Source organism: Rattus norvegicus, chromosome 19 (genome assembly GCF_021556685.1).
Source record: "Rattus norvegicus strain SHRSP/BbbUtx chromosome 19, alternate assembly SHRSP_T2T, whole genome shotgun sequence".
NCBI lineage: Eukaryota > Metazoa > Chordata > Mammalia > Rodentia > Muridae > Rattus > Rattus norvegicus.
The window spans coordinates 34,434,293-34,506,381 of NC_141552.1; the positions used below are offsets into that span (position 1 = coordinate 34,434,293).

Below are 72,089 nucleotides of genomic sequence, written 5' to 3' on the forward strand. Positions count from 1 at the left end.
GGGGGGGGGTCCAAGCTGTTACAATCACCTGGTTTTGAACCCCCAGTGAGATGGGGCCCAGAGGAGTGGTTGGGAACTTAGGGACCAGATAGCAGGATATCTTACAAACTGCTAGAGGCATAGACAAGCAAAAGAGGAAGAATGGGGTGCAGAGGAAGGGAAAATGGGGGCTGTATAAGACTGAAGAGTAAGGGACAAAACCACTGTGCTATGACAATCTACTCCTGTGTCATGAGTCAACCTTTCAGAACCTTGGTCTTCTTGTCTGTCCAATGGGATAAGAGCTCTGCCTCAGGCCGTGATGAGAGTTAGAGAGACAGTCTAGGGTGCAGCTTGAATAAAGCCTAGGTTTTCCTTTCAGATGCTATAACTCTAAGTCACCTACCTCAGGAGCTTTCCATGTCCCCAGGGTAAACATGTCTTCATCCTGCACAAATCTTTCCTTGGAAAGTGACTTAAATAAGAAGGAGAACAAGAAATGGCTTTGTTTGGAAATGCAGGGTGACTTCTGGTTCATCGGATACCACACAGGTTGGACTTGGAATCAAAGTAGCTTCCAGCCTTCTTCATAGGTTGACAACTCCAGAGGGAATCTTTACCATAAGCCCAGGGAAGTCTCCCTGACTGGACTGCCACTGTGTCATTGATCTCTAAGGCAGACTGTGATGCCAGCCTTCAGAGAAACAGCACGTGAGAAATCATCATCCTTTGCCTTTCATGTCATGGACATCAACAACCTTCTACACTCAGGAGAAGCCAATGCCACCGGTTGGAGGATGATGAAGAAGTCTGTTTTCATTGAATAGAAAGCCTTGGAGAGAAGCTGGCGGGTGACTCTGGCAACCTGCCTGGGACTGGCAAATGGCAACAAGCCCACGATGCCACAGCTGAAGACTTCATAGCTGTCTGGAGAAACTTTCATCTTCTCTCTAGCAGCTGATCTGGGAGCTGCTTCTGCCTGGGACCGGTGTGGGGAGGGAAGGGGGAGTGAGGGTGGGAGTGGAGGGTGGGGTCGGTCAGATGTTCATGCTTTTCCTACCAGTGGTGTGAACTGAAGCAAGGCCTTAAGTTTTCAAGAAAATTAAAAAAAAAAAAAAAAACATTGAGCATCTATAAAATCTCACTAAAAAGATATGCCACTCCTAAGCTGGGTATTTAGAAATATTTTCCAAAGTCATAGATGACTTCAATTTTTCTAGCACCTCCCTCCTTGAAGGAACAGATGGCCCCTCATCTGGTTGGAAGGTCTTAGTCTTAAGACAGAAAGATGTTGTTGACCTACTTCGGGTGAAGGTATACATCAGGGATGAATTCGGAGCAGGGGAAACTGAGGTAAGAAACACACTGACCAACTATGTCAGAAAACAGATTAGAAAGGGTATGAGTAGCCAAGGATAGAAACTACGGACACCTGGGTCCTATGGGGTCTGGGACTGGATGGTTGGTACATAAGAATGCATCTGTGCCTCTCAAAATACAACTTGTTACCCCTCTACTCCTCCAAGAACACCTATCCTATGTTCTGATTGATGGGAACTCTGCTGTTTTCTTCTGACATGAGACCTCTTTGACCTTCCAGAATATCAGCTACGTGGTAGCTTTTTAATTGAAGTCCCACACTTCAACAACCAAGACACTGAATGAAGACTTGGGATCTGGTGCTCCGTCACTCTGCCACTTCCAGTCCATGTGATCTTGGATACTCTCTGCCTTAGCTTCCTCCTCTATAAAACCAGAACAGTGATGGCTTCCTGTCATAAAGACAGTATGAGGGACTTATGACTGAATTCCTGAGAAACACTCAGGAGAGTACCTGGCAACGGAATGCCGGAAAAACACCAACTACTATAAAACCCACAAGGAATGCAAACTCCTACAGGCCAGATGGGTTGCAGAAGCCTTTGATCCAGGCACTGAATATTGCAAGGGGGTTATGGGGGCCAGTGTCATACCAGAGAATACACAGTTGGCCAATTTATTCAAGTGTGATTTAAAGAGAAAAGTCACTATGCAAGTGAATACATCCAAGGACCTGTCGACCACCTTCGAGAGAAAGCGCGGCAGTTTGGCTCAGTGAAGACTCTAAATGTGCATTTGCAACAGATTTACCCTCTCCCAATTGGGTGTGGCCAGATTTTGGGGAAAGAAAAAATGGGATACGAAATAGTGCTGATAAGGCTAGGGAAAGGACTGTGGCTAAAGGCAGTCTTTTGAGGAAGGAGTGGGAACAGGCAGCCTATACTTGTATACCTTTTTGCTGTGTTCTCAGCAAAGATGTAGGGGAGCCCTGAGCCAGCCAGTCAGCCTCATCACATTCCCCATAAACACATGCACTTGTGTGCTTACCTGTCTGTCTATCTATCTATCTGTCTGTCTGTCTATCTACCTATTGATCTAACATCTACCTATCATCTATCATCTATCTATGTTTCTCTATCATCTACCTACCATATGTCTACCATAGATCTATCGTCTATCTATAATCTATCTATCTATCTATCTATCTATCTATCTATCTATCTATCTACCATATGTCTACCATAGATCTATCGTCTATCTATAATCAATCTATCAATCTACCTATCTATCTATCTATCTATCTATCTATCTTCATTATCATCATCATCTTCTTCAACGTCATCATTATCATCTATTGTCTGTCTATTATCTATCTCTGCTTCTGTAAATATCAGAAAGGGACCTAAATCAAAGTAGAATATTTTTTTAGCTTTCATAAACTCCTTGAATCCTAGTGAAGGAAAAGACCCCAGAAGTTACCTATGTTTTCTTCTTCCTTATTCAAGATGCTTTCCCAAATTCCACAGCATCCCAGACAAATCTCCACTACATGAGCATGTCCATTCTTGCTACCACCAGTGCAGAAGCAGCCAGGGACATTCTTGACACCTGCCAACCTAAACCAGCCCACTGTTGCCAATGTCCATTCTAGGGAGAGCATCCTTTCTGAAGAACACTGCTGGAGAATGCTATATACTAAAAACAGACAAAACACCTCTAGAATGCAAATTCAAAGACAAAAGTCTCCCCTGGCTGTTCTACCCAATGCTTTTAACTCTATCATCAAGAATAAGGAAGAAGAGCTCTGATGCCAGTGGGCACTTAGAGGTCAGGGGAACCTGGATGTGACCCAGACAATTCTCTTGCAATGAGACTTTGTGAAAACTACTTGGCCTTTCTGTTTTCTGTCTATAAAATGGGAGTCATCACACTTCCTATCTGCCATTATCATGAGGAAGGAGCAATAAACACAGACAGCAGCTCTTCTGGCATTTGAGGCTAGACACCAACAGTAGGTTTTCTCATTTTCAGGTTAAACAGCACCAACTTCTTTAGCCATTTTTGGGTGGCATCGCATCCAGCACCTGCTGGTTATAGCAGATTTGTACTGCTGTTTTCCCATTCACCTACAATGCTTTCCTTCCTTTGAACAATGTACCATGCTTTGCTTGGAGTGAACTGCCTCCCACTGAACATGGTTTGATGGACTGTCAGTCAAAGTTCACTGATCGCCATTCACCAGACTCAGCTGATACCAGCAACGGTTGGGTCTCGATGGATTACACTGGAGATATGGCCCAACTTTCCCACCTCCCTCTGTTCCTTCACCCCACCTCTTCCCTTCCTTTCATTTTAGTTTCCATGGATGGGGTGAGGCATTAATAAATTCCATTTCTTTTTGCTAGAATGTGTCCTCATTGTTTGTCATTGAGAAGCACTAAAGAAATCCACTCCAGGTGAAAACTTGGGTTTATGGAAGGCTGCGAGTATCCCCATGGGTAAGGTCAAAGTGCTGCCTTGGGTCTTAAGAGTGAGAAAGCAGGCCAGACAGTGGTGGTGTGTACACTTTTAATAGGGAGGCAGAGGCGGGCAGATCTCTGAGTTCCAGGATTTCCAGGGCTACACAGAGAAACCCTGTTTTAAAAAACAGAAAAGCAAAGAAAAAAGAAGAAAGAAAGAAAGAAAGAAAGAAAGAAAGAAAGAAAGAAAGAAAGGAAGGAAGGAAGGAAGGAAGGAAGGAAGGAAGGAAGAAAGGAGATAGACAGACAGATAGGTAGAAGAAAGAAAAGAAAGAAGAAAAAGATAAAGCGTTATAAATAGAGACTAAGCTGGGAGGAACTAGGAGGAAAATTCTATTCAAAGCCTCTGTGTGGCTGAGGAAGCCCCTGGAGCTGATGGGACGGTAGGAAAGGTCTCTCCCAATGAGCCAGCTGGGCTGTATACCCATCCATTTGACTCTGATAAATATAACACCATACCTAGATTTGAGGGAACATGGGAAGGTTTTTCTATCTGGCAGAACTCCCAGGCTTTGAGGGGAGAAAGGGAAAACAAATGCTAAAATTTGTTTCCTCAGAATGTTCTGGACTCTGTCCAGGCACACCCATAAAAGAAAGTTGGCACTCACCCTCCAAAAATGAGGCTATGTATTTCTTCAAAATGCATCCATAATTCCTAATTGAATGTCTCTTTCAAAAATTCATGACATGAAAGACTGAATTATTAAGTAAATAAAATCATAAATGAGGACCATAACAGAGCTAATGGCCTCACTAAACAGCTTTCTATTGTGCTGGAGTTCTCAAACAACTCCCTGAAGGTCCAGAGTAGCTGTATCCATGTGTAAACTTCTAGAATGCTCCCTTCCCCTGACAAAAAAGATGGGACCCTTTGACTTTCAAATCTTACTCTTTGTGGACTGGAATTTTCTTCCAATTAAGACAACTCAACAACACAACTTCATTTTTCATAAGACAATCAAACTTGGATATGACCTCTCCTCTTACCTGTGTCTCATTGGATTGTCACTCAAGGTCCGCTGACATCAGTTTCTGCATCCTTGACAGCCTCTGACAGCTCTGAGTCGATGCACCAATCAGACCCCCAAATCTGATTTTTACTGCTACCTAGTTTGATTAATGTTTTAGAAAGTTCAGCAGATTTCCTCTGCAAACTTTATATTCCAAACTGAACCTCACAAACTGGGGTTGTTAGGTGCTCTTAATTGCCTACTTTCCCCAACCATCATGCATTGAATGGATATCTAGAGAACCCAGCTCTGTGTCTAACACTCAGCAGGGTCAATGGCATCTTGTGGCATATGGTAGGTACCACCCATGACCCACTAGAGAGGAAGACTTAAGCAAAGAGGGTGCACAGATAAAACAGGAAAACAAATTTGAACTTGTAATGTGAAAGAAATAAAATGAGCCTAAAAAGTCGTTTGTTAACATGTGGGCAGTGTGGGGACTTGAGTCCTCATAGCAAAAGATATTTCAGTTGAACTTTCCAGCAAACAGGAACTGGACTGGCAAGGAGTGAAAAATATGGGTAGAGTAAGTGTTCCCATCAGAGGAAATGCACAGAGAAAGCTCAGAGGAAGAAAAGACTTGACCCACTAGAGCACAGCCTGGAGGTGGCCAAGCTGAGATGGAAAGGAATAGGAGGGAACTTCTAAAGGACATGGAATGGTGATTCAGCCAAACTCTTGATGGCCATGGAATAGTGATTCAGCCAAGCTCTTGATGAACATAGAATGATGACTCAGCCAAGCTCTTGATGGACATGAAATGGGACTCAGCCAACTCTTGATAAACACAGAATGGTGATTCAGCCAAGCTCTTGATGAACATAGAATGATGACTCAGCCAAGCTCTTGATGGACATGGAATGGTGACTCAGCTGTATTTCTGAGGTGGTTATAGTCATGATCCTCTGAGAATGGAACCCCCAAGGCCCTTGAAGAATGGTTACTGGGAGACGTAGGTATACAGTGTAAACTGTTATGATCTGTGATCTGGAAGTCAAGGTCCCAGCTCATGCAGAAACCCTCAGAGGACTGTTGTAGGGGTATTGGAGGGATGAAGTAGGTAAAGTGGGACTAAAAGTGTTGCATAAAGGAAACACTCATTAATGGTGGTCCTAACTCTACCAGTGACACTTTTCTTGTGTTACAGTCTGTAAGCTAAAACAAAACAATTGGTTCCTTAGCCACAGGCCATACTCTGTCTGAGCCCTTTCTCACACTGAACCCAAATGCCTGGCTGCTTCACTGTGGTGGCTGGGCTGTTCCTTGATCCTGGCATTGACTCAATATCAGCTTGGTCCTAAAGACCTTCACTGTTAGAGTCATGTGTTTGATTTTACCCACATGCAGTTCCTTGCTTGTGGGTCAAAAGTCTTTTCAGGAATCTAGCAGAAGCAGAACACATTCATGGCCAAGCCCATGGCCAGCTTAGGCAGTTGGGCCTCCATCCAGGGTGGCCTCTGCTCTCCCTTCCCAGGTGATTAGCCCATCAGTAGCTAAAAGACAGTTGATCCTGCTCAGGAGAAACCAAGGCCTGATCAAAGGAGCCCCAGGTTACCGTGGAAACAGGGTGACTTGGGTGGTTCAGCTCTGAACACCACAGCCATACATGAAGGGAGGGCCTGTCCTGTAATATTTGATTCCAGTAAGCACTAACCAACCACTGCAAGTCCTGCCATGGTGTTCTATTGCAACCTTCCAGTGTTTAGTGGAATACGGGAAGCCTCATCCCACATGGGGGAAAAGGGGGTGTAAAAATTATCTTCCTAGAATGGCTTACTATGCGAACATGGTGAGAGGAAGAAGAAACAGCGAGGATGGGTTACCCAGAGTCCCTCAGGCGGAGAATTTTCCTAAACACGAAGGAGTGACAGTGCCTCTACCGAGGTCATTTTTAAGAACATTATTGAAGCATAATCGATCTACAGAGGTATTCATGTGCATCATGTAATGACTCTGAAAGATGGGCACTCAGGTACAGACACAACAATCGCCATCTCTCAAAGGGTTCTTCGCTTTTGTCTTTCCGTCTTTGTGTTGTGCGCACGTACATGTTTATGTGCAAAGAACACTTAACATACAGCTTATCTTCTTTACAGATTTTGAAGTAGGCATCACATCATTGCCAGTGGTAGGCTAACACCAGTCATCCAATTGTTTGGTTTTTTTTGTTTTGTTTTTTTTTTTTTTTGGTTTTTTTTTTTTTTTTTTTTTTTTGCTTCTTTGGGAAGATTTGTTTTGCTTCTTTTGCTGTTAGCATTTGTTTGCCTGATTGATTTTGGTGCAAGGGATGGAATCCAGGGCCTCCTGCATGCTGAGCAAGTATTCTGCCACCCACAAGTCACACCCCAGCTGGTGGACTTTCAAGATTTCAATAGGATACTGAGTTGACCTTTTAAGAGCAGCTGCAGGAGACAGCATCCTCTGCTACTGCCTGGCAAGTGGCTTCCTTTGTGTATCGCTGGCAGATTTGTCCTGTTACCTGTGGCACTTACCCAGATACATTTTATCTGTTCAGACATATCCCTTCCTTTAATGGCTAGTTGAGAGCCATAGGTGGTGTTCCTAGCCAGGGCACGCAGCCTCACCATTGTGTAAGTAGGGGTAGGGCTAACCTCAGCTTCCCTGTGTCTGAATACTACTTTCTTGCCTGTTATTTCCCATCTGAACGGTGGTCCTTGGTCTGATTATTACCTGGCTTCTAGGAAGAAACTGGGTCTGAGAGGCTCAGTAGTTACTATAGGACACCAGCCTGGAATACTCAGAGGGTTTGAGTCAAGGCTTTGTGTCTCTTCAGGAGAGACCCACTATACTCCTCACACAGGAGTAGGTGGATCTCTGTCACTACCAAGTATTTATCTCCACTTTGCACATTACTAAAAAGAGATCCAAAGAGTTGGCACCCTATCCATTAGGGAGCATGGTCAGGAGACGGCAGAATGAAGACACCTGCCTGAACCTGGCAGCCCCAAGACTCCCAGGCCTGTCTTTTTTCCTGAGTTACTTCCCTGCCCTCTGCCTGGGCTTCTCACTAGCATGTGGGCATACTCATGTCTCTAGCTCCAACCACATCCCAACAGCCAGTCAAAAGACACCTGAAGCCTCTCCTACAAGGGACACCGAAGTGGTCGTGGGGCTTGTCTCTCTGCTCACCTTGTCTCACATCCGCATGACTTTCTCTCTGCTCTGAAACTTGTGGGGGTGCCATCTATCTCTCAACCTGCAATGTGTGTCTAGAGTCCTTCAAGTAGCCAAGGCATACTTTCCATTTACAGACTATGGTCCTATAACCCCTGGTACAGTTCTTCTCTGACTCACGACTCAGTGGTAGAACTCTTGCTCAGCATGCACAAGGCCCGACTTTCAATTCACAATACTGAATTAGACAAAAGAGATCCCCCCCAAAACCAGGTGCTGCTACCACCAAACCCAAATCAGGGTTTGAGTTGACCCACCCCAACATCTGCCCTACCTACGAACTTCTGGAGCATGTGTGTGTGAAGGGCCAGTCCTGCAGATTCAATGACACAGGGCCATAACAGGATATCAGAGAGAATCCCTTATTGACACAGTAGCAGAAGCCAGAGGCCTCAAACCAGACCAATGACTCACTGCAATGAGTGTTCGTAAGAAGCTGTTTGGGCAAAAGTGTATACTGGGTAAATTGTTTGTTTGTTTTCTTTTAGTGAGGGTGGGGTTTGCAAGGGCAGGCATGGAGGGGACAGTAGCTGAGTGGGATTGAGGTGCATGATGTAATGGGAAATTCACAAAGAATCAATAAAAAGTTTTTAAAAAAGACAAAAGAACCTTACTAAACCTGTTTAACAACAGGAGAGCTGGGGAAAGCAAGTATGGTGCCGGCAGACATCATAGCATTTTCTAGAGAGAGAGATGGGGACATGGGGAAGCCCTTAGGAGGCAACAGGGACCATCACGGAAATTACTGTTTACAATACAAAGCTGGCTGAGTGTGGTGTTGCACTCCTTTAATCCCAGCGCTCGAGAAGCCGAAGCAGGCTGATCTTCGTGAGTTTACAGCCAGCCTGGCCTATGTAGCATGTTCCAGGCCAGCCAGGACTACATCCTGAGACTTGGTCTCAAGAAAATAAATAAAATACAACGCAAACGTATACAAGACAAGGAGCTCATTGACCATCTGTTTACATCCCCGTGGCATAAAGGTGATACATATCTAATAGAACCCATACTTCAGAGTCTGAATTTTGACCCTTTCCTAGGCTGGGAACATGCAATACAGCTTTCTGGAGATGCTGGACAGACAGACACGGCTCCCAGTGGATCTCAAATCACCAGAGAAACCAAAACCTCCATGGTTGCAGCACAGCAATGCTGGTAACTAAGAGTCTTCAAAGCATCCGGACAAAATCCCCTCAATTCACTCAATCAAAATGTCCTCAGGATGTGGCCTGTCATAACTTGAGTGACAGCTGACCCTGCAGATAAAGCTGAATTACAAGCCAACATTTTATAAAAGCTTATTTCCAGGCTGCGGCTCCATAGCTGACCCCTCCCTTATTTTTTCCCCATATCTTTCAAATTTTATACAGTGAACTATTAGGGGATGAGTAGACAATAGCCTCCATGATTTTTTTTAAAAAAATTTGGATGCTCAATCTTTATAAAACTATACATTAAAACCCTTTAACACAGCATAACCCAACACAACCAAAAGCACCCATGGTCCCTCTGCTCTCATAGCCATATTGACTACAAAATACCCTCTTCCTGTGAGAAATGAAGATCTTAGTTTGGACAAGAACCAATTAAAATAGGAGCTGACTGAAACTGTTTTGGAAGTCTGTGCCAAATAACCCCAGTGGGCTATGAGTCAGGCCACAGACCTTTCTCAGGACAATGTACCATGGGTCTTAGCCATGGGGCAGGAAGCTGAGTCCTCAGAGGAGCAAGATACATCAGGCCATGTCTGCCAGGGAGCCATCTGCCTGGGTTTTTGTAAGATGAAGCCTTGCAGCCTGGTAATCTTGGAGTCTTTGTTCTAGTCCACTGCCTCAAATGCATGGTTGTTGGGGTATGTGGGTACCTGGGCCTCCGAAGAATAAAGGCAAGAAGATGGAGGAAACAGACCATGAAGGGCTTGTACTGTGGGTTCTTGGTTATCTGCTTGTGTTCCGTTTACATGGGACCCTACAGGGACTGACTCCTCATTGATCCAAAAGTAAAATTTAAATGTCTTCATTGCAAAAAAGGAGGGGCAGGGAATGCCGGTTCTATTTAATTATTCCATAATGTACACTATGGAAACATCACACTGCACCCCATAAATACATACACCTATGTGTTATTACATAAATTCACCCCATCACATGTCCCACAATTGTATATATGATTACTGTCAATTAAAATGTTGAAGGAAAAAGAAAGCTGAGTTTCAGATGCTAATGTAGCCACTAATGGCTTGAATTCTGTAATCCTTCCTTGGCTATGTCTTTTTTAGTCATCCTAAAGGCAAGGGTGTCTTCATTTGTCAATATCTGGATATCATTATGATGGGACAAAAGAATCTTATCAGCAGGGGAAGGATGAGAAGACAATTTACAAAAAGACACAGAAACTCACACAGACCCTTGCAGTCTGCATGGTACTGGTTGTTGATGTAACAATTTTCAAACAATGGAGTCCTAGCTCCCAGTCTATTCTACCCTAGACCCTTCCCTCCTCGCCCATCTTGGCTCTGCTTATCTAAATCCTAGCTATCCTTGAGGACTGGCTCAGTTCTCCCTCCTCCCGGAAGACCTTTCTGATAGCTCTGGACTTGGGATGTGACTTAAGAACACTGGCTTTGTTTTATCTTAGTGAAGCTATAGCCCCTAAGAGGAACACACTTTACTAATGGTCACCCAACATGTCCTTGGTTAGTAAGAGGGAAAGCCAAACCTCAGAGCTTGTTGTAGTATATGACACACAGTGTGTTCTCTGGATGCTCTGATGAGGTCCTATCATTGGGGTGGACACAATCACCTTGTCCAGAATACTGGGGATCACTAGTCTGAGACAAGTAAGGGATTCTTTCTGGGGCTCTCGGGATGCATCCTCAGCTCCACAGAACTGCTTACCTAGCACCTTGCTTTTTCCACAGCCAATAACTGGTGGGTGTGGGAATAAAAAGGCCATTAACTTTCTTACCTCTAACTGGGATGTTTCTAAAGGCCACCTGTTTCTAGATAGCTGGTCAAGGTTAACTTCTTTCCCTAGCTCCGGCTGCCCTCTTCAGTTACTTACAGACGTGCTTTCCAAGAGTAAGCCCAAGCAAATTCCTACAGGTTCCCATCTCAAGAGTGCTGCAGAGCCCAAAGGAAGACTCCTGGGTATGTTCGCCAGCATCAGCAGGTAAGACAATGTGCTCTACGAGTTCTGATTATGAGCATGCTTTTGAAAGATCAGCAGACCTTGGCTGCGATCTGTTGCTGGAACCTGTGCTTACCTCCCTCACTTCAACCTCACGCGTACAAGAAAGATGTTATGATATTGCTTGTCTCCGACAGGAAAGCACAGACACATGGTGTTTATTGCTATAAGCTATGGTTTCCACAGCTCATGAGCAAATGAAAGAGTTGGGGGGTCTGGTCAAAGACTCGCAGGATGAGGCAAATTGGAGTCATATGCTTGGTCATTGCTCGATGTGTGCACTGTCTTTCTTGAAGATCCACCTCATCCCTGTACTGTGACGCATGCTCAGTAGACACTGGGACTACCTTGCTTTACAGAGGACTTGATGACCAAGCTGGAGTCAGGCCAGTCCTGTGACTTGTTGGGCCAGTCCTGAGGGACTGTGTGGTTCCAGCTAAGAACATGTCCTCTCCAGGCAGCTTGGTGCTGTTTACCTGCAGCCATTTAAAGGTCAGGACAGCAATGTTAAGCCGTGGACTTATCATTTCTGCTGGAATCACAGACTTTAAAGAAGAAGAGTGTGTGTGTGTGTGTGTGTGTGTGTGTGTGTGTGTGTGTACGCGCGTGTGCATGTATCTATGTGTATCTGTGTGTATTTGTATGCATTTATTCCCAGCAGTCTCTGTCTTAGGGATCTCCTATCAGGTCTCGGCAGAAATCCAAGACTGCGCTACCATCAGATTCCTGACATCCTGCAGCCTTTAGCTGTGTAAATAGTCCAGTCTGGCCGTGGGTTTTGGCTTTGTTTTATACTGCTGACTGCTTATTTCAAGCAAGTCTTGACTCTGTTGGTATGCCATGGTCCTTCTGATGTGGGCAAAGACCTAAAACCCACTCTCAGAAGTACACAGCCTCCAGCACTGTGCTGGACATGAGACAGACTTGATGACAGCTGATAATGGGGTGTAATGGTTGACCCTACTTCCTCTGGTGACTTAGACACCCTGCCACAGTCACCACAGTGCAAACTCTGGATGGTTGCACAGTGTTGATAGGAGAGAGGAGCAGGCAGGAGTGAACCTAACACGCACACACACACACACACACACACACACACACACACACACAGAGACAGACACACACACAGAGACACACACACAGACACACACAGAGACACACACACAGACACACACAGGCAGACAGACAGACAGACACACACACACACACACACACACACACACACACACAATGCTGCGCCCCTCCTTCTGGAAGCAGGTTTGACCTCGAAGATTGTTTGAGACACAGCAAAACATCACTAGAGGATGCAGCAAAACACAGTTATTAGTGTGGCCAAATCAAAATGCCAGTGTCGCCTGGACAAGCCTTGGAGTTCTCCAGTGACAACACTGGAGGTCTTGGCACTGCATTCTGGCCCAAAACCCATACCAGCTCTGACTCTTTGACTCATCTTGAGACTTCTTCCTGTTCCTCCTTTCACACAAGACAACTTGCACAGGGAATTCTGGTTCTATGCATCCTGGCAAATGCACCCATGCCTGTGTACATGGTCATTAACAACCAACATGCAGAACATCCCCACCATTTTAAAACATTCCTAAATGTCAGGCACAGGGGCATGCACAGGTAAAACCAGCATTCAGGTAGCTGAGGTAGTAGGATCATGAGTTTCAGGCCAGCCTGGGCTATATACTAATACTGTGTCTCAAAAACCAATTCCTTGACAATTATAGCAATCAATCCCTCAGTACAGAGCTGTCCAGAATATAGGTCATCCTGGCATGAGAACAAAATATATGAGGCAGAAAATGACAGGAACAAGAGGAGAAATCCACAGTTACAGGTTAACTCTCTCACTAATTAATAGACTAGTAGGCAGACAACTCATAAAGACACAAAATACTTGCACAATAGTCTCAATCAGCTTGACTGGCTGACATTTATAGAACTAGAATACAATGTTACAGCCTTTTAAACATTTACCAAGACAGTCATATTCCAGATCATGAAAAAAAAAGCTTCAGAAAGTGCAAATGGATTTAAATCATATCATGTTTGCATCATGATCATAGGAAAACAAATTTAAAATAATTAGTGAGTAAATATTTTGAAAATGCCCAAATATTTGGAAACTAAACAGCCTACTCTAAAGGGTTTATGAGTCAAAATTTAAAACTCAAAAGGGAAAGCAGAAAGTATATCTGAAGTAAATTGTAGTGAAAATGTAATGTTGGACGTTGTATGATGCTGTTAAAGTGGGGCTTAGAAGGAAATTCATGTTCCTAACATCTATATTAGGAAAGCACCAAAACTATCAGTAGCCACTTGTTTTAAATTTGATGGATCTTTAGCAAAAATAGAGAGGAAAAGTTTCGAGTAGAGAGAGGAGAGAAACACAGAGAGGCATAGGCACAGAGAGACAGGGAGATAGAGAGACAGAGACAGAAACACAGAGAGAAACAGAAACAAAGACACAGAGAGACAGAGAGAGATGGAGAGGGAAAGACAGAGATAATATATATGACTCCTACCAATCAAACACTCCAGAAGAGATACTACTATAGATCCTACAGAAAGTAAAAAAGAAAATATTATTGGAAACCATGGGAGCACATGCCTATAGTCCAAGTACCTGGGAAGCTGAGGCAAGAAGACAAGTTTTCCGTTTGCTTTAGCTAGACTGTGAAAGTTGTTCTAGAACAAATAAAAATAAACTAATAGTGAAAGTACACAGATCCATTGAGAGATGAGAATCTTCAAAACGTGGGGCTCAGCATATAAGAGTACTGGTCGTTCTTCCAGAGGTCCTGAGTTCAATTCCCAGCACTTGCATGGAGGTTCACAACCATCTGTAACTCCAGTTCCAGAAGATCTGACACCTTCCTCTGGCCTCCAGAGGCACTGCCTGCACAGGATGCATAGGCACTCTCATGTGCGGACACACACACACACACACACACAGAGAGAGAGAGAGAGAGAGAGAGAGAGAGAGAGAGAGAGAAAATCTCCAAAAATTCAGAATTCATGTAAAAAGAAACATGAGGATAATCTATTTAACAATGAAACTTTCCCACAAGCCAGTGGTGGTAGCTTACAACTAGGAGGTCAGAGGAGGAGGGTCATGTTGAGTTTGAGGCCAGTCTGGTTTGCACAGCAAGTTTAAAGCTAGTCTGAACTACAGGTTGAGACCTTGCCTTGCAAACAAAATGGAAGCCAAAACAAAGTACCCAAACCAACAAACAAATGAAAATCCACCTTCCCACTCTAACTAAGCTCTAAGCTCAGTGCGCTGGTTAGTTAACTCGTCAGATCCTGAAGTCACTTACAGAACCTCAACCAAGGAATCGCCCAGATCACATGGGTCCGTGGCCACATCTGACTGGTTAGTGCTTGATGTGGGAAGCCCTAGCACACTGTGGGTGTAACCCTCCCCAGCCAGGTAGGCTGAACTCTACAAAAGAGCCAGAGGGGCATGGGTATGGGAGCACGCTGGAGTGCGAACATGCGAACGGCATGCTTTACGGCACACAGCATGCTGGAGTGCGGGCATGCGAATGGCATGCTTTACGGCATACAGCATGCTGGAGTTCGAGCATGCAAACAGCATGCTTTATGGCACCCGTCTGGTTTTTTATCTGACTCTTTCCCAGTGATGGGTTGTGCCTGGGAAGTGTAAGGCAGATAAACTCTTTCTTCCTCCCCACATTGCTTTCGGTCGTGGTGTTTATCACAGCGACAGAGAGCACACTAAAATACCCAGACAGCTTAATTATTTATCGAAATTATACCAGTCCTATGCCAGCTTCCAAAAGTAGAGGCAGAAGTACCTGTTGCCAAGTCTTTTGGTGAAGATGGTGTACCTACAATACCAAGACATGACAACCAGGAGAGCAAGTCTCCTGTGCTTATGCAGATCGATGGAAGGTGGGTGTTTCAGAAACGTTTTCATTCATCTCATGTATCTGTGTACATACACGTGTGTATGGATACATGTGTGTATACACACATATTTCTATACATATATAGACACTATAGGCATATGTTATTTTTCTCTTGCTGTGATAAAACGCCGTGACCAAGGCAAGTTCCTGGAGAAGTTTATTTTGGCTCACGGTTCAAGGGGGATGAGATTCCATAATGGGGAGGCAGCATGGCAGCAAGGAGTGGTCATGGTGGTTAGCGCAGGGAACTGAGGTCTCACCTTGAACAGCATTTGCAGAACAGAGCAGAGAAAGCAAGCTGGAAGTAGGTGAGACTCAAGGCCCACCCTCAGTGACTTCCCTCTTCCTCTGGCAAGGCTAAAACATCTAAACCTTCCCTGTCCCCAAACAATGCCCCTAACTGGGAACCAAGTGTTCAAATGCCAGAGACTATGGATACTTGTCATTTAAAGCACTATAATAAATGGAGAGGAAATAAGGGAAAGGAAGAGAGTGGAGAAGGGAAAGCCCTTAGAGATGGTCTCAATGGAAAGTGAGATTTAGAGATGGGGAGAAACCCTGAGTAGGGCACCAGCATAAACGTGGAGCGCCAGCATACACATGGAGTGCCAGTACACACATTTAGTACCAGCACATACCTGGAGCACCAGCACACACATGGAGGAGCACACACTGGAGCACCAGCACATACATGGAGCACCAGTATACACCTGGAGTGCCAGTACACACATTTAGTACCAGCACACACATGGAGTGCCAGCACATACATGGAGCATCAGTATACACCTGGAGCACCGGCACACATGTGGAATACCAGCATACATATGAAGCCCAGAGTGCAGATTCTCATATGTAGCCATAAATAAATGAGATCAGACTATGGTTATTTTATTTGGCTTTGACAATTACTGGGAAGGGGTGGAGGGTAACCCCTAATCTACTCTTCAAACGGCTGGCCTGGTTACCTCACCAATGGTATACCCTAAATGCTTATTATTTCTCCTGGCCATGTCCTGACGGTCTCTGTCCCCTTCCTCCCCCTTCTCATCTTGCTCTCTCCTCACTCCTCTCTCTTCTCCACCCCCAACCAGGTAATTCAAAACCTGTCTACCTCTAATCCCTCCAGTAATTGGCTGTAGCCAATTTTATTTAACCAATAATTTTAAATCAAGGAACAAGGTTTGCACAACCAAAGCTTGTAAGCATGAAAAGTCGCTTGTAGGCCGAGACCTTCTGGTATAGAAGTTAACAGTAAAATGCAGAGCTGTAGACCAAACCTCAATATCCAATTCCAGTTATCAGGAGGTGGAGACAAGGAACTCCAGGGAAAGGATGGCTTGCTGGACTAGCCAAATTGGTGAACTGTGGGCTCAAGTGAGAAACCTTGCCTTGAGGTGGGTGGCTGAGGCGGGAGACCTAATGGTTAACACCGCGTTAGGAGAAGCAGTGACATGGAGTCCTCCTGTGGCTCTCACTTTGCTCTTTTCTGTGGCCTCTCCAGCAAGTCCAGCCTCCTTCCAGCTGCTAGATGTGGTCTTCAAAATGGGCAGGCAGTGATGGTTTGTGCGTCGAATTCAGGAAAAGACTCCAGGATGACTGAAGGAATCTGGGCCATCCCAATCCATTAGCGTTAAAGAGAGAAGGAGAAGGCACTTCCAGTTCTGGGGGTACACACACACCCCTGGAAGACCAGAAGGAGACTGAGTGGGAAGCTAACTGGCTGAATGACTCTCTCAGCATCTTCCAGGAGCCAAACTTCAGGTCGTACGTAGCAGCTGTAAGTGTAAACCCAAGCCACACAGGGCTGCCTGCCTACCAGAGCGTTCACATTGTCTCTACTCCCAAAACCACAGAGAAAATGATCAAATCCAGACCCCAGACTCGATGGACAATCCTCAGAGAACACCAGCTGAGCACATGTAGCCACAGAAAGGAAATGCCCAGGAGGGCTGGCTCCAGCATCCAGATCCTTCCCCTCCTCTTTTTTCCCCAAGAAGTTCTATTGAATGGAGGCCCTTGGCCAAGAGCATGTGTCTCACTTGGGGGTGCAGTAGTATCTTTCTCAGTTGGCTTTTTCATATCCCTTAAGCCCTAAGTAAAGTCTCCCTTGGTGTGAAGAATTTTCATTAATGCAAAGGACAAATTTTACTCTCTCAGAGGCCTTTAGAGATCCAGGGTGAGGAAGAAAAGGGTCCTCACATAATAGACTATACTACAACTGCTTAAAATGAGGCAGCCCTCCACATACTGGTATGAAGAGAATCTTCAAGGTAGATTGATTATTTTTGAGCAATAATAAGCAAATGGTATGAATCATATCTTATTTATCTTCCAGGGAGAGAAAGGAAAATGGAGGCAGAAGGAGCCACAGTGATAGAGACAGACAAATCCTCATGTTTGCATTGATTCTGAAAGACTACGAAGGTACAATGATGGTGGGTGAGGCTGGAGAGAAGAATAGCAAGGGTCTTCATACTGGGAATATTTTTATCATATGGTATTTTGTACCATTTTTTTAAAAAAGACTATCTTAATGTTTTGTCTATCTATCTTTTTCCAAAATAAGATACTTCATTAAAAAGAAAAAAAGTAAAACATAAAGAAGACAGATTGCTATGCCATAATCAGTAAGTGTTACAGCTCGCTTCAGCTGGCAACTTGACACAGCCCAGAACCACATAAGAAAAGGAAACCTTAGTTGGGGAATTGTTTAGACCTCATTGGCTGATGGTCATGTGTGAGGCAGTGTCTTAATTGCAAATTGATATAGGAAGGCCCACTGTGGGCAGAATCATCCCTAGGCAGGTGAGCTTGGGCTCTCTAAGAAAGACAGCTGAGCAGACCCAGAATGAGCTAGGAAGCAGTGTTCTCCTCAGGTATCTGAATGCCTGCTCTTACTTCCCTCAGTGATGGACTGTGATGTGGAAATATAAACCTTTTCATCCTCCAAGTTGGTTTTGGTGTTTTATCACAGCAACAAAAAGCAATCTAGGAAAAAAAATAATAAAATAAAAAAAAAAGCAATCTAGGAGGGTAAGCAACATTGTAAATGATACAGTGTTTGTGCAGCTGTTTCAGCTCTGGAGAGAAGCCACCACGTTTGGGCAGACCAGGCAACATACTCTTACTGAGGAGATATACTGATTAACCCTTAAAAGGCAGTATTCAACTATTAAACATTTTTTTTTCAAAATACCTAGCATGATGTTATCTGCCTGTAATCTCAACACTCAGGAACAGAAGCAGGAGAATTGAAGGTTTAAGGTCAGCCTGAACTATGTAGTGAAACCTTGTCTCACAAAACAAACAAATACAGAGCATTGTGGAGAGACTTCATGGGTCTAGTGTGATCTCTGGGGAAAGGTCAAGGCTGAGACCAGGTTTGTCTCCCATGGAAACGCAGCTATCAGGGAAATGGTGAGCCAGGGCCAGGAACCCAACCCCGGGGGGTGCAGTAAATGTAGTGTTGCAGAAATTATTTAATTATCCTTACTGCCTTTCTGCACATTCCAGACTGCCAGCATGTGAAAGACAGGTAAGGCCTCTTTGGCCTCGATACCTTGGGGTCATCTTGAAGAGCCTCATTTCTGTCAGTGAAGATGAAATTTCTAAATTGGAGTTGCCCAATGCACTACCTTATTTCTCCCACCCCCATCCCTGAGCCACCTCTAAGAGTGAGAATTCTTTAAGAGGAGACCAGGTCCTCACAGACATCTCTGTAGAGAGCTCCATCAAAATCCTGCACTTGCCCAGTGTCCTTTCCTTGGCCACCCGTAACCAAGGAAACGAGATTCTATGGTAACAGGGAGGAGAGGCAGAGAGGCCTCTAGAGCCCTTTCTTGCATTCTTTCTCTCCTCTCCTGGAATCACAGCAGTTGCAGGGCAGAGAGAACATCTGTTAGGGCGGGGGGACTCTGCTCTCACTCTACAGGAAGAAGAGACTGAGGCTCGTGCATGGTTCAGTGGATAACGCCCACTTACAACCTGAAGGCTGGTGTGACAGGGACCCCTAACTATGCCTGCCCAGGTGGAAGAGCCCAGTCCCCTCCAGGATCTGTAATACAATGTCTCAGAAACCTCACTGTAAAGGAGGTATACATTTATCTTTAAATCCTATATAAGCAAAACTCTAAACCCTGAAAGTATCCTGTATGGCAGAATTATAACTTTGTTGGTCTTTATTGATGCTGTGTTGGGCTTGGCTTTGCCCTGCCTTTCTGCCTCCAACCTCCTCCTCTCATTAGCCCTTCCAGCCAGCACTTGGGTCTCTGCTTCTCCAGCACCCTGCTCCTGTAGATTTCTCCTGAGAGCTGCCTTCCTGCCTCCTTCCGACCTAGCTCACCTGCCACTCTCAGGATGGAGTAGCCTCAGACGTTTCTGGGGCCAGAGTACAGTTCCACCCAGGTTGACTGCAATCCTCTCCATGCAGAACCACTGTTCCTTCCTCTGTGACTTCAGTGTGGATAGGCAGGCTAGGTAGAAGACCTCCTAGCAGGACAAAGGAGACCTTCCTGGAGGAAGTCAGAGCATTGCAAATCATGAACCATGTGGTGAGGTCATAAATAATAAATTAGGTAGGGCTCAGCGCAAGTGCAAGGATAGCTTTCTTTGTGATCTTTTGTTTGCTGGATCTTGTTTAACGTCCCTGAGATTTTCTCATCTGAGTTTTAAAGCGTCGTCGTCGTCGTTTATTTCTTTTCTTAAATGGGCACCAAAAAGATCTGTCCTACCAGCCCAGGCTGCCTTTTTCTTTCAGAATAGCAGTCACTGATCCATTTAATATTTGTTTGTGACCGGGTCTCATTTTGTAGTCAGCTAGCCTAAGACTCAAAATCCACCAAGCTGTGAACCCCCACACCTTGCTAAGAGTTGTTCTGGTTGTTTCTCTGTAGACTATGCTAAGCTAGCGTTCTACTAGGAAGGCATACCCCTCCAGATTCTTGTGTTCTGCCCACACACCAGGCTCAACACTACCATTTCGATCGAGAGAGAGAGAGAGAGAGAGAGAGAGAGAGAGAGAGAGAGAGAGAGAGAGAGAGAGAGAATATGAAAAGAAGCAATACATCCTCTGGTAGACAGTGGTCCCATGTGAATCCACTCCATCATTTCAAGTGACCAAGATCTTCCTTGGTTCCACATTCCCATAGGTCAAGTTTCTCTCCAAACCCAAGAAGGATGGCCAGAAGGACAAGGGTGTGAGAGCTTCCTCCTCGGTTTGTTTGCATCCTATTGTAATGAGGGTCCAAGTGCTTCCAGCCTCCACAGCAGGCCTGTGACTTAAGCAGCAGAAATGCTGTCCCACATCTCTAGAGGCTAAGGGCTGAGCTGTATGGCAGGCTGGCTCTCTAGGAGGGCGCGCTGCCCATGTTCTCCAGCTTCAGCAGCTGGATGTCTTTCCTCCTCTCCTCACCTCTCTGTGTTACAGTGCGTGGCCCCCGAAGCCGTCCCCTTCCCACAGAATGTGCCCGTCTCTAACTCCAAATTCCCTCTTTTATTATGGGTTATATTAGATCCGGGCCCACACCAATCTCATCTCAATTCTAAATCGGGTTACGCTCACAAGACTTCGGCGTGTTTGGGGATATACAATTTATAACTGAGGCCAACGGTAGAGGTGCTAGCAAGCAGAGTACAGATGGGCAACTTCTTCAGGATAGGTTGACTGGCAGCTAAGGGGGAGGAGCTCGTTGGCCATTGGCTGCCTGTTCTAGCGATGGGAGACTCCTCTGAGGTTGGAGAGACAACAGCTTTCTGCCTGCTGCGGGTCTCAGGTAACTGCTGGTTCTGAGAAGTCTCTGTTTATCAAAGTAGTTCTGAATCATCTTTGACTCTGTGGTTCTAAACACACTCTGTGTGGTTGTTTCTAGAAAAGAACCAACCTGGAGCTGTGGATAGCAGGAAGCCTCTGCATTGGTGCAGCGACTCCACTGGGCTGTTCTGGAAGAACAAAGAAAGCAGGGACACACCCTCCTGATGCCTGATTTTGAAAGCCACATACTGATGTTTGTTTCCTAAACAGGAATCGAATGTTTGTCACTTGCGCTTCTTAATTATGACCCAAGAGATTTGCTACCGTTACACATTATGTCCACGGCACTTATTTAATTTTGGTATTAAAGAGACAGGGTGGCTATCCAGTCACCAAGTAACAAGTGTTAAACCTCGATAAATAGCATTTTAGTAATCAGGTTCCGAAATGCACAGATCACCTCTCCCTGCTCATTCTCTAAGAGAAACGTTTTAATTATCTATTGACACGTATTGCACACGGAACAACCTTCCTTTTAGAAGATAAATGGGCTTATAGGCGAGCTGGGTTAATTAAAAGCCAGTGGAGTATTACAAGTGTATTTACTGGGGAATGTTCGCTGTAGGAGGGGAGGGAACAGCTCTTTAACAGTTGTCAGAATTCTTTGAATGTATTGTTTAATAACCACTTGGCACTTAATTATTTCAGGGTGGTGATCGCTTAAATCTAAACTAAGTGCTGTTCCAGTTGCCTCCTCTAAACGGCTCCTTCTCAGTGGTGTTGATTTTCCAGGTCAGACCATACTAAATGGTAATGTAGGCAATTGGACCAAAGGAGCTCATGGCCAGGGGCCTGCCCAAGACTAGTTCTTTTTCTAATGATAAATACCTGGAGGAAAAGTTCAAGTTCAGGTTTAGAGGTAAGGAGAAATCTAGAAAGGTCTGTTACCCAAATGGCTCATGTTTCTGGATGCTCCGATAAGGGTCACACATCCTGACTGAATATTCGACAGAGTCAATCCTCATCACCCAGAAAGCAGAAAAGAGAATAGAGGCCAGGGTCCCACAGTCCCCAGTGACTTATGAACTTCCCGTTAGACTCACATCCTGATGCTCTTACTGTCTCCAATATCACCATTCTGAGGACCAAGCCTTCAAGCTGTGGACCTTTAGGGGATACTCTTCCAGATGTGAGCAATCCCCTTCTACTTTTCCAGACCTAGCCTTCCCTAACCAACTTGTATCTATCTCTAAGATCCATTCCGTGTCTCACTAGCTCTTTCCTCTGCTGCAAGAACTATAACCACTCATGGACTTGGCACCACAGGAAGGAAGCATTAGCGAAAAGCACCAATCAGCCTGAGATGGACACACAACACAGCCAGCAGCCAGCTCCTGTCGCTTGAAGTCCCAGGAGATGTTTGCTGCACCAGCATAATGAAGCCTATCCTGACCCCTGCATTCTGCACATTCAACTCTAGAGGTAAAGGGGATTCTGGAAAGATCTATCACCAAAATGGCTCACGGTGTTGGAGGCTCCAGCATAGCCTCAGGTAAGGTTCACATAACATGACTGAGTACTCAGCAGAACAAATTTGCAGTCAGAGAAGAAACCTATGTGAACACTGGATAGTGTGTGAATACGTGAGTCATCAACAGATCTCTGTATCCCATGCCCAAGCCTTCCATAATAGAATCTGGACTTGAAAAATAACACAGTAGGCTTCTGGGGGATGTTAAGAACTTCTCCCTAGGTGGTTAAAAGACCCAACTCTAGGCGAGCATGTGTGTGGCCTGGTTCCTACTCAGACCTACCATGGTGCACTGGCCCATTTCCACAACTCAGAACAATTTTTGAAAAGGCTTGGAAAGACTCACAGAGGTAGGAGCCACTGATCAAACATTGTGTGGGGGGGGTGTCTGTGTGCATGTGTGTGTGCATGTGTGTGTGTGTGTGTGTGCCTGCGTGTGTGCATGCATGTGCATGTGAATGTGTATGCATATGTGTGTGTGTGTATGTGTGTGTGTGTGCTCATGAGTGGTGCCTGTGTGCATGTGTACACATGCATGTTAGCCTTCCCTTTCCTGACTCTGACAAAGGCACACCAGTTTTCCTTAAAGAACCTGCTTCTATCTGTACTGGTAGGCCCTGTGGTGTGGCCAGCTTGGATACACCATCAGTTCTAAGGATGAATGTAAAGTCTCAAGGCCACATAGTAACATAAGGACAGAGTCAAAAATAGTGCTTAAACCTCTCTGACCTCTGGCCTCACCCCTTCAAAACTATGTGGTGACTCCTGCTGTGACCCCACTCCCAATAGTCTGGGGGCCAAAGAGAAAGGATGGGGACTCTCAGCACACACAAGGACTGGTCCCACACTCTTCATGGCAGACACTTGTCCTTTACTCTTCAGCCCTCCCATGGCATCCTTGCTGTCTAGACACACACCCCCAGAAGCACCTTTTCAAACCTTTAGCGACCCTTCTGTTTATTCTGAGTTCTGTCTTGCACAGCCCTCAGCTCCTGGAGAGGTGTGTGACAAGTCACACCAAGGAATAGCCAGTTAGGGCTAAGGGCTCCGCTGACTAGGAGTGGCAGGAGCACAAATCCCACCAACGTGAGGGCCCAGATAAGGAGCCTCTTTGGTGACCATGGCTCTGCCCAGATGCTAAGCTGTAGCCCCCCACCTCCAGGGAAGGAAGTGAGAGGCCTTAGCGGCTTGGTTATGAACAGAGTCCTTGGGAACCACAGGACAAGGACAAGCAAGGAACTGATTGCATTGCCCTTGGCAACCACACGTCCCAGCAGGTGGAGTCAATACAGCAGGCTCTGGGATGTGGCTTCCTGAAGCTTCTCTAACGCTAAAGAAATCTATAATGTTCTTGGGAACAACCAATCTTTCCCCTCCCCTCTGTGAAACATGAGTCCCCTCCCATCTATGGGCAGCTTAAAGGGACCCAGAGACCAAGTTCAGAGGGTTATTCAGGCTCAGACCCCAGAGCGACAGCCTATAAGGACAGGGCACTTCCCACATTTGCTTACTTCTCCTGCATTAACACCTCTTGGCTTAGTCTTCCAAAAGACTGCAAAGAAAATATGGCTTATATTTTGTCTCTTCGTTCCAGCCTAGCATAACAGTGGTAACTCCCGTTAATTGCACCTTTATAATGTCATAGCATGTCTGGAAAATACTTGGCAGATAATAATTCATTTGAACCTGGGAAGACTCCACCCCATGGAGAAGATACCTTCGGCATTGTCATTTTTGGCTGAGGAATCACGGTCCCAAAGCGTTTAAATAATTTGCCCAGCATCACATAGCTCTTCGTGGGTAGAGACAGATCACATAGCCTGTGCCCTTTAACCTACTTTCCCACTCTTCCAGGGGCAAAGCAAATCAAAGGTTCAGGGCTAGCTCTTGCCAGCTGCAGGACTTACATAAGCTACCCAACCTCCCTTTTCTTTATTTCTTCATCCGCAGTGTGGACACGAGGACCATAATCCCTACTCTATAGGATGAGGCCAGGTTGTCCATTTCTCCATGATGGGATGAAACCTGGACACTCGAGGATGCTAAGTTTCGCTTCATCCTGAGCCATGCTCCCAGCCCAAGACTACATTTAGATGATCTACCAGCCTTTCTGTGAGCCCTGCCTATCCTTCCTTGGTTCTGTCAACACTGAATCACTTGTGTGGTTGCCATGTGTTCTCCTGACCTCTTTTCTAACCAGCTCAATTGACTATGGGATCTCAGCTAGATTCCGTCTAATTGGAAAACCCACCCTTCCTGGTTGTACAGTGTCTTTTGCTTTTGTATGCACACGCCCGCACATCTCACTATGGTCGCCATTACACTAGACTACAAGTAAGTCCATGTCTATAGACACTCCCACCTCCTCCACCAGACTGGGCTTCACAAGGACAATGCCTGGAACCTTCTCTGCCCTGTATCCATCCACAGTCTCCAGCAAGGTGAGGAATAACAATCAGTAAATATTTGTCATACACATAACTAAATGAAAAGGTTCTAATATGTATATTATTGCTTGGTACCTCCTAAAAGATGGCACCTATCTTTAAGCAATGTCTTTCTATTCGCTGTCTCACCACATCTAGCACCGTCTAGGCAGAGCTAGAATACGGATGAAGTGGGTAAAGTACATGGCCATGAAGTGTAAAGAGGGTCAAGCTCTTAGCATCATACATTAGCAGGTCAGCCAGGTCAGCTCATGACATCTGATTTTAAGCACCAAGTGGCCCAATTGTTGCCACGATGGCTGGCTATTCTTGGTTGTCAGCTTGACTATGTCTGGAATTAACTGAAACCCAAATGGTTGTACACATCTGTGAGGGAATTTTTTCCTTAAATCATTTGAGGTGATAAGACCTACTTCTAATCTGGATATTTGAGCTAGGAAGACAAACTTAGGCCAGCTCTTTTGAGATGGGAAATTCCACCTTTAATCTGGGCCACACCTCCTGGACATGGAAGATGAAAACTCTGCTCTCTCTCTTAAGAGTGAATGGAATGGCAAGTCCTCCCTTCACTAGCATTAGAGCCTACTTCTGGGTTCTGGGGGATATACTAGAGACCAGCTGAGACATCCAGCCTTGTAGACAGAACAACTACTGCATTCTTGGACCTTTTGTTGGTGGGCAGCCATTGTTGACCTAGCAGGACCATGGCCCATAAGCCATTTTAATAAATCATATATACATATGATTTATTAATCTATATAAGAAAAATATATACAGGATCCAAGGATCCAGCATTTCTCCAGGGACTTGACTTGACTAGGACACCAAGGGAATGAAAAAAGAACAAACACACAGATATATGGACACAGAAAAGCTAGGATGGGGTGGCTCTCTGATGGGGAAGCTGCAGCACTGAAGTAGCTCGATGTGTTTATTATATACAGTTGAACAGGAAGACAGAGCAATACCATAACAAGGAGCCAGGAGTATTATATGCAACTGAAGAAGGAGGCAGGTTTATCTAATCTTGGTAGGAGCACTCTCCAGCCTACACATATACAGGCGGAGAAAGACAACTGTGGGCATTTTCTGTACACACTGTCGACATTCATGCTCAGACCCTGAGCCAGAAGGGACTTTGCCATTTTCTCATGGATCTGAGGCATAGGGATCCTTGATATGGCTGTGCCCGTGTCAACAACACACGTCGTACTTCACCCGCACAGGGATTCCTACATTTCTGTATCAGATACAGAGCATGGTCTCATGAATATGGCAGTTGCAGCTGGGTTCAGGGCCACTACACCAAATGAGGGCACTGGGCAAGAAAGCTATTAGGAATCAGAGACTGAGCAAAGCCCAGTGCATGAAGACCAAGGGAATACAAGGGACAACTCAAGCGCAGTCATATGGAAATCAGTTAGGTGGGGAGGAGAGGACATTCTAGATGGAGAACCGTATGAACAGAGTCAGAAAGATGCCAGTTCTTCGGGGTTCAGGAAACCCAGCCCGTATCTAATGTGTCTGTATGAAATCTAAGACTCATGTTCCCGTCAATCATTTCATTTAATCCCTGAGACAAGAGAATGACAGTCACTCCCAAGTCATTGGTGAGGAAACTGAATGTTGAAAACCAGTAGGCTCATTGGAGCTTCAAAGGGCTCCCTTGGCAGTGTCTATTCCCATGGCTTGCTGTTGGCACCCATTGTTGGGTCTTCTAGTGACCTACTGTACCTCCTGTGGGTCCATAGCTTCCTGTAACCTCTATTTCTGAAGCTGTTATGAGACTCTTCAAAGGCACTCAGGTTTCAACTGCCTTAAGCAGCTAGACAGACAGAGAGGTGTTAAGGGACTGAGTAAAGGGCCTTGTTCAGTCTCTCCTGCCCAGCCCTAGCAAAATGGAATTAAAATAACTAAGGCCTCAAAAGCAGGGCTTTGGCTTAAGCAAAAACAGAAATTCAAAGGCCCTGGGCAAACAATGTGGACAGCCCGGCACTGCTCTGTGAAGTGTCACTCAGACCAGGCTCCATTCAGTCAGGGAGGAGTGCGGCTGCCTCCTTTGTCTGTGTGGATGAGAGCAGAGCAGGAGGATTAGCTAACCCCCTGCCGACAAAGATACAAGGCTGAAATGCAGCTCAGGACGCCTGAGCTGGGGGGGGGGGGGGTGGTCAAGAAGGGAGCCCTGTCCAGAGCCACCCTGCATGGCTCCTCATGGCACACAGGTAGCCGAGTGACCCAGTGGGCTGGTGGGAGGTCACAGCAGGGGCGTTTCCATTTTAACCCCATTGTTTAACCAAATGAAGCCAAGATGCTCCTGCCCCCCACTGGAGAAGTCAGCCCGGCTTCAATAATTTCTGAGTGCTGACAGATAATTCAGATATATTGGATATTTTACCACCTGGGGACTGCCCTTCTCTACCGCGGCAATCCGTTACTGCCCAGCAACCAGGGGCCATGCAGAGGCCCCAGGCCCCCTCACGCCTTTACGATCAAGCTCCCGTGTCTTGAAAAATATTGCTTGAATTTATTTATATAATCAGGTTAGGAAGGCGGTGAGTTATTGTGAAGTCAGCATTCTTCTGTCTTCCTTCCTGCTAATCCTTTGTTTGAGATTCCACTCAAAGGACTCCGATTACTAATGCAATTACACGCTACCTGGTAAAGGATAATCCAAAAGAAATTAAGCCCTTCCCCTATTGTATTTTCCACCCAGAGCACCTTCTGCCTAAAACTGAGTGCCAGCCTAAGTCAATTAGCTGATTTTATGACTGCCTCCATTTAAGGAAAATATATGGAGACTCTTGACGTCGTCCTTTCAACTATACATGTCATCTCAAGGGAAAGGCACCCTCAATTGGTGCACCACGCTTTGGGGTTCTATGACGGAGAGATGAGGTTTCAGGGGGCTCCATGGGAAACAAACATTCAGAGCAGGGTTAGTTCTAATAATGGCAGAGCACAAGGCCACCACCCATCCAAGCAATGTAGCCATGCTTTATCCTGGTATCACTAAAGTTAAATGTGTCACACTGTATGCACCCTTAGTCCTCACGGGTCCTTCTCCACTTATTTTAGGACAAATGTGAGCAAGGATATGTTCCATGCTCTTGGTCATTGCAACCACATTTGATGACAGAAAACAAAACAAAGATACCAAGAAAAGACTTGAGAAGGTTTGGGCTTACAGAGAGAAGGGTTGGGCTCACAGTTTCCCATGCCAGTTCCGTGTGCCGAGAAGGCATGAATGTAGGTGGTACGGCAGAGGCTTCTCATATCATATTAGAACATGAAACATGGCATACCACATGAACCAGGGATGTTGTAACCTTCAAAGTCACACCCCCAGTGACCTCCTTGTGTTAGTAGGCCCCACATCCTGAAGATTTCACAGCCTTTCAAAACTAGTATCCCCAGATAGGGAAGACGCTTTCAGAAGCTAAGTCTGTAGGGGTTCGAATTCAAATCATAACAATGAATAAAGTGGTTACAGCTCTAAGAATATGTTCCTAATGTGGCACCTGGGTTATAGCATTGAGAACCTATGAGCCTACACCATGTTCTGTGATAGGTAAGGGAGGACTCAGAGGCCTGATCATGTGTCTGACTTTGCACAGGTAACAAGTGCCTTTGTATTGTGTTTAAGTTCCAGGAAGATGGGTATCAGCTGACTTAGGGAAGCAACTTTCTAAGCATCCTGCCTCCCTCCAATAACTTGGCTAGTGGGGTCCTGTCATGAGGTGCACAAGTCCAAGAGATTGGAACAGGTTTGCCAGGCAGCTGCAAAGGTAGTGAGTCTCAGCCAGGACTCTGCTGTGTGCACGATAGAGTGCTCTGCTCTGCATACAACTCCACCGTGCACACTTTGGTCTGAGACACCTGAGTTTTGTTTGCCTATTTTGATTTACTGGGCTTGTTTGTTTGTTTTTGATAACTTCTTTGGTCCAGAAAGAGAGAGAGAAAGAAAGAAAGAAAGAGAAAGAAAGAAAGAAAGAAAGAAAGAAAGAAAGAAAGAGAAAGAAAGAAAGAAAGAAAGAAAGAAAGAAAGAAGGAAAGAAAGAGGGGAGGGAGGAAGAGAGGAGAGAGAGAGAAAGAGAGAGAGAGGGGGGGAAGGAAGGAAGGAAAGAAAGAGAGAAAGAAGGAAAGAAAGAAAGAAAGAAAGAAAGAAGGAAGGAAAGGAAGGAAGAAAGCAAGCAAGCCAAGAATTCAATGAAAACAATAATCCTTAAAGATTAGGACAAGATTCAAACTAGAGTAAGGGTCAGAGAAGTCTCTTGTCCCCACTGAAGTCACCCACTGAGGAAATAGCCAGTGGGTGACCCTGGGAAAGGAGATACATCAAAGCACCAATGTCAAGCATGGCAGCTCTGTTGTTGTTGCCATTATAGAAAACAATATGGGGTTCTTCCCGAGAGTTAAAAACAAAACTACCACATAATCCAGCAGACTCACTACTAAGCCTATCCAAAGGAACTTGAAGTCAGTATGGTGAAGTGAAAAACCGCATTCCAAATTACTACAGCATGATCAAGTCAAATTAAGTCCCCCTGATGGGTGGACAAGGAAAGCCATACACACGCAATGGACTGCTGCTCAGCCGTAAGAGAGGAGGAAATTCAGCCATTTGCAACAAAAGGGATAGGAGTGGAGGCCACTATGTTAAGCGACATACCTCAGGCACCGAAAGGCATGTAACACAGGATCACGGTTTATTTTTAATTAAAAAAGTTTATGTCATAGAGGTTGAGAGTAACGCAGTTGTGGAATGGAGGAGAGGAAGTGTGGGGTGCAGTTCAGGGGTCTCAGGGCAAAGTTAAATGCAGGTTTGGGGCTAAGTTAGACAGGGGGTAGGACCGACTTGTAGAGTAACAACCATTAGCAAGACTTATGGCTTGTTTTCAAATAATTGGAAGAGGATTTGGAACATTCTCACTTGACAGGAATCGTGAATGTTCCAGGTGACTGAATATGCTACGAATTACCCTGATTTGGTTATTATACATTGTACATTGTATCAAAAAAGAAGAGAACAAAACTACATTTGTAGTCCTGGAGTAGAGAAATGGTCCTCATTTCCAGATAAGATACCTTATTCTACACAGGGAAAACAGAAGATCAGAGAAAATCTCCTTGGCCACTTTTACCAAGGTCACTGTCTTGTGGGTAAAAGCTTGGGTATTACTTTACTCTGCCTCCCAGCAGGCATTCAGAAAGGTAGTTCCCCAGAAAATGTGACAAAATGGCCTTACCTCTGCTCATCATTTCTGAGGTGTTATTAGTGGAAACTATGGTGCTTCTTCTCGGCCTTGCTGTTGTATCCAAAGGCAAGCTATAAAAACCTGACCTACAGCAGGCTCAGCGTGCAAAACAGCCTGGACAGAGGCAGGACTCCCCTCTGCCCTGACGCACTCCTCAGACACTGGGGATTAGCAACCAGAGGAGTGCTTGACGGTGTGATTCTCCATGATGAATGCCTGTCAGCTTCCAAACTCTCAAGCCTGATGCTGGTTTGGGGGCCCCAATTGTCTGAGAGTTCTCCGTAATTGCAGAAGTGAGGAGCAGAGCTGGGCCCCTCAGCAAGGCCCGCTGGTGACCTGTGTCTGAATGTGGTCCCCTGAAGCCCAGTGGAGGCGCCTCTCCTCTCTGGTGGTTGTCTTGGAGACTAAGACTCCCCTAGAGAGCTGAGGTGCTTCCAGACTTGCTGAGCTTCCCTGAAGAGGAAGATTTCATCAAATGGCAAGGGTTTTTGTTTGTTTGTTTGTTTGTTTTGTTTTGGGTTTTTTTGTTTTTTTTGTGTGTGTTTTTTTTTTTTTGGTTTGGTTTGATTTGTTCCCCCCTCCCAAACAAGAGCTTTCTTCATTGAACAAAGAACAACTTGCCAGATATATTCCTTTCTTTGTTTTTGAAATCTTCATCTGTTTATACAATGTATCTTGGTCCTGCCCATCCCCCATTTCCTTCCTCCAGTTCTACTGACCTCCTATCCAACATCTCTCCCTTCTTCCCTTCATGTCTTTTTCCTTGTTTAACCCACTAAGTCCAGTTAGGGCTGCCTGAATGTGTGTCTGTGTGGAGTTGTTCTTTGGGACATGGGCAACCTACCAATGGCTGCCCATGCCCTTCCATATGTGACTCTTCCTCTCTCAGTAGCTATCAGTGATCCCTAGCTCCTCAGCCAAGAGTGGGATATTGGGAAGTCCTCCCCTCTTTACCACCTTCCTCCCCATCCTCCAGCTTCCATGTTCTTCCTGGGCCCTCTCACTCTATGTTCCCTGAGCCTTGGAGATGGAGATAACAGTTGTTCCGTCCGTGGCCAAACACTTGCAGTTCCTTATGCTTGGCATTTTGAACTGACCCCTCCCCACTGTAAAGAGATTCTAGTCAGGGTCGAGAGGGGCACAAATCTCAACACATATAATCACAAATATTGAGAAGAGGGTTTGACAACAGGACCATTTATCAAGATGACGTCAGAAGGTTCTCTAGTAGAGCCTATGGCTTCCCTAGTCATGGCTTTAAAGCTGGGGCACGAATTCCCTTAGGTGCAATTTTTTTCATAAATTTCTTTTCAATCCAGGACCGCAAGCCTGCTAGGCAAGTCCTCTGTCACTGAGTCACATCATCAGCCCTCTTTTCACTTTTTACTTTGAGGCAAAGTTTCACTAAATTACCCAGACTGACGTTGAACTCCATACACAGAGCTCAGCTAGGACTTGATTCTCCTGTATTTGCCTCTCCAGCAGTAGATGGAGGCCATAGACCTTTATCGCCAAGCTTTGCTGTAATATATTCTTCTTTGGGTGCCTTATTTGGAGAAATTTGTAACCTTAGACTATGGCCCCCAACAAGGCTTAAACAGTAATATGCAACAGTTTTCTTCCAGACTGAAACATTCCATCCCACAGAAAAGCACTTTAAACGGTAGGCAAACAACTCAAAATGGCTTCAGGAAGTTCCTAAAACTGACTAGACTCACTAGGCACCGCTCTCCCTCAGATTAAACAATAAACTGCAAAAGGGATTCTCAAAGAAACCAAGCTACAAAGATGACTTTGAGACCAGTTACATACAAGAAGCAGAAGCCAACAAAGCCGTCTTGAGGGAAGAACTGGAAGAAACCACTGAGGCACCAGGGGAGCACTGCCCAACCTGTTGAGCTGCCTTCAGACCATGCAGCCTACTCCAAGTTCTCAATTTTTGTGCACTGTGACTGGCTCTGGCTGGGCTTTGGTGAGGTAGCTGCTGTCTTCGAGTCATTTCTGCCCCTGTAAATAACCCCTCATCCATATTCCTGAAAATAACCCCAATAAAAGTCGTGCCTTACCAATTTGGACTCTGTTGGGATCCATACTTTGGTCTGCCATGGGCTCCCTCTCTGAGGGTAAGTAGAGATGTGTAGCATCTCAGGGACAGTTTTGTCACACAACAGGCAGAAAGCTATAAGCAGTTGGCCACCGGCCCTATTAATCCTAATTCAGAAATCAAGCTACCTAGATTCACACCCTGATTCCTTGCACCCTGATGCCTTGTAACCTGCATGAGTGATCTCAGTCCATGAGCCCCGGTTTATCTATGAAAAGATCCCCCCCCCACACACACACACACAAATATCTTCCCTACCTCCACCAGTAGCGAAAATTTGCCCAAACAGTAAGTACTAACCACTCAGAATCATATGTGGCCCAGAGAAGTGGGAGATAAGGTTCTGACGATTTTCCCACACAGGGAAGCATCTTCCCGGCGTATGCAGGAGCTTCTGGCTTAAGGCAGAGCTGAGTCCCCGGGCTAGCCACACCAACCCAGAGTGCTAGTGGTTGGTTGTTTTCTTGGCCTGTCCAAATAACTTATTACACCCACTCTGGCAAGGGAGTGTGAAGGAAGAAGATAAAAAAAAATCATAGCATCGATTTTTTTCCAGCACGTGGAACCAGCTATGTTATTTCCAGATCCATCCTCTTTGAAATTAAATTAAATAAAGTTTAGCTCAGTTTGTCAATTTGCTGAAAACCATCTCTGTCCAATTCTCTCCTTGGCGGTGAAGGAGTGTACAGGATATTTTTTTTTCTTATAGGGAAGCATTATTGCATTAGGAGAAGCACGGATCTGTGATGATGTTCCAGAATTTTCTGCCCAGTGAGGTGTTGATTTGCAAGTGCTTTCTCCATAGCCATTAGGTATTTATTTATTTATTTATTTATATTTATTTATTTATATTTATTTATTTCTTATTCACCTTTCATCCTGCTCACTGTTCCTCTTCCTGTTAACCCTCCCCCACACATAGTTCTTCCCCCATTCCCCCTCCCTTCTCCTCTGAGCAGGTGTGGCCCTCCTAGGTACCCCCCAGCCTGGTACTTGCAAGTCTCAAGGCTAGCCGAGGTAGGGTGGGCCTTGTTTAACCAATGGGGGCTGTGGCTCTCACAAATGAGTGAGCTGTCGCTGAAGGACTGGGTTCTTTGCAGAAATGCAGTCCCAGTGGTGCGTACTAGAATTGCCCCTCTGCCTCAAAGATACACTTCCAGAGAAACAGACGCATATTCCTCTTTTACTTCAATTATGAGATTTTTTTCCCCTTTCTTTCAAAAACAATAAATGTGCCAGTTATTTCAGGTGGGAAAACATAATCTTGAAGCCGCCTCAAGGAGAGTGTTTGCCAAGCCCCAACTCACCCAGGTGAGGGGCTAATAAAAGTCTCTGGAGGGGCCAGACAGGGGCAGACAGGAGTAATAAGTGGTCTGTCAGTCATCCTAACCAGCCGAACCACCTGCAGGACCTTAGGAGAGATTTCCCACTGTTCACAGGCTGTGAGTAGGGTTAATAAAGCTGGTTCTATTGCCCAGGCTGTGTGGGAGGAGGGCTCAGTAATTGACTACAGTTGCCTTACCTTCAGTTTGCCCCTGAGACCAGTGATCCCTGAAAGGTCAGGATCGCAGAATCAAGGAAGAGGACAGGATGGGCAAGGGAGCCATTTTTTTAATCAGAAGTCATGATCCAAGGACTGAACCATTCCACGAGGTCTGAGCTATTAGAAGCATGGCCATTGGTCCAGAAGGCTGTCCAGCCTCGCTTCGAAAAGGGTCAGTGGCCCACTTCAGTCCCTCAGTCCTTCTTGCTTATTCTTCAAAGCTTGAGCTGAGTGACCCCCACCTCCCAGCTCCCAGGACATCGCCAACATTCCTCAGCAAACACCCTCCAGCATCCAACACTGTCATCCACATGGCTCCTGTATCCCAGCATGGTCTGCCCAGTGGAGAGGCGTAAATGGGGCTGAAGATGGGGACACCCTGAGATCCTGATAGCACAGCCTCTTTTAGAATGAATTCGCAGTTGAAGTGAAAGGCAGCACAGCCACTCCACAGGCTGTTGTGCCAACAAAGATGGATCAGGTGCATTTATTGTTTTGGAAGAATGCATACATGGGGCGTGTGATTAAGGGGGAAGAAGGGGCAGCATTCCTGTTTTATGGGGGATAAAGACTATCATACTGAGTCTCCTTTTCTCTCAACATCTCTGTCTCTGTCTCTGTGTATCTGTTTCTCTCACGGAGCACATGCATACAGTCAGGTGCTGTCAATAGAAGTGAAGTACCGCTGGAGAGATGCAACCAAATTACCAGATGTTTCAGAATCTTCAATGCTCACTCTACATCTGGAGGAAGGGGAGGGAAAGGAAGATCTACCATGTCATTGGCACGAGAGTTGGATGAACTGAGAATCCCAACGTGAATCAGAATCACTCTGGTGGAGTTGAAGGATGGAGCCAATGGACACACTCATAGTTCATGGCTCTCCAGGCACAGAGGGGGAGTGCAGAGAGTGGGTGGGAAGGTCCCAGCAGAAGGCTCCAGGCTCTACGGCAGAAGCCAGAGTCCCCAGCATCAGCTGCAGCCCAAGCTTCACTCTCTGCTTTTCCTCTTTCCACCTGTGATTGCTTGGCTAATGTCTTTCTTTTGAAATGATCTTGCTTTTTAAAAGCTATGTTTCAAAACCTAGGTTTGTTTCACTAATCACACAGTGGATCGTTTACCATACACAAAGAGAAAACAATTCTGACAGTGCATGTTTCAAGCCTTCTGAAAGCGTTTAACTCTAGGTCAGTAGCAGAGACAGGAAGCCCTGCACCAGAGAGCCAGTTCCTCTGTGTATAGAGGAGAGACACTAAGCATTCAAATGGTATTAAAGCACACTAAACTCCTTCTACCACATCCAGGGCAGGAATTTTTTTTCCTGGACAGAGATACAGACAAAGGAACCATTTGGTCTCCCGACAATGCTCCTCTGACCACCCTGGCAGACAGAGGTGAGCAAGTGTCAATCTGATGCCAGGACACGGGTAAAGACAAGACAGATTCAGGCCCATGGAGCTAGAGCTAGGCAAGGTTGGCACCATTGGCATGGGTATGTCGCATATTAAATATTATAGGGGACACGGTGATTCTCATTGTAATCATCTTCTGGTTGATTTCTGCACTCTGTCCATATAGCACTCATTCAGAACAAAAGACATATTCTCATGAATATACACACAGTTCCTTGGACAACATTTAAAACACCAAATGGTCTGGATTTGTTGAGAAAGAAGTCTTTGGTATTAAGGTGCCATGAACTAGATCATTACTTATCATAGTCTATGGTCCTAAGGAAGAGTGTTAACTACCCAAGCCTCAAAGTTCTCCTTGTAGAAAGTGCATAAGAAGAGCTATCTCATTATAGGACACATTGACAATGAGATTTAGGTAAAGCCCTCTGTCCCATCCAGCATTCAGTGACTTGTAATGGCACCTCATCTTCTGTCTTAAATTCTTTAAATATGCCCTGAAGGGTCACTAGTCATGTGTAGGCATGTATATTTTCTCAACCTACTTTATTTTTTTTTCAGAGCTGGGGACCGAACCCAGGGCCTTGCACTTGCTAGGCAAGTGCTCTACCACTGAGCTAAATCCCCAACCCCACCCAACCTACTTTAATAAGGGTTCTACTTCTCCTCTAACCTACCACCCACCAGAGGCAGTGGAAGAAAAAGACATGGGGAAAGTAGACCTGTTTAGAATAGTTGTTTGGGGGCAAGTCCAATCTTCATTGTCAGGATATCAGAAGTTTAGTCCAGTAGTAAACACCAAATAAAAACCAGCAGCTACAGTCCAGTGCACTTGGCAGCCACCACACAGGAACCAACAAGGGCAGTTCAATCCAGTATGAAGTCATAAGGTTCTCTAACCAGCTTGAGGCCATGGAAGTGGCAGAAAGCTGTAGGAACCTCAGAGAAGCTCTTTGGCAAGTTTCTCTCTATGGCATCACTATAAGTGGAGCTTAGCAATGCAATGTAAGGCGAACCAATACATGCATATCATTAGCAAAGAATAGTGAGGCAGAGCAAAGCAAACCAACGCTTGAGCTCCTACTGTCTGGGTGGTCATATTTATGTTCCTTCTGAACATCATGTGTCCTTTCACATGTTTTCTATAGCAGGTGAGAGACCTTGTCTGCTTCAGGAAAACATTCCTTCATGTGTCTGCTTTAGCAAGACATCCTTTCACCTATGTGCCCCAGCAAGATACCATTCGACATAACCGACTTTTCCAAAGCAACCAGAAGTTTCCATTTCAGTCATGTGTCACCTGGGTATGCTGGCACAATCCTGGTCATCTTAACACTTGAGAAGCTGAGGCAGGAGGATCTTGAGTTCTAGGCTAGTCTGGGCTATATAGCCAGGCACTGTCTCAAAAGCTAGCTAGCCAGCTAACTAACTAGCTAGCTAGCTAACTAACTAACTAACTAACTAACTAACTAACTAACATACACTACCAGCTCTCACTTCTGAGGTCAGTTGAAAGCCCAGAGAAGTCGAGAACAGTTTTAGTGTGTCTGCCGACCTGTACGGTCTCAGTCATTCTCATGACCAAAGTTTATTTTGTGTCATTTATTACATGTGTCTTATATGTATCTAATAGAATGCTCTCTTGCCAGCATTCTAACAAGCTAACAAGGCAAACATTCCTATTTTAGAGGAAAATGTGCTAGCTGCCTTAAGCTATAGGCCTGGAACTCAACCTGTCTCCACTTCCAGATGCTCAGGTGAGAGGCATCTGTCACCACACCCAGTTAAGGACAAAGAACTTCAGATGTTAACCTGTTAATGCGAGGGTCCTCAAAGATACTGGACTGCCCCCCGACACACACACGTAGGACGTTTCCTGGCACTAAAGGACGTTTCCTATCAAGCAGATTCCAAGCCACACCGTCGGTGAACAGCCCCAGGGATACAAAACGTGTCTATAGGTTTCCATTACTTCAATATAGTTACGGCTGTATTAACGAGAAGTTGGTACATCTCACCTTCGGAGGCTGCTGTTGATTGAGAAGGGTACGACGAAGGCGCGAATGAGCTTTGCTTAGCTCCTGAAGTGTGCAGCCTCCCTCACCTCAAACCCATGACGCATTTGTTTCCCTGTTTGCAGGCCCGGTGTGGCTCCATCTCCTCCAAGCCCTCCATCATCCAGGGCAGCTTTCTAAAGATAGACAGAAGGTTCCCGCAGGACGCTTATTCTGCACTCATTAACAGTGATCAGTAAACCCTACGGTGTTCATTAAAACGTTGCTCCACGGCACTGTAATATTGTTTTTCTTTGAAAGCCAACATTAGCTGCTGTGAGGTCAGAGAAACACAGAACAATTACAGAGCAGGCAATCTCACTGTACTTTTTTTGAGTGCATCCTGGGGGTGGGCGAGCAGTTCTGATTTATGGCTAGTTAGGCCCATGGCTCTCATTTGAATACTATTTGCTAAGGCTCTGTTCACTCCCCCCAACCCCTGCCAAGGCCATACAAACTTGAGGTGAGGTAAAGAGCCAAAAAGTGACAGCCCTCTGCACACAGGAACTAGTGACTTCTGACCTCACCTGGGTTTGCTTTTATGACTTTCATATCCCTGAAGTTATTTAAAAGAAGATGAAATATGACAGGTGCTGGAGTTGGCAAATGCAGCCAGTTGATTGCATTCAGGGCCGCCGGTGGGAACCCCTCCCCAAACCTCGTCAGCACATTTGACAATGCTCTGTTCGTTGCTGTCCTCTGCATTTCTCCCCTGACCTGCAGAGCAAAACTGCTGTGCTCACAGGTGAACTAAACATTTGCTCTCTGCCAGCCAGCTTCTCATTTAGGTCTGTCTGCCCGAAACAAGAGCTCAGGTGAGGTTGATATTCCTGGCTCATCAGTATCTGGGGATAGGTATACATCAGTATCTGGGGATAGGTATACATCAGTATCTGGGGATAGGTATACATCAGTATCTGGGGATAGGTATACATCAGTATCTGGGGATAGGTATACATCAGTATCTGGGGATAGGTATACATCAGTATCTGGGGATAGGTATACATCAGTATCTGGGGATAGGTATACATCAGTATCTGGGGATAGGTATACATCAGTATCTGGGGATAGGTATACATCAGTATCTGGGGATAGGTATACATCAGTATCTGGGGATAGGTATACATCAGTATCTGGGGATAGGTATACATCAGTATCTGGGGATAGGTATACATCAGTATCTGGGGATAGGTATACATCAGTATCTGGGGATAGGTATACATCAGTATCTGGGGATAGGTATACATCAGTATCTGGGGATAGGTATACATCAGTATCTGGGGATAGGTATACATCAGTATCTGGGGATAGGTATACATCAGTATCTGGGGATAGGTATACATCAGTATCTGGGGATAGGTATACATCAGTATCTGGGGATAGGTATACATCAGTATCTGGGGATAGGTATATGGTACCGGATTAGACCTAATTCAGAGCACAACCTTCGTGGGCCATGGTGATAGCTTGCAAGATTGGTGTGTGACTTTAAAGGGTCAATGAACAGCTTCTCCAGGGCTCTCAAAGAAACCATGAGAATGAGGGCCTGCTCTACCAAGGAGTCTGGCATGATGCAAGCTTGGAGCCACCGTGTGGGTAGAGCCCTGTATTGGTAGAAAATACAGGATACGACTGAGGAGACGAGGGTTGAAAACAGACCTCTCAAGACACCAAATGACAACTGGATGCAGCCATGCTTGAAACTAATAGTGGAATTCTTAGATGGAAGCAATAATTTCCTTTGGACTAAGATATACCAACTTTGGTCTCCGCCTCCATCAAAAGATGGAAGAAAGATACATTTCTACTATGACTTGAGAGACATAAAGAATATTTTAGCCTATAATTCCACCCACACCGGCTTCTTAAAATCGGAATATCATTATTATTCACACGTTCTCTGGGGAAAAAAAAAGATATCGTGTGTCCATAAAGCCTCTCCCCAACACTAGCTTCTCGAGAGGCAGCGGGGTGAAGCTGAGTTAGTCATGGAGATGAATCTTAGCCCAGTGCATATACAGTTAGCCTACGCCGAGGATTGCTGTGCTGGTAGAAGGGCTGGAAACACACTGTCATCTCCTGAAACCCAGACTCGTGCTCAGCTCTGGCTTCCTAACACGTAAAATTCCATACCACAGCTGGTCTGCAAGGAGGTGTTAGTGCTTAGGGGTTTTCCTGTCCTCCCGAGTTACAGCTTAGACAGGACTCGAATGCTCCTTTCCGTCACCACCAATGGAAATCTCAACTGCCTTGAGATTCTACATACAGGTTAATTCTTGAGCTGAGAGAATCTTAAGCCTCATTTATGTATCAAAAATACTGTGAGTGGGCCAAAAAATGGTATTCGAGCGAGATAACCTGAAACCCCAAACACATCAAATGTTCTCTCTTACCAGAGGTTTTTAGCTCCAAATCTTCATATGTAAGTGGATATCCTTTAGTAACTGCAGAAACTCCAGGACAGTAGACAGGGACCATTGCCAGCATAGGGAGGTAGGAGAGCCATAGAGAACGGGTGTGTTGTAAATTATTTCTAGCTAGCCTGTATAAAAGACACAAAATCTTGATATTTTTAGTTATGAGCTGTAAGCCTACATCAGGCAAGTTGTGAGCTATTCTAACTTACATCCCAGTCACATGTCCCTTGTTGCTTGCTGTTTGAGTCTCACCCAGGTTATTTCTGTTCCATCAGGCTGCCCTCAGAGTCCACTTCCGGTCACGTGCTCACGATCCATCTCCTCTCACAGGGGCCTCCTCCTCTCTCCATCTTCTTCCTCCCTTTTCACCTGGTCTCTCCTGAGACCCCTCACGGGATCCTCAGGTCCTGCCTTTCTCTCTCTCCTGCCCAATCACAGGCTCTAGCCTTTTATTTACCAATTAACTGTAAATTGGGGAGCAAGGTTTACATAGCAAAGGTTAGTATACGAGAGAATTCTCTCCTCTGCGGGCAACCAGATCTTGGGGTTCAGAATTTAGCATTTGTATATATAGTAACTGCCGAAACTCCAGGAAAGTAAGAAGGACCCCTTGCCAGCATAACAGGGTAGAGAGCAAAAGAGAGGCAGTCCATGATCAGGGAAATGGGAAAGGGATTCTAATTAAAGGTAGGAGATAAATAGAGAAGAGAGGAAGGTAAAAAAAATACTAAGGATGTCTTAAAAGGCCATAAATAATCAAACTATTAACTAAAAAAACCTATAATATTCACACATCTGTTTATAAATGTACATATATCATTTAAATTAAAATTTATCATCTTTCTCCAAAAACTAAAAATTATATAACAAAAATCCCAAGACCAGGCATGAGAAGCCACCTTTTGAGTTGTTGGTCAGGGTTGTCCAAGAGACTCCCAAAATGTTATAAGCTATTGGTATTACCATTGGTTGCCCTCAAACGATAGAAGGTGAGTCCTTATTGCTGAAGACACCATGTACCTCAAACTCATGACCCGAAGGCCCCTGACCTGAAATCCATCTCCTGGAAAAGTATATTTCATACCACTAGAAGGTACCAAGCAAGCTTCCAAAACAAGAAAGCAACCATCAGTCCTACCCAGCTATGATGACGCCTGTGAACCACCACAATAACCAGCATGGTACAACACTATGGGTGTAATAACACATACTTTGGCAGTAACCAATAGCTTTCTCATTGTACTAACTAAATGGAAACCATGTCTGATACTGGGAACCTAGCCAACTACCCAGGGCTCTTGGAGGAGTACCTACAACCACTTTTCTATTCTCTTTTTTTAAATGTTGGTTGAAATATTTTTTAATATTTATTTATTTATTTATTTATTTATTTATTATGTATACATCATACTGCTTTCTGCCTGCATGTATACCTGCAGGCCAGAAGAGGACATTAGATCTCCTTACAGATTGTTGTGAGCCACCATGTGGTTGCTGGGAATTGAACTCAGGACCTCTGGAAGAGCAGATAGTGCTCTTAACCTCTGAGCCATCTCTCCAGCCCTAAGTATCTATTTTTATTCCCCCAGATAAGTGTAGTCCTCACCCCTCATCAAGGAAACCTCTGTTTGTGGCAGATGGAGACTATTACTGAAAACTACAACCAATCGAAAAGCAGAGCTGTGGATCTCTTTGGATCTCTGTGGATTCATCTACAACAACTGCTGCATCTAAGGCTCGGGTAACATTGTGGAAGAGAGGACAGAAAGATTGTAAAAGTCAGAGATCAGGGATCTAGTAATGTCAGCAACTATACCCTAAAACATCTCACCAACATGTCTGCCTAAACATGAGTTGAACAAAGACAACGATAGACATGCAGACATGGGAAATCTCACGAATCCTTAACTTTACACAAAGAGCTACAAGTTACTAAAGCGTGCTGAGAGCAGGAGAAATAACCTTACTCAGGGCAGACTACCCTAATTGGTTATCTGATACCAAATTGTGTGCCCTGAGAACACAAATATGAGTAACATTATACAGACTGAGTAGGTTATATTTATTTATTTAGTAATACGTATGTATATATGTAGTGCATATATGCATGTAACAATAATTAGTGAAAAGATTTCATAAATTTGAAAGAAAGCAAGAAGGGGTATATGGGAGGGTTTAGAGGGAAGAAAGGGAAGAAATGATATAGTTATATTCTCTAAATAAAAATAAATTTAAAATGCAACAACAGTGGGTGTCAAGTTGAGAAGGAGTGGTCTTGAGATGATTAATATCTGTCTTAGACAGGTTTTCTATTGCTGCGATGAAACACCATGACCAAAAAACAAGTTGGGGAGGAGAGGGTTTATTTGGTTTACACTTCCATATTGCTGTTCATCACCAAAGGAAGTCAGAACAGGAACTCAAACAGGGCAGGAACCTGGAGGCAGGAACTGATGCAGAGGTCATGGAAGGATGCTGCTTATTGGCTTGCTCCCCCTGGTTTGCTCAGCCTACTTTCTTATAGAAGCCAGGCCCATCAGCCCAGGGATGACAGCACAATCGGCTGGGCCCTTCCTCATTGATTGCTAACTGAGAAAATCTTTATAGCTAGATCTTGTGGAGGCATTTCCTCAACTGAGGCTTCTTCCTCTTTGATAACTCCAGCTTGTGTCAAGTCGACGCAAACACAGCCAGTACAATATCTCAACTTGGCAGGATCTAGAATTGCCAAGAAAACAAACTTCTTATGTCTGTAAAACAATTTCCAGATTTAGTTAATTGAGGTGGAAAGATTCAGCCTAACTGTAAGTGACATCATTCATTCTCTGGGCTAGGATCCTGAACTAAATAAAAAGGAGACCGTGAGAGCACTGACATTCATCATTGTCTGTTTCTTGACTGGGAATGCAGTGTGACCTCACATTCCTGCTTCCATAATTTCTACCATGATATAGTCTCAAACTAGCAGCCAAGATAAAGCCTCCCTTCCTTAATTTGCTTTCTTTGGGTATTTTCTAACAGCAACAATGAAAATTAACTACTATGATTACCATGCATCAAGTAAAGACTGTGAGCTAACAAAAGCAAAAGAATAAATAAAACTTAGGAGCTATTTGTTTCTAGACGGTTCAACTAAATATCCTGTGGCTGCATTTGACAAGACTTGGGACACAAAATCACAGGAAAGAATGGAGCTCTGTGATTTGTGTGTCTCCACCTATTGATGAGTGACGGGTAAGTGAAAAACTACAAGCCAGGTGTGATGTGATGGTGCACATCTGTAATTCCAGCATCTGGGAGAGGCAGGCTGGGGCTTTCAAAAGCCTTCCCCTCCCCGGCCCCTGCCTTCTGCTCTTTTCCACCTTCCACCTACCCGTGGGTCAGGATGCGGTTTTCACTACTTCTTCAGCACCATCCTGCTATCATGCTCCCGCCATGATAATAATGAACTAACCATCTGAAACTATAAGCCAACCCCCGATTAAATGCTACTTTTATAAGAGCTGGTGTGGTTGTGGTGTCTCTTTGCAGCAATAGAACAATAGCTATGATGTCGACTAGCTAGTCAGCCATATCCTGTAGGTCAGCCACACAGCCTTGGTGAGATTCTGTCACCTGGCTGTAAAATGCAGAGTGGCCAGGCAGCAGCAGCAAAGGTGACATCATCTATAAAGCACAAATAAAAAGGTGCTCTGTTTTCCTTCTTCTAGCTCTAACTGGTCCACCAAGCCCAACAGCAAGGATCCAGGACTAACAAGGGGCTAACAAGCTTCTGGGGCACCTGATCTATATCTGCTTCAATCTTTGACCCAGCTCCAAGCTTCCCTCTAAAGAAATATAGAATGCTTCCTCATAAAAGAAATTGTGGTAACCTACCTTAGACCTCTCCAATGGACCCTTTATAATCTGGATCCACTCCAAGCCCGTCTATCCCAGCTGTGCCTATCTTGGACTATGAGAATCACCCATGTGGAGATGCCTGAGTCTTATACTCTCCTTCACCTGTACAGGCCGTGGCTGGCAACAGGTGCAAAGTCTGCTTCTTATGCTTCAAGATGATCATAGGAACCAAGTGTCAGCTGAAATGACTTCGGAGTACCTTCTCAGCTCAGCTTCCTCATTTCCTCGTCAGCCTCTACTGGAGACAGATCCTCAATAAACTCCTGGTCTGAGAATTACCATTCAGGCTCTGGGATTTTGAGGGGAACCCGACCAGACCCCCTTGTGCACTGGACCCGATGTTCTCATCAGAAGAAGGGCAGTCTGGCTCCTGCAGAAGCCACACCTGACTGGCACACTGAGTGCACATAGCCCAGGAGAGGATATTGAACAAGGCACCAGTGTCAGGAGCCAACCCCAGGGAAGGACAAAATGCTGGACAACTCCAGGAATCTCTGTGGCAATGAGTGTAAAGCTTACAGGACAACAGTGACCCCTTCTGCTATGGCCGACAAGGGCTGGCTGGGTCCATCCCTGTCTGCCTTGCCACAACCACTTCATGTCTTTCCACCTTGCTTACTATCCTCCAGCCTCACTTACCTTCTTTCCAACATTACAGAATGCCAAGTTCTCCACCTTAAGAGACTTTCACCTTTTTCTCCTTCCAGAAAGTTCCATCCCTAAGCCTCCTACAGATTTAGCTCCAAAGACCTTTCACTAAGAAGTGTCCAAGATCACCTAGCCATTCTTGGCCACACTTCCTTTTTTTATTTCCTTTATAGTAGTTAGCCTCAGAAAGGATACTGTATACATTCGCTGTACAATCTACATTGATATCCACTGACATCAAACTTCAGCCCCTAGAGGAATACTAAGCACATAGTATATGCTTAATAAAACACCACAGCTAAAAGAATGTTCATGCTCATACTTATAAGTCTGCTCTGACTATTATGTGTGCAGGAGAACCTAGTTCTAGTCTGGAGTGGCATCTCCCTCCTCAAATTAATCAGAGTCACACATGTGGTAACACAGTCATGCCCAGTGAAGTCCCTCTTGGGATCAAGTACCACTCCTAAGGCGGAAGCCTAACTTGGGGGCTGGCTCCCTGTGTTTGCACACACAGGAGCTACAGTTTGAAGCACAGATGGTGCCTCACCCCCATGGTCACAGCTGCTGCCACCGTACCAGTGTGCCATGGGTTTGACCCCTGTACCCCAAGGACTGGCCCTTAAAGCTTGACTAGTATGGCACCAGTGCTCAACGGTCATGTCCCCCAGTGCCCCAAGGTATAACCCCAATGCTACGTAAGTGTGTACATAGGTGTGAACCTGGTGCTCCATAGGTATGATCCCAGGATTCCATGTAGGTGGCCCGAAATTCTCCATATGTGTCTCCAAAGCTCTGTTTCTCGGGGTGCCCTGGGATTTGTCACTGGAGCCCTAACTCTGAAGCTGGGTCTCTGCTTGATGTCTTGATTATTTCTTTCTGCAGTGACAAGGGCAGTCTTGAAAATGTCAAGAGCCGATGCAGGCCTGCTGCACCCTCAATGTTTGGCTTCCCTCTCCTTCAGTGATGTCCACACTCATCATCTCATCCAGTCTTGTTGCCAAGGACAAAAATGCATCCCCACTGGAGTGCTAAGCTGGAGATGGAACTTGTGGTCCCCTAAGGCAGGGAGCTGTGTGAGATCAAAGCCACACAAATGAAAGCAGAGGGACGTGATGGAGAGACAGTCCTGAGGATATTGTCTGACCTCAGTCTCTTAAGCCAATCTCCTCTGGAGTGTTCAGAGGTGTGTGTGTGTGTGTGTGTGTGTGTGTGTGTGTGTGTGTAGTCAGTATGAGCTGTTTCGGTCTTTTCCGACTTGATAAGCTCACAGAGCAAATACCCATCAGTCTGATATCCTGAAGCCCTACTCAGAAAGAAAAGAGCTTCTGATTCTCGCCCCTTCCATTCCGATGCAGAACCAATGACCAGTTAGGCCACTGGAGTGAGGAACAGGAAGACTGCAACCAAAGTATCTAAGAACACAGCCTGATTCTTCCATTTTTATCAGATGACCTTGAGAAATGAGACCACTCACTTTATCAGAGCAGGATAAGCTATGCCACACTGACAATCCCATAACATCGAGGATCTAGTAATTAGCTTTCAATTCACATACGTTAGTAAGAGCATAAAAAGATAAATAAAATAATAGCCTTCACTTGCTCATGCTCCCCGTGGCTCCCAGGTTGTCTAGAGGTTTGGTTATTTGCCTTCACTTTGAGACCCTGACTGTCTGACGTATGAAATGTGGCCCGTCTCCATGCCACAGGAGGAAAGGAACCTATCATAGGCTAGCTCTGAAAGCTTCTCTCTGGAAGAGATGCACATCCATGGATCAAAACAACTCATATGACCAGATCTAAGTTCGTGACTAAGGTGGAATTGTAAATTCATATGCTTAGGAGAAAAACCAAGAAAATTCCACCAAACCACACCAGTAACTACCATAGTGCACTTACATCCACAAAGGTTTTGCCAAGAATTGTGTCTGACACACGTAGGCAAATGATACTTTCTACAGTAACTGCTGCACATTGTGGCCCTGGTAGGGGTCTCGCATCTGCCTGGTCTGTTCTCTGAGAAGCTCTCACTGCTGCTGGGGATATGCCTACCCAGGAACTGGACAAGTGTGGCCAGGCTACAACTGGCGACAGACACCAACCGCGCAGTAGCACAGAGGACAACCTCGGCTCAATTACAAGCTGCAGGATGGACTTGCTGTCAGCCACCAAAAGGGTGTCAGTGTTTCCACTAGAGAGTCAAGGAGCAGGGACCAGACTGGTGCCTCAGGATGTGTAACTCTGTGGGTTGACCACATCAACTCCTGTCTCTGAGACTCCATTAAAGGGATGAGGTTTAATGAGATGTGCCCTGGGGTTTTGAGCATCCGTATACTTGGTCCCTAATTGGTGGAGCTGTTGGGGGCAGTTTAGGAGGTTTAGCTCTGACGGAGGAAGGGGAATTGAGGTTCCAAAGCCTTGTACCGCTCCCAGTTAGCTCTGTCTGCTTCCTGTTTGTGCACACAGAGATGTGACCTCTCAGCTCCTGCTTCAGTTGCCAAGCTTTTCTGCCAGGCAGTGATGGACTCCTTCCTCTCCTTCTATGTAGGCTTAGACTTTTTTAAAGCCTGCTTTTAATAAAGGTTCTCAGATGCTTCGACCCCACCCCCTCTAGCCCACCGTCCAACGGTAGGGGAGAAACGATGATAAATAGGATAAGGGGATGTGGGCCTGCTTAGAAGTAGTTCTTTGGGGGCAATTTCAATCTCTGTTTGTCAGGATACCAGCAGTCCAGTTCAGTAGTGTCAGGATAGCAAGCATGAATCAGCAGCAGTGGTGGGCAGTCCAGCAGAAACAGCCAGGCCTCCACTGAATCGGCACAGGAGTGACCAGAACCAGCTGGGACGCCAGGAGAAGTTCTCTTCCCTGTCTCTCTCAACAAAGATTCGAGACCAACAAAGTGTTGCAAGGCTAGCTATGTAAGCGCCCCATCACTGTCCACTGAGTCCTATTTATACTCTCTCCAAACATCACATGTCCTCCCATGGGTCTTGCCCCAGCAAGAGTCTGCATCGCATGACACAAACAGAAACTTTCACTTTACTTCTATAAGTTGCCTTGGTCATGGTATTTTATCATAGCTGAAAAGCAGATCAATACAGGGAACATGGGACAGACTCAGAAAGCACTTCCTCACAGTACTGATACGATGACCTCATTAACTCAGCAAGAGACAGTCCTCAGTCAAAAGGCGTCCTCACCTCAAGACTAAGGCACTTAACAGTGGAATGTATTGTTTACTTATTTATTTATTGGTCTAGAATGTTTTGAGTCCTAGTCTCATAAACCTGATCCTCCTGCCTCAGACTCCCAAGTGCTGCAATGACAGCTGTGCACTACCACATACAGCTGGAATTTTGTTTTTCATTATTTTAAATTTTCCTGTAGATTTAGTTTATTATTTTATGAGTATTGGTTTTGCCTTTGTGCTGGCTCGCTTCATGTCTACTTGATACAAGCTAGGGTCATTGGAGAGGAAGAAGCCTCAGCTGAGAAAATGCCTCATTTATAGACCAGGCTATCGGCAAGCCTCTAGGGCTTTTTAATAATTAGTGATTGCTGGGGGAGGGCCCAGCCCACTCTGAATGGAGCTATCCCTGGAACAGTAGTCCTGGGTTCTGTAAGAAAGCAGGCTGAGAAAACAATGAGAAGTAAGCCACTAAGCACCACCCCTCCATGGCCTCTGCATCAGCTCCTGCCTCCAGATTCCTGCTGTTTGAGTTCCTGTCCTGACTTCCTTTGGTGATGAACAGTGAGGTAGAAGAATAAGCAAATAAACCCTTTCTTCCACAAGTTGTTCATGGTCACAGTCTCTTATCACAGCAGTAGTCTGTGTGTGTGTGTGTGTGTATATATACATATATACAGATATATGTATATATATTTATATATGTATACCACTTTGCCTAGTGACCACAGAACATCAAAGGAGTCCATCCAGAAGAGGCCATCAGATTCCCTAGGACTGGAGGTACAGTTAGGAGTCATATGAGTACTAGGAACTGTAACTGGGTTCTCTGCAAAAGCAGCCAATGGTCTTAACCACTGAGTCATCTGGAAACCTTTTTTTTTAATCCTTATGTCGAGCTTTAAAGCATAGCTCTCTCTGGGAATTGGTCCTGGGGCTGTGTGCCTGAAGACATGTGTGTAGGAGTTCCGTGCATCACTGTTTATACAGCGGAAAGCTAGATGGCTTCCAAGGGCCATGTGGTCAAATAAGCACGATGAATGCATTAGAAAGATTAAAATTAAACATGTGCTTAAGAATTAGAAGTTAATAGTAGCTATTAAGACAACCACAGCTAATAATACTTCAATTAAGCTAGATCGGATAAGCCTGCATATGCTAATACTTGGGCATCTATCCAATATCCAAAGTGCATGTTATAATTGTCTATGTGCACTTTAAGAACATGTACACATGCATCCTGACAGAAACCACAGGAAATAAGAGTTTTTATCCTCCTCATAGGCACTGTTCCTGAAGGCTCTTCAAAATAACTTCAGCATGCAAATCTCTTTCTATGAATGAATGAATGAATGAATGAATGAATGCAACCTAAGATAATGCTAAACCACTCTTTCATACCTAGAATGAATTGGTGAATAATGAATGGTGCATTAGTCAAGCTTAAAAGTGCAAATCTCCCATGGCTCCAACTGCATATGTAGCAGAGGATGGCCTTGTTGGGCACCAGTGGAAAGAGAAGCTCCTTGGTCTTTCCAAGGTTGGACCTCCAGTACAGGGAAATGTCGGGGATGGGGTGTTAAGAGGGGGTGGATGGGGGAGAACACACTTATGGGGGAGAGGGATGGAATAGGGGACTTATGGACAGGAAACTGGGAAAGGGAATAACATTTGAAATGTAAATAAAGAAATATATCCAATAAAAAAATGCAAATCTGTAATCTCACCTACTCTGGGGTCTGAGGAAAGAGGATTTTTTTTTTCCGGAGCTGGGGACTGAACCCAGGGTCTTGTGCTTGCTAGGCAAGCACTCTACCACTGAGCTAAATCAATCCCCAACCCCAAAAAGAGGATCTTAAAGTTCAAGACAGACTGAGTTGGCTACAGAGTGGGTTCCAGGCCAGCCTGGACAACTTAGTAAGGCCCTGTCTCAAACACAAAAGGAAGGGAAGATTGTTTACACAGCTCAGTGTAAAGTACGTACACCTGCCTAGCATACACGAGACCCTCAGCTCAACTCCCAGATCTGCACAATAATCATCTCCATTAACAACTATCTGGGCAAAAACTAAGGAGAGGGAAATACTATCCAGCTCTAACCATCACTGAGTGAGAATGGAGACAGCAGACAGCCCTTTCTCCCAGTGCTGTGTGAGCGAGTGTGGTGACAAGCCACCTCAGAGCTGGGTGAGTGTGGGGGACAACAGACAGCCCTGCTACACAGTTTGATTTCTTGCCTTTACTCTGTTTCATGTTTATATTTTCATTAAGTTATAATCAAGCAACTTTATACATTCAATTATTTTCATTCTGCTGCACCAGAGTGTCTACGGGTGTTAGTGTTATTTGAGCCGAACAAAACCTTTAAAAAACCAGTTTCATAATAATCATTCTGTTATTGCTAGCAATCTAGTATGTGTTTGATTTGATTCGAGAAGTTAACTTACAATTATGCAATGATAAGTACATCAGGACTAAAAATTCCCCCCACCCCTCATTTAGATACATATAATTATTTCCTTGTACTAGATTGGCAAATGTGATGTAATTAACTAGAAATCTACCATATGTCAACTGGTCTCTGTTTGTTTGTTTTATACAATAGCTAGTTCCCTTTGACAAACCAGGACAACTGAGTTAGTCCAGGTTTCTAATAAATTTTTAGCTTTGTGATTTTAGACAACTTACCCAATGTGTCTGGACCTGTTAGCCATCTGGGGAGAGCGGCAGAGCATTGGAGGGAAAGGGAGAAAGTCCCAACAGAAGCATGCTTGTAGAGGGACTTTCATAGAGGTCGTGGAACTGGTCCACACACCCTCCTCTGTCCTTTCAAGTCATCAGATTTATGGTTGGATTAATCGTGTTATGAATGGAATTAAACCAGGCTTCCCCTCCCCCAGGACTCCAAACAGAGGAAATAAGACTTGAAATCCTCAGCCACAGGCAGCAGCTTTATTAAAATCTTCTCTAGACAAGAGGGGCAGAGCTGATGGTGCAAGGGGCAGAGCCTGGGTGGAGAGTGGGGTGCAGAAGGGATCCAAAGCAAGTGGGGAGCCCATTTGTCCCTAATAGGACACTTTTAACAAAGTGTCTCCAACTGTCTACTGTTACTGTGGTAAAACACCATGACCAAAAGCAACTTGGGGAGGAAAGGGTTTACTTTGCTCTTGCAGATCACACACATCAAGGGAAGTCAGGGCTGGACCTTGAGGCAGGAACCGATGCAGAGGCCAGGGTGAGCAGTGCTCACTGGCTTGCTCCCTGGGGCTTGTTCAGCCTTCTCTTCTGCAGCGCTCAGAACTATCTTCCCGGAGGCAGCGCCACCCACATGAGCCGGGCCCTCCCACATTAACCATTAATCAAGAAAATGCCCCACAAGCTCGCCTGCAGGCAAATCTGGTGGAGGCAATTTCTCAATTGAAACTCCCTCTCAGATGACCTCAGCTGGTGTCAAGTTGGCAAAAGATACAACCAGGGCAGAAGCAGAATATCCGGTTTGGAGAGCGCCGAGTCTTTCTGTCAGAATCCCAGATCTCAACGCACTTCACATGTAGTTTTGGCTGGTTGTTATCTTTTACCCTGACACACACACACACACACACACACACACACACACACACACGTACGTGTGTGTGTGTATATATATATGTGCATATGTATATGTATATACATATGCACACAGAAGATCAAATGATGTATAACAGGTCATATGCCATTTATTTATGCATTTGTAGTGCATATTTGTCAAGAATATATTATATATATGGTCAACTAGACATGCACAGTCAAATGTCTGATACACGACTCATGTGTTTAAATAGTTGCCAGGGTGCACACTCAAAGAGGCACAGCCAACCAAAGCCAGCATGCAAAGTGATCGTAAAACCACAATCCTGCCATGTATGTTCTTTTTTTTTTTAAGATTTATTTATTTTATATATATGCATACACTGAGCTGTCCTCAGACACACCCAAAGAGGGCATCAGATCCCATTAGAGATGGTTAGGAGCCACCATGCAGTTGCTGGGATTTGAACTCAGGACCTCTGGAAGAGCAGTCAGTGCTCTTAACCACTGAGCCATCTCTTAACGACATGAGATTTTTATCTTTGGAGTGTGGTCCTTTACCTTTGAGAAACTGCAGTGTCACTGTTTACTGTGTCTTTTGGTTGCATTGAGGTCATATCGAGTGGTTGATGTGTCACTTCTAGGATGTGTAAATACTCTATGATGGTCACATAATAATACAGTGGTCCTAGTGACACATTTCTTAGAACACAGTCCCATCACCAAGCAAGATTTTTATATTTGTATATAGACATACCTGGATACACACACACACACACACACACACACACACACACATATATCCATATATATGTTGTATATACACAAACATATACATATATACATACACACACACACACATATATATATAAATATAAATATACAGAGAGAGAGAGAGAAATTGAGCCCCAAACCCATCTTCACCTCTGCTTGGTTCCTGCCTTTGGAGGGGTTCGTTTTCCTCAGCTCTCTACCTATCCCTCAGTTGAAGTTATGAGTTGTTCATTGTTTATAATACCACAGTGCAGAGAGCATCCTGGATCTTGTGTTCATATATCATACCTCTCTAGGGTAAACAGTCACTGAATTCTAAGGCCTGGCATTTCTCAACCCTCTAGGGAACTGGGAGCACAGCAGTCATTTTTTTCTTTTCAGATTGATGCTCACAAGCTCCTGTCCAGTCCACTGTCTACAGCAGACAGGGTGGGTGAGTAGGTGACTGTGTATCATCCAGAGGCAGGACCATCTGCCTAGATTCATCCCACCAGTGGTGGGTGGGAACAAGACAGTAGCAGTGCGATCAGAGGAGGTAGGCAGAGATAAGGGATATCCCTGATCCCCCAAGGCCACCCCTAAGCTGTGTTAACACCCCCAGAAAGCATCGGAGTGAGCTTTCACAGAGCTTTGCAAGGTGCTAGCATCTGAATGAAGTGATTCATATTCCTTCGGCCATGTCTAATTAGCTAATAAACTGTAAATCAATAATTGACTCTCAGGAGACAGCAGGGAGAGACAGCATCACACACCAGATGACCCTAGTTTTCCTCAGGGACTGGGGCTAAGTCACAGTTTCCTCTGAAATTTCAGGCAGTTTCCTTCTTCAGTATTACGAGGCTATTCTTAGCTTTGACAGGTAGCCAAGCTCTTGTTCCCCCAACTCTCTGGGAAGGAGTTCCTCTGTAGGGCAAACAGCCTGTTTGTTCTTTGACCTTCAGCTGCCTTCCTTCAAAGGACAGGACAGAAAACCAGCAGGATTAGTCCAGCCTGCTGCTCCAGGCCTGAGAGATCTGGAAAGATCCTGGGTTCCCAGCTCGAGGGCAAGTGTTTGCTTTACCCCTGCACCAGGGACCCTTTGTGTGGACCCAAGGTGTGTCTTAGGGGGCAGCCCCTGTCCTGCCACAAAAGGGCATGGCTGGGCATCTGACCACCTAGTCAGTGCTCACAGGGTGCCAGGCTGTCAGTCAAATGATTCAGAGAGTGAAAACATTTTTTTGCTCGATCACAACAAATTTCTCCACAACACTGGAACATTTCACATCTCCCAGGACTTTTCTACTTCCTCTCAGAAATCCCAGAGCACAGGTTTCTGTACCATGCCAATATCTGCTTGCCAGCACATGAGGCCATACTCGGGAGGCACAGATCATGTTCCTCTGGAAGGGGCCGGTGTGCTCTAGGCTGGGGAGGATAATGATGGTCCCTTCATCACAAGAGACAGACACCCGAGCCATGTGGATTAAACTTTGGCAGGATGGAAAGTTCCAGATGTGACTTGTACAATAATGTGAGAATACACAGTTGAGCTGTGTGTGGAAAGGATTGAGATGGGATGGAAAAAAAACTAAGCTGGAGCCCGAGGATGGCAGCCACAGAAAGCAGCCTGAAGAGTCCTCATAGAAATTCAAACTAGAACGACCATATGTTTATCCCCTAGACTTGGGAACAAGAGGAGAAGGGATACTTGCATAGCCACATCCACTGAAGCATCATTCACCATAGCCTAGAGGTGGACACAGCCAAAATGTCCACTCAGACATAAAGAAAGAAAACTGGTGACTACACAGAATGGAAAATTACTAAGCCTTCACAAAGATAAAAGTCCCGCTAAGCAGAAAATAAGTCCATCCCAAATAAGTAATCACTGTGCAACTGTTTCTATGTGTGATCTAAAGGACTGTGTTCGCAGTGTGGTAGTTGACGGGTAATGCCAGAGGTTATGAGGGGCGACTCAGTGGTTGTGAGCTGCCATGCAAGGTAGGGGCCTTTAGAAGGTCCATAGCTTAGCAAGTTCATGAGGCTCTCAGCGCTCTGTTGGATACCTGGAAATTGTTGAGGAAAATGAGTTTGTGTTATTTTTGTTACATGCCACAATAGCAAAAAAAATATACTACACAAATATTTCCATGTCAGTAAACAGGACAAAAAACAGAATTAGGTGTACATTTTCTGTTGTGTCTTCCAGCATGGTTTTACATTTTTATAAATGGTTTAAGCCAAAATAAATATGTAAAGCTTTCATGGGTAAGAAAAATGACCTAGGCTGACACATTTGAAGTACTCACCGTGTGAAATACCAGACACGAGGAGCTTGCCTAATTATTGGAAGGGATCAAAAACCCAAAGCCAGACTTCCATGCTCCTGGGCAGGAAGGTTCACAGAAGAACCAGCAGTCTAGTGAATTTTGGTTTCTTTAAAAACACAGAAATATGATAAGAATGTAGTTTCATTTTAACCCCAGGTGTGGGATATGGGGCTGCTTCAGACTGTCCACAGCAGCTGACTATGATTTGTCTCGTGCTCTAGCAGGGGCGTGATTTTGCCAGCTGCAGATAGTTTCTTCCAGTCTGTGATATTTAGAGTTCTGGGGACTTTTTAGAGGGTATAGGGCTAGGGCCCTGAGAGTTAGGGAGCTGTTGTTTGTGATTTCTTAAGTAGTCATGTGCAAAGAAGAAACAAGAAGAAATTAGATATCCTGACTGTAAAGCTCAGACTTGCCCCAAGGAACTTGACACCCTTAATCAGCAGAAAGTAGTCCAAGAATAAGAAACCCTCTTTTCCCTCTATCCTTTTTTCTCTCTCCTAGTGTTGAGGGATTGAAATGGTGAAAGAAAAAAAGAACCCCCAAAGTAGCCCGAAGTCCAGCTACATAGCAGGATATCCAGAAACCAGAAGCTACCTTTCCCTGGAGCCTCAGTGGACACCTGGCTCCTTCATCCCCTCTGGACTCAGACCCTTACCTCTTTCTTCCTCAGTTTCCTACTCTGGGTCCACGAAGCTAGAGTATAAGTCAAGCCCTAATACTCATCTTTTGCTCCATAACCTTGCATAATCTTTTCTCTAAGTTTTACATTTTCCTTTCTTTCCTTTTTACTTCTTTTGTTTTGAAGTCCTTTTAAAAAAATCCACATACTTTCCATATGGTGCCCTTCCTGGAGGTTGGCCAAGTCCCCAGCTCCCCGAGGCCTGTGTCATGCATATGCATGGCCAAGAAGGTTGTTCAGACACCCGCTGTGCCATCACAGTCTGTCTGCCGGATGTGTCCATGTTGGCCAGCCCAGCACCCCACCCCGTCTGTCACCAAATCTCCACCACATTATTGGATCTCTGAGTTAGTGGCACTCTGCAGGTCCATGTAATCACACATCCTGCAGGTGGGGGTGGGAGAAGGAAAGGGCAGCCACACATTCATGGATGACCTCAAACCCAAGACAAGACACTTGCACCACAGGACACCTCCTGTGGTGACATAAAACACACTAGCATGCAGGAATGCTGGGAAGAGATCTGCTTCAACATAAACATAGGTCCACCTGGACAGACCTGCTACATGTGCTATGAATCACCATTTAAAAGCACTCCATGGGGCCGGTGAGATGATTTTGTTCTGCTGGTAAATGCACTTGCCCTCAAGCCTGGTGACTTGAGTTCGAGCCCCCTACCCTAGCGGATGGAGAGAACCGACTCCTAAAGTTGCCCTCTGGTTTCTATATGTACAAGGTGGCAGGCATGTGCATGTCTGTACTCATACACACACAACAACGACGACAACAAGAAGTAAAAAGTTGTAGAGTGTGCCTTTAATTCCAGCATGTGGGAGACAAAGACAGGTGGATCTTTGTAAACTCAAGGACTAGCAAGAGATACACGAAACCCTGTCTTAAATCTAATTAATTAATTAAACCACCTGCAATTGCCTTGTGGCTGTCAAAGTGCATTGTGGGTAATTACCTGTCATAGAACACAAACCAGAACTGAGGCTGGTTTACGCATAGTCAGCGTTCAAATCATAATTAGCATAACACTATCTGGTTTTTATCATAAATTCGGAACTGCTGGGCACTTCCAGTAAAAGTTCTGGCATCTTGGATTCATAAAATTTACTCAGCAGAGTGTGTAACTGCTGTACCTGCTCAGGAGTTAAAGAACCAGTCTGTTCAAGTAGAATGTGGTCAATTTCGTTCTTGTTTTGTTTCTGTTGCTATGGCAAACATCATGAGCGAAACAACTTGGGGAGGAAAGAGCTCATTCCATCTTGTGCTGCCGGGTCATAACGCTCCGTTGAAGGAAGTCAGGATAGGAGTGAAAGCAGGAGCAGAGGCAGAAACCATGGAGGGCTGCTGCTTACTAGTTTGCTCAGCTATCTTTCTTATACAGCCCAGGGCCCATGGTGTACATCAAATAGCAACCAAGAAAATGTCCCATAGATATGCCAAAAGGTCAACCTACTACAAACAATTCCTGAGTTCTTCTGGTTTTTGGTTGTGAATCCAGCCTTTAACGGCTGCGCCATCTCTGCAGCCTGAGATTCCTTTTTTCTGCCTCTGTTTGTATAGAGTTAGCTGAACTAGAGCACAAATCTGTTGCCATGTTTTAGTGTCTCCCGATTTCCTGAGACACAGGAGGTACAGGGGCACAGAGGCTATTCCTGTTCGAGCCTCTTACTCCTGGGACTTCTCAACCCTATAGTGCAAGATGCCCCAGGAAGAAGGGACACAGCACATGGACGTGAACTGCCAGTCTGCAGTCTGCAGGCAACAGTGCTATGCTGACTGGAGAGTAGTCACTGACTGAGACCGCAGTTTATCCAAGCACTACAGGAGAGAGCTGTATGCAGCATTCAGGATCTGGAAGGGTCCATGGGCCACCTACACTAACCTTTCTAGGACATAAACAAAGGAAGAGTAGAATGCAAAAAGACCTACTTCTTCAAGCCGCACAGTAGCATCAAATTAACAACTAAGTGTCAGAACTAAAGTCAGTTGAGAGAGATGGACGTAGAGAAGAATGAAATCGCTTCTCAGCCTTTTGGCTACGATCAAGCGTAGAGAGGAATGAGGAAGCCCAGGCAGAAGCAGCCTGGGCAAAGATGGACTTGACCACCGCCTTTTACCAGGCAGCTGGTTTGCTTCCTGCCTGTGCCCCACACCAAGACATTAAGCTTGAGGCCAGCTTGGCCTACATAATGAGTTCTAGGCTAGCCTAAACTGTAGAAGAAGACCCTGTCTACCAACAAGCAATAGCTCTTTTCCCTGAGAGGTGGGAAGGACCTCTTCTGTTTACCCTATCAGCATTGACACACCATGTGTGCCAGCTTATCAGGAAGTTACCTGTTCCTTAGAAATCCTGAGAGAAACCCACAGGATGTTGTAAGTCTCCACAGGCTGGCTGATCTGCTTTCCATGGGTCTTGTGATGGCATACGGTTGTATCCTGCCTTACTCTTGACTCTAGCTGTGAGTCCATTAGTCCTACTGGGAACAAGCAAAGGAAATTTGTCCTAAGTGCTACCATTTTGTTTTCAAATTCCATTTTAATCATAGGGTATGTACTGACTGGTTTTGGGCATCAACCTGACACAAGCTGGAGTTCTCATAGAGAAAGAAGTCCCCCTTGAGGAAATGCCTCCACAAGATCCAGCTGTAAGGCATTTTCTCAATTAGTGATCAAGAGTGGGAGGGCCCATGGTGGGTGGTGCCATCCCTGGGCTGGTAGTCTTGGATTCTGTAAGAAAGCAAGCTGAGGAAGCCAGGGAAAGCAAGCCAGTAAGCAGCACCCCTCCATGGCATCTGCATCAGCTCCTGCCTCCAAGTTCCTGCCCTGTGTGAGATTCTGTCCTGACTTCCTTTGGTGATGAACAGCAATATGGAAGTGTAAGGTGAATAAACCCTTTTCTCCCCAGCTTGCTTCTTAGTCATGATTTGTGCAGGAATACAAACCCCAACTAAGACAGGGTGAAACTAAGTTCTAGTTCTCAGGCCCTGAGGGATATGGGGACTCCCCAATAGCTGACCAGCTTCCGTTATTCATTTTTTTTTGTTCCCCCAAATATAGTGACTGCTCCTGACAAGCTTCTAATATTCATCTTTTGCTCCCCAAAACATGACTGTTCCTAACAAAAGAAAAAAAGGAAAAAAGCAAATGGATTTGATTGGTTGGATGGTAAAACTACATTCTGTATTGGTTGACACAGATCAACCACATAAGGAAAGTCCTTATCCCTAAATTCTGATAGTTGGGGAAAATGTAACTGTAACTTGGCACAGATGTTTGTGGTTTTCAAGCATAAATTCTCTGTAGCATTCTGGCTCGAGGTCACAGTTCAGCTTCTGAGTCTGTTCTGCTACCCTGATTGATCAGAAGCAACTTGATTACAATAAATTTTTCTCATCTGCATTGACCTGGTGTTCCAGTTGTGTTGGATCTAAGCAGACCCAATATCATGAGGACAAAGGAGACCCAGGTGACCTACATATATAGCCAGCTTGGGAAATGCTGTGGTGTGAACCATCTGCAGACCCTTCCTTTTCTCAGCCCTCACTGTCTCCAGTGGTCATAGCTACAGAGGACTAAATGCTTCCAAAAAAGATTTACTCAAATTCAGACAACAGAACAAAGCGTAACAGATTGACGAAGGCTCCTCTTTCAGAAAACAGACACAAAGCCTGTAAGCCCTCAATCCAGTGTTCTGGGAGCCCGACTGTGCAGGACCAAGCCCACAGGAAATGGCTAGGAGGGAAATGTCATCATTGAAGGGCTCTGGAGGCCCAAGGAGGCCATTGAAGCAGTGAGGGCTTGCCCTAAGGTCTGGAGTCATCTGACAGGAAGTGACATCATCTGCAGGGACCCTTCCCAGGCTTACATCCATGGGCATAGCCCTGGTGCTGAGAATGAGGAAATTAAGGGCGGGGCCAGGATTTAGGGAGCAACCCTCTCTTGTTGCTGTAAGTTCCCTGGCACAAGCTACTTAAGGAAGAATAGATTTATTTGGGGTCACAGTTCTTCAGATTACAGTCCATCCTAGTGGGGAAGTCACACAGCATCAAGAGCCTGAGAAAGCTTGTCAAGTCACATCCATATCAGCAACAGAGAGCAATGAAGGGTTTGTAGGCAGCTCAGCACCCTGCCTCCCCTTAGAGTCCAGGACCAGCAAGGGAATTCTACCACCCATGATAGGTGCATCATCTATCGTTAATTAATGCAATCACAGTAACTCCCCCACAGGTTCACCCACAGGCCCATCTCCCAGATGATTCTAGATTCTGTCAAGTTGACAGCCCTAACCATTATAGGAGCCTAGCAGAAATGAATGTGCTCAAACGAGGAAAAAGATGAGATACAGGGGCCCTGTAGACTTCTATTTGGAGAATTGGGGGACCATGAGATGGGAAGAGAGATTCTTTGAAGGCCTATTACTAGCTTTAAGAAACTTCCCATCTGCCCTGAACACTGGCATTGATTGACACAAGTTTACCCCTCTCTGCCAGAAGAGCAGGAAGAAGGATGCCCAGACAAGAAGGCCCCCCTCCTATCTCCTGCTTCTGGCCATGGATCAAAATCCTGACCTTCTACTCTTGACCCATTCCTGACTTTCACAGCCTCCTGTACTCTACCCTGAGGGAGCCTAGGAAGAGTGGGAGTCCTGCATCATGCTGGAAGGAAGCTAGACTGTGTTCTAACAGTGGAGGTAGAATGCTCAACCAGTTGCACCATTTTCTACCAGCCAGCATTCTCCTGCCCAAAGCAGCCCTCCACCTCTGAGGCGGTCCTCCATCCCACGGTGCTTCCCTACCATAAGGCAGTCCTCTAAACCCAGGCAGTCCTCCATAGCTCTCCTGGGTACTCCTGTACCTTGATGCAGTCTTCTATCGATCAGGCTGTTCTCTTCCTCCCTCCCCCTCCCCCCACCTCACTTCACTCCCACTCAATCAATCCTGCGGCTTTGAAGAAAAACTTTATTGGACTTACTATTACTGCCTGTCATTCTGGGTCAAACTACAGTTTGCAACCCCAAGCAGAAGGCCTGCCTGCTGGGAAGTTATGGTATGAGTGTTGAAACACTGAGTTGCCATCACTAGGCATCAGAGATTCCCCCTTGTTGTTGGGCACTCAAGGGGCCACCCCAAAGCACTCTGCCAACAGTGTCTGGTGGTTGGAGGAAGCTTCATGATGACCACAGACTTTGCTAGCAAACTCAAGTTCCATAAGGCCCATTCCACCCCCTGTAAGCTGCATAACCTTCTTCACGCAACTCAGCTCTGGGGGAGCCCTCAAATGTCAGAAGGAACCCTGGGAGGCAACAGTGTGTGCATCTGTCAGCCCTTTGTTCCTGACTAACCCTCTAAAATGTCTCTTGATTTGTATCATCTTTCTATAGTCAAGAGCGCTGAGGCTCACTGATGAAGTCACTCCTCTAAACTAGAAGTGGCAGTACCATGACTTGAAGGGACTCATAACTGGCATCTGCCCACCCTCCTACGTACCTCCTGCTGACCATTCTTCCATGCCTGACAAGGGGAAAGGGTCCTTGCTTGAGGACAAACTCAAGGTGCTGTGAGACTCAGGCTGAGGTCTCAGGTTGATGCTGAGTTAGAACACCTAAGGGCAGCCTGCCTGGAAAGATGGAGCGCTGTACGTTGGCTCAAAGTATACTGCATACATGGAGGCCCAGCCCCTAAACATCCATGATCCTGAATTCCTCGACTGGGCCTCAGACCACTGCAGCCTAGCCATAGCCTCCAGCGCTGGAACTTTCCAGAAGGAAGCAGGCACATTTTTTCTAGAACCTGATACACCTGTCTGTCCTGCCCCTTGACAAGTAAATCCACCAGTGGTATGAATCCCACAGGCACCCAGTAGCTATCTGGTCAACCCCGTTCTGCGCATGCCTACTCTAGTATTGGGCTTTTCCTCTGTTTTTGTAGAATGTAGTTAAGAAATTAAGATTTAATCCTTGGCAGATCAAAATAACACTCCTCCCCCAACTCACTCTCCTGTTCCTCTCTAGTCCGTGCCAGGGCTGAGAGAAAAGCACAAGGTGTATGTGTAACACATACCACAGCTACAGGGCTTGCTCATATTTAAAACTTCCTTCCATATATTTTTAATAAAACAACTGATACAAATTCAAAACCAACTTCATAAATCAAACATTATTCCATGTTGGCGGCTTCAAGGTTTCCCGGCGCTTGGCTGGGAGCACGGGTCTCCCAGACGGGCTTTGCACTCCAGCGCTCCAGGTTTTCTGAAAGGTTTATTGGATTTCATAGTCCCTTAAGGGGAAACCCTTTAAATGTCTTTGCAATTATAAGTCTAATAACACTTCCAGCCCTTGGACACAGCCTTGACTTGACAGAGATAAGGAACTCCAAGTTGCTCAGTCAATACCAGGCTATTAATCTCTGTCACCTCGCTGTCACCGAAGCTCTGGAAAACAATGTCGTTTCTTGACCTAGGTGAAGGCATGGAGTGATTTTATTCAGAATGTCGGCATTCATCAACCCGGATTTTGTCAGCCCCTCAGCTCCTAGAAGAGGAGTTCTTCATCCCACCGGCGTTGACGCCCTTCCAAGAGTTGCTTTCGGTCCTGGTCCATTACTATTATTTAGCACTTATTCAAGTGTAAAAAGGCGTTAAAAATAAAGTTTTCCCTTCATAAAGAGACCTGGCAGATAAATCACTTCCTGATGCTCTTGGACAGCCTAGGCCAAGGTCAGCTGGAAATTACCAAAGGCCGTGTTTGTTTACATATTCAAATGAAGGTTAATTTTTATCCTGTCTCTGCTCAAATTCGATTAGGGTGGGGCTCTCCCCCTCCCTCAGTGCTCTATTTATATCAACAGCCTCCCTCTTGACCTTGAAAGAAACTGAAGAAATTGTTTGAAAGAAAAGCTGACAAAATTTCTAATGAGGAAGTAACAAGGAGAAACAAGGGGTTGGGGATTTAGCTCAGTGGTAGAGCGCTTGCCTAGGAAGCGCAAGGCCCTGGGTTCAGTCCCCAGCTCCGAAAAAAAGAACCAAAAAAAAAAAAAAAAGGAGAAACAAATGTTTCTCACAGGGCAGTCAACCTCACCGCTGCTGGCAGCAGCCAGAATGGCAACCTACTTTGGGTTGCCTTCTCAGGGGTGGGTGGGTAAAGCCAGCTGTATCCCCAACGTGGCCAGGGACAGCAGGAAGCCTGGCTTGCACTCTCAGGCCAGGAGTCAGATAATGCAGCAGACACTGCTCTGGTTTGCATAACAAACACCTCCCCCAACACACACCATCCACAGCCTTAATGCTTTTGAACTCTTGGCCTGCAGCTGACCCAACTGATTTAGAAGGTGTGGATCCTTCAGGAAGTAGGGACTTGACTGAGAAAGTGGGTCACTGGCAGGCAGGCCTTGAGATTTTATAGACTGGTCCTACTTTCTATGTTCCTGACTACGGAGGCCATGTGACCAGGTGCCTTACCCACCCACCGGCAACCATGATCCCTTTGCCGTAACAGACTGTCTTCTTTCTTAAACCAGGTGCCAAACATTTCTTCTTGAAGTTACTTTCATTGGGAATTTTGACACAAGAAGGGCAAAGGTCACGAATATGGATGCTACCCCGTGGCACACAGCACCAGACATGAGGGCATGCCAGTCAAGCAGCCTCTACAGACAAAGAGCTGCCCCGGGTATGTGAAACCCAGGTTTGGAAAAGAGCCGCTATGGCTGCATGGGAAGCCTGGGGTTTAGGAGCAAAGGGCACAGGGCGAGGCAGGACTCTGGCACTGAAAGAATAAAGATTTTAAACTATCCCCCACTGACCCTGCTGTGAGGACACGTGCACCTCACAGAAAAGAATAACATAACATGTTTTGGGGATGTAGCCTGGCCATAGCCACCACAAGCCATCTGGCCTCGATAAGGCCTGACTCAACAGTCCTGAGAGAAACAAGAACTAGGGTCAGCTTGCCCCAGAAGCAGGGTGGCCTAGAGTTGAACTGAGCCCAAGTTACAAACCAATGAAATTGCTTTGTGTGACTGTTGCCAACTGCCTATGTAATTTTCCCTATAAATACCTTCCCCTAATTGGGCTCAGGGTCGACTCCTCTGTCTCCTGTGTGAGATACATGTCGTCCCCAGAGCTCTGGTTCCTCAAATACACCTCTTGTTTATTACATCAAGACCGGTTTCTCGTGAGTTCTTGGGGGTTGCGTCGTCTGGAGATTTGAGTGGGGGGTCTTCCCCACCCCGGTGGTCTTTCAGCACCAGCACGTCAGATGCAACTGTTTCTTAGGACTCGCTTCAGGATCCCTTTCTTTGAATGAATAATATTGGAACCCTGGGAAGTCTAAAGTTGGTTAAGGAACAGCAAGAAAGCATGCTTCTGAGAATTAGTGCTTCCCAGAAGACTGTTTGGCAAGAGCAGGCATCTGAGACCGGGAGACATGGCGAGACCTCTGTGAAGGAAAGTGAATATATTTCTGCCTTTGCCACAAAATACTACTTAGCATATTCCACTGGTAGCAATGAAGCCATTCCTGCCTCAGGCTCTTGAATGGATGACAATCCAACCAAATGAGAAAGAGCTGCCACATCCCCTAAGCAAACTCCAAGGCTCCCCTTTTTCTTTTTCCTTTTAATATTGGGGTCCCAGGAGGCTCAAACCCAAATTACCCAGAGAGGACATATTTGCATTCAAATTTGGCCTCAAGTTTCTTTTGTTGCTTTTATTTTGGCCATTTGGTTCTTTTGTGTCCCTTCCTGTAAGCTTCCCTGAACCCCCTTTCCCATAATAACAAGGTTTGAGTTAAATACATAAGTCTCTCAGAACTGCGGGCTGTGTCTAGGGCTAGAGCTGAGAGACCATGCTCAGCTTGTGATTCCTGTGAGCAAAGGATGACATGGGGTGAGAGTCAGCCAGGCCTTGACTTCCTTACCTCTACAATGAAGAGCTGAGGTAAAGCTAAGTCTTGTCCACTCCCCTTCTTCATGGAGCCCCCAATGGCTCAGGCCTCACAAGTGGGAAATGCATAGAGGCTAAGAGCTGAACTGATACCCAGACCCGTTTGCCCCAAGCTTGCACCTGCTACAAGACAGCCCTCAGTTCCCTGTGAGCCAGGGTGGTGAGTCACCTAACAGGCCTACCTGCCAACCTGCGACGGATAGACTGTGTCAACTTGGAAAAGCTTCCTGAGTTATCTTTCTGTGCCTCATTTTTCCCAGCTTTAAACTAGGATTATAAACAGAGCCTTTTCCGGTGTTACTGTAAGTCTTCCATATGCTTGTCCTTGGCAGGTGAACACATTAGCACATGCCATGTATAATGTACCTCATGTGTGTCTTAAGTACAGTTTGCGGGTGAATAGACCTGGCTACGAGTTTCTGCTCACGATGGAGAATGTCCCACCTTTTAAGATGTTTTTCTTCTTGCTGCAGGGTTTTTCTTATATCATGCCTGGCCCACTGCCTCTACTTCCCAAGTGCTGGGATTAGAGATATGCACCATCACACTCGGTTTACCTGATGCTGGAGATCAACTTCGGGGCTTCATGCATGTCAGGCACTGAGCCTTAATCTAGAATTTATCACTTAAAAACATAACTGCTCTAAGGCAGGGGGACAGAAGGAGACATCCTGAAAAGAAAAGTGTTATGGACCCTTTCTGGAGCATATTGAAGGCACCGTCTTGGGGGAAGGGCCAGGGTTGTGTGGGACACAGGAAACCTCTCACCCCAGACAGAGAGGTAAGGCCTACTAAGAGAAGCTGCCATGTGGGTGTCCTCCTATTTCCAGGTTAAAGAAGCTGGTCTCTGAGGAATTTTAGTCAGATCCACCATGGGAAAGAACCAAGTTTGGGTCTCACTGCCTCATTCTGATGAAAGTCAAGGCATAGGATGCCAGCAGGTGGAGAGTACACCAAGAAGTTCCTCTGACAGAGCCAACATCCCTACCAGAACTCTGCTTACTTGAAACAGGACCAAAGCTCACCTCCCCAGAGCCAAATCCAGGCACCTCTACTTTCCACAGCTCACCAGCCACACCAGCCTATCCTCACCCCACGGAGCAGAGACGTGATAAAAGATGAGACAAGGTTTCCTGTAGACAAATCCTAACTCCGTAACTGACAGGACACACGGCGGAGCCTGCTACCCATTGGTCATCCCCAGCACAGAGTGGCTGTTCAAATGAGTTCCAATTTTATAAAGCAATCCTGAGATTGTCCAACAGCCACAAGTGGTCAGTTCAGACCTACACAGCCCAGCCCCATGTAAAACTGTGGTGTGGACAGAGTGTTCTATTTAACTGGGCTGACCTAGAACGTAAAGAGAGAAAAGAGGCTATTAAACCAGCCCCGGCTCCTCAAAGCTGTCACCTCAGGATCCCAGGGTCTTAGAAGACCGTGTCAATCTTGTTCTGGATCTTGAGAGTTATGTCAGGTAAAGACTGATACACTGGGAGAGGGCCGCTCACAAGGATGTACTATCCTGACCATCCCAAGCCAATAAAATCTAGTCTGTCACCCCCTCTCCCCTCACCGCCTAGGGGTGGTCCTGTGGTGATGGGAAGATGACAGGTGAAAGAAACAACTCCCACACTGTGAGCTCCTGCCTAAGCATCCCTGGATGAGGAACACACTGGGGCCCCTAGGTACAGCATCTTGAGCATCCTCCAGGGTACCAAGGATGCACAGTGACCTGTCCTCAGCTTTATTTAGTCAGCAAGCAAATGTGCACATAGGCTTTAGCCTGGAGAGAAGGCCAGGAGACCTCAAGTCAGTCAGGAGTACCTCTGATTCATAAATGGGGAGTCTCTATAGGTTCCCAACTAAACTCACCCTAATCAAGGAGAGAAGCCCAGATTCAACTCCTGTAGAACCCATCTGGGGGACAGAGACTGGCAGGGAGGGAGACTGCATCGCATCACCAGGAAGAAAGCCAGACTCAAGGGAGCAGGCAGAGAGCTATGAGAATCCTATCTCCTGTCATAGATCTGCTCTGAAGATCAGTTCAGACATCACCCAGAAAGCAAGTCACTGGCCTTGACGCACAGATTTGGCCTTCACAAGAAGCATCTACACACAGTGCTCCATTTCAGGAGCCCTGGGAGGCCAGTGCTCCCTTCAGATCAGTTATATCCTATGGGTGTCAGTCTGGAGAGACGACCTATCCTCAGTCACCCAGGCAGAAGCTCAGCTGACCTCCTTTTACCCCAAACTACAGCCAAATCGACAGAGGGGACTGGGTTCTAGGAAAAAAGACACAAACATTGTGAGCAATAGAATAGCAGCTGGCATTTCTTGACGGATTTTTAGGTCTACGATGGAGCTAACGAACATTCCATGGGAATCACCTCACTTTATCTTGCCAGGATCCACAGAAAACTGCCCCATTTTACAGATGGAGAAACTAAGACTCAGAGAAGTTCAACAACTCCCCTGCAGTCTCACCACAGGTAACAGGAAGAATGAGGATTTGTTCCAATCTGTATTACAAGGTAGGCTTACAGGTCACGTGGCGGGGTCACACTGTCTTCAGGTCTGAGTGAGTGAACCGAAAACCCAATAGAAAATTTCAAAGGACAAATTATCTTCTACAATAACTTCCAAACTTCCAAGGCCAATTGTACTCTGGATCCTCGGGTGATTAAAGAGGAGGCTGAGTGCTCCCTGTGGCAGAATGAAATCACCATGGCTGTGAGAAACATTCTCTATCCCCTGATCACTGGAGTGAAGCCATGGTTGAGGGGGTCTCCTGGGAGAGGGTCCACTGAAGACATGAGATGAGGAAGGAGGAGGTTTCTTTGGCCAGGTGACCTGTCAGCACCAGTGACTCCTGTCCCCAAAAGGCAAGCTCCAAGAGCAGGGCCAAGCAGTGTTCTACTCTGCCAGCTTCAGAGACGGACAGGGGCCTGGGCCTGGGCCTTCTTCCCAAGGCACATAGCCCATAAATCAGCCAAAGCCGGCTGCACAATTGCAGAGCGCCTCTTTCAAGCGGCTCTGAGGAAAAATGGCTCCATCTGCTCGCTGCTGGGTCATAAATAAAACAGAATTGGAGCAAAATGGATGGAAAGCAATTTTTGGAAGATGAATTTCCAAGAGTTGGCTTCCATTCCTGCTCCTCTTCTGCTGCTGGAAATGGCCGGCTGCGGTCTTGCTGAGCCAGGGCTGGGGCAGACCCAATGGGCGGGGCGCATGGATGATGGTTGGCATCACAGGCTTCTTGCAAAGCTTCTTTGATGAGTCCTTCTCTTCCTCTTCTTCTTCCTCCTCCTCTTCCTCCTCCTCCTCTTTTCCTCCCCCTTCTCTTTGTTCTCCATTGTCCTTGCTGCTGCCATCACAGTCGACGTTGTCATCATCATCATCATCACCATCACCACCACCACCACCACCACCACCACCACCACCACCATCATCATCATCTCATCATCATCATCACCATCATGATAAACTGATGAATTGGCTCCAGATGCCTTCTTATGCAGATGCTGAGCTGGAAGTTGCACGTGTACCCACTTTAAGTCTTGATCTATCCTGACTGCACATCCTTAAGGCTGCAAAGCTCTTCCCCATCACAGTCTCTGTGACTTGTGCTTTGGTTTTCTCTGTCACTTTTTAAAATGTCCTTCCATTGACACATACAGTTGTACATATTTATAGGGTGCAGTGTGACACTTGTGTGCCTGTGTGCAAAGTAGAATGATCCTCTTGGGGTCGCAGGAAGAGCATCTCTTTAAGATTTATCATCTGTATTGAGAGCATTCAGAATTCTTGAGCAATTCTCTTAGTTGCCCATTGTCCTCTCCCTAATCAAGAGCAGGCACTTCTTAGAACAGGGAGTGGGGACAATTCCTAACCACTAGAAAGAATTCAATAATATTTTTGGATAACTGAATTAATGTGTATATGTATGAGTAATTAAATTAATTAATTAATTGTGGGATTCCTATAATCTGTGCAACATAGCCAGCCTGTGTTTATCTCTTCCTACCCATTTCTTATTTCTGACTGACCACAGTACATTTTGTAGACCTTCTTTTGGTCATAATTCCTCCCACACTATAACTTCCGGCCGCTGTCCTTGGTAGAGTCTGTCCATTTTTCTTGGCATTCCTCTGCAGATCCTCCCAGGCAGCCTCAGCTCTGCCCTCTGGTTTGTTCCTGGTGATAAGAGCAATAGCTTTTGTTATTCTTTTAGTTTGTTATCAGTTCTCAGGGAGTGCCTATTACAAACATTCTTTTATGACCTTGCAGCAGTGAACATCTGACCAAGGTCCATGAGGTAGAACAAGGCATGGGGCAGCAGGAAGTCTGAGGACTTGTGATTTGATACTGAGTGTAGACCACGCTATGTTGTCTAGGACTCTCTTTGGTTCTTAGTAGGGTTGACATGTCTTTGAGGGTACCCATTGTGTGCTCGTCTCCCCTGGTGACTGACTTCAGTGGCCTTTTAGGCTATAACATCTTTGGACACTCACCTCTTAGTGACTTTGCATGCAATTCTCCTGGTCACGTACTGTTCTATGACCAAGACAGAGGAGACTCTGGTCCTCATGGGCTTCATCCCAGCGACGGTGCAGAGGAAAGCAAGCCTGAACACAAAGGAGAAAGGATTTCAGAGTAGCACAATGCTAAGGTGGTAAGAGAGATGGGGAGGTAGATGAAGTGACCGCTTAGATCTCCATGTTATTCTCCCAACTTGGCTTTCCTGGTTACCTGCAGATGGTATACTGCTCCAGATGCCACACTGCAGGGACCCTGTCTTCTCAGGCCAGTCCTTTGCATCAGCCCCATGGTTGGGACCCAATGTAAACAAAAGTGTGAAGTAGCACAAGGAACAGACAAGAAAGGCCCTCTGCTCTGGCCAACGCTCATGCTCAGGTCTCATGTCTTAAAAAATCCATATAGTTGATGCTCCTCTGACAGGTGAAGCTACCCACAGCAGAATTGGGGGCTCCGTGGGACCTGTGCCTTCTGATCTCTCGTGGGTAATTTTAGAATTACCGAGTCTTATGTACAGTGTCAATGTTCTGTATCAAAACGGAATCTTTCTTGAAGGATATGTAAGGGTTTCAAATAAATGCATATGGTCAGACTGACGATTCACTGAGTGGGGTCATGTCGATCCATTGTAAAGCGGTGCATCCAATGGCCAAGAGACAAGGGCCAAGGGTTTCTCTGGAAATGGAGATCCAGTCACCTGCCCCTCCCACTCTTCAGCAGAAAGTCACCTATCCATACCGAGGGCATAGAGCCCCGAAGAGCCAGCTTCTTAGCTAGCTAGCTCTACCACACATGTGTTGACACATCTCCCTCCTCACTTGACCTTATATATTCCCTATGTACAAGGACAAAATGAGGTTTCTTTCAGAAATGACTGTAAGACTATACATATGGTCTCCACACAATGTCTTCAGCCTTCCCCCCACAGTAACTTGCCCTATGTAGTGTGGTGTGTGCATAATAATGACATTAATAACTGCTGTCAATAAGTGGATGTGTGGGTGGAGGGATGGATGGATAAATGAGTAGATGAAGCAAAATCACTTGGTAATGTTTCAGAGCAGAAAACCAAAAGAAAAAGTGGTTAGGAGAGACAAGGAGAAGCTGAAGATGTGGCTGACTGAGAAAATAAGCTACAATGTGCCATCACTCTTATATCATTTCCCACACTGAAGAGCCACAAGACTGACTTGAGTGAAGCCTTTGACAGCAAACTAAAGGATTATAAACATTGAAAAGTACAGCTCTTCCCAAGACGAGGGGGGTTAAAGATGGCTGGATTTTGAAGTCTGGAGAGGTGAGAGGCTTTTACTTTACAGCAACCACTCGGATTCACACCAGATGGGGTTAATAAGCAAGCGAGGGGTTGAAATAGGAAGCCTGCCAGAAGAGACCACTGAAATGATTCAGGGATAGGATTGAGACACAGCTCAACTGGTAGGATGATGGCCCAGTATATACAAGACCTACGGGTTGATTCTATGCCCTCGCCTCATGAACAGACCTGGTAATGCATGCTTGTAATCCCAGCACTTAGGATACAGAGGCAAAAAATAAAACTGGAAGTTCAGGGTCAGCCTCAGCTACATATTGAATTCAAGGCCACCCTAAGCTACTCAAGAACCTGCCTTACAATAAAGAAGCTAGGAAGGAGGTAGCGGTAGCAGCGATGGGGAGAGACTCGGCTTCTGAGGCTAGGGTAGACCATGCAACCTGAAGAACAGAACATGGGTAGTGAAGCTCAAAGGTAAAGAAATCCAATTAGATGAGATGGAGAAGGCTTAGGAGTGCAGGCTTGTGCTTCAGCTAAAGACGAAATGAGTTTAGGATATGAGTTTAGGAGTCTGTTCAGCATAACTGCTAATCACACTGTGTGGACAAACACTTGCTGTGGCCTCCTGCTTTGTAGTATCATCCATGGGCTTGATGTGACCAACAAAGCATGAACAGCAGTCAGTTCCCCAAGTCAGTTTGCAGTTTGCTGCTTACGTTTTTCTGTCACACTGCGACCAGGGGAGTTCTAGACAGGGAGCTGGTCCATCAGGCAGGAGTGAGGATAGCGGGAAGCAGAGAGCACACACGAGAAAGAGACCTTTTGGCAATGGGCCATCGTGATTTGAGATTTGATACAACCTCCTGTTGGAATATCAATAGGCAGCTGTGTGTGTGTCTGTGGGAGGGAACTCCAGGCAGGAAATAGAAACTGTGGAGTCCCTGACAAAAAGAGAAGCAAAAGGAAATCAGCAAGGAATGGTAGGGAAGACGTGTGGTCTGAGCCCTGGCCTGCAACATTTTCAGAAGAAGGGGCAGCGGAGGTCTGAGGAGTGGGCAGCATGTGTCCTGGAAACCTAGGGGGGAAGATGCACCAAGAAGTGATTAACTGTGGCCATCACTGCACACAACCCAACCAAGACAAGAACTCAGAACCAATTCCTAGACTTGACTGCATGTAAGTCACTGATAATTCTGCCAATGGAAGTGGTTATGGAGATGTGTGCGCGCGCATGTGTGTATATGTGTGGTGTGTGTGTATGTGTGTACATGCATGTGTTGTGTAAGCAGATATGGAAGCACTGGAAGGACAAGGTATTGCACAAGCAAGTGGAGAAATGTGACATTAATTGATGGAGTAACTGGTGTCAAGATAATTTAAGTGGGGGAAAGGTACAGCATTGCTTGTGTGCGGTAGGGAAAGATCCAGCAGAAAGGACAATGTTGAAACATAGGAGCTGGCTGGCAGGATGGCTACCAATATGTCCTTAAAGAAGCAGGAAGAGATGAGATCCAGTATACAAGGGAAGAACTGGCCTCACACAGGACCTGCCTGTTCTCTGTGGTAACCCACAGAAAGGCAGCCTGAGCAGACCCTGAGTCCATCACACACTGAACTCAGCCACTAGGGATTCTTGGTTCCGTTCTGTGACTTTTCAGCCTTTTCCAGCGACTGGTACCGCAGTGATCTGAGAGTTTACTCTCACTCCTCTGAATCTGAATCTCCTGTCTCCAACTTGATTCTAAGCTCCTCTCCCTCTCTTCCCAGTCAGGCTCAAGCTCTGTGGGGAGAAGGAAGGACAAGGGCCAGTCGGAGACACTTCAGGATTGTAGCTTTTCTAGCTTGGCCACAGAGCCCTCCCTGCAATGCTAACATAAGGGTGGTACTGAGGGCCTTGGTCAAGACTATTTCATTTTCAACTGTAGAGTCTGGAGACATGTTCACAGAGTCAAGTTCAGCTTCAACTTGACCTCTAGATAACAAAGGACCTTCCTCAAAAAAATTGCAGAGAATTCCACCCTGTGGTAGTCCTGGTTCACTCTTGGTTGTGCATTGTCCACAGAGTATGGAAGTTTCATTGGTAACCTAAGACTCTACAAGAGAAGTGGTGGGGGTGCTTTTACTCATTTGGACAGAGAAGGCAAACATTGTGGTGATGTCTACGGTATAGCTCCTAAAAAGGGAGCTGGAGAGGGACTGGAGAGATGACTCGGTGGTTGTAAGTGCATGCTGTTCTTACAGAGATACTCATTCAAATTCCAGTGCCCATCTCAGACATCTCCCAGCCACGTGTTACTCTGGCTCCAGGTGATCCGATGCTTCTGCTCTCCTCTAGTACCAGCACACATGTGCACGTAGCCCCACATAGACCTATCCACAGAAACATTGTTGGTTTTGAATAAACTTCAAAACAGGTATCATCAAAGTGTCCTGTAGGATAAGGCACCAAAGGCTGCCAAGGGAAATGATGTGAAACCTATGCCTGAGGGTCCTTGTACTGCTGATGAAAATGGTGGTGTTACAGGAGAACTCAGGATAGGTGTAGCTGAAGGCAGTCTCGGTGGTTAACTAAACACAGATTTCTCACTTTTCAGAGG

At 45.7% G+C, this 72,089-nt stretch overlaps 3 long non-coding RNA genes across 3 annotated transcripts in view; 1 reads left to right on the forward strand and 2 right to left on the reverse strand.

The window, feature by feature from the left end:
* Positions 1 to 35,729: 35,729 nt before the first annotated feature.
* On the reverse strand, positions 35,730 to 50,206 carry LOC147999362 (uncharacterized). The gene is made up of 3 exons (XR_015644325.1): positions 50,091 to 50,206; positions 39,642 to 39,790; positions 35,730 to 38,852 (listed from the first exon to the last, which is right to left on the reverse strand). It is a non-coding gene; the product is annotated as an uncharacterized LOC147999362 (long non-coding RNA).
* Positions 50,207 to 65,988: 15,782 nt separating this feature from the next.
* LOC147999363 (uncharacterized) overlaps positions 65,989 to 72,089 on the reverse strand; it is a 12,455-nt gene continuing 6,354 nt past the window's right edge. Inside the window, exons 2-3 of the long non-coding RNA XR_015643588.1 lie at positions 68,195 to 68,308; positions 65,989 to 67,877 (exon numbers count right to left, since the gene is read on the reverse strand). This is a non-coding gene — a long non-coding RNA (uncharacterized LOC147999363). The remainder of the gene's footprint in view (positions 67,878 to 68,194; positions 68,309 to 72,089) is intronic.
* LOC120098553 (uncharacterized) overlaps positions 70,429 to 72,089 on the forward strand; it is a 2,778-nt gene continuing 1,117 nt past the window's right edge. The window contains exons 1-2 of the long non-coding RNA XR_015643589.1: positions 70,429 to 70,668; positions 72,087 to 72,089. The exon at positions 72,087 to 72,089 is cut by the window's right edge and continues 1,117 nt beyond it. This is a non-coding gene — a long non-coding RNA (uncharacterized LOC120098553). The remainder of the gene's footprint in view (positions 70,669 to 72,086) is intronic.